Source organism: Nerophis ophidion, linkage group LG11 (genome assembly GCF_033978795.1).
Source record: "Nerophis ophidion isolate RoL-2023_Sa linkage group LG11, RoL_Noph_v1.0, whole genome shotgun sequence".
NCBI classification, from domain to species: domain Eukaryota; kingdom Metazoa; phylum Chordata; class Actinopteri; order Syngnathiformes; family Syngnathidae; genus Nerophis; species Nerophis ophidion.
In genome coordinates, this window is record NC_084621.1 from 5,914,452 (window position 1) to 5,986,540 (window position 72,089).

Here is a 72,089-nt window from a genome sequence, read left to right on the forward strand (position 1 = left end):
TCTCTATAAATATACTCAAGTAAAAGTAAAAGTATGTTGCATAAAAACTACTCGTAGAAGTACAATTTAACCCAAAAGTTACTCAAATAAATGTAACGGAGTAAATGTAGCGTTTCTTCTCTATAAATATACTCAAGTAAAAGTAAAAGTATGTTGCATAAAAACTACTCGTAGAAGTACAATTTAACCCAAGAGTTACTCAAGTAAATGTAACGGAGTAAATGTAGCGTTTCTTCTCTATAAATATACTCAAGTAAAAGTAAAAGTATGTTGCATAAAAACTACTCGTAGAAGTACAATTTAACCCAAAAGTTACTCAAATAAATGTAACGGAGTAAATGTAGCGTTTCTTCTCTATAAATATACTCAAGTAAAAGTAAAAGTATGTTGCATAAAAACTACTCGTAGAAGTACAATTTAACCCAAAAGTTACTCAAGTAAATGTAACGGAGTAAATGTAGCGTTTCTTCTCTATAAATATACTCAAGTAAAAGTAAAAGTATGTTGCATAAAAAGTACTCGTAGAAGTACAATTTAACCCAAAAGTTACTTAAGTAAATGTAACGGAGTAAATGTAGCGTTTCTTTTCTATAAATATACTCAAGTAAAAGTAAAAGTATGTTGCATAAAAACTACTCGTAGAAGTACAATTTAACCCAAAAGTTACTCAAATAAATGTAACGGAGTAAATGTAGCGTTTCTTCTCTATAAATATACTCAAGTAAAAGTAAAAGTATGTTGCATAAAAACTACTCGTAGAAGTACAATTTAACCCAAAAGTTACTCAAGTAGATGTAACGGAGTAAATGTAGCGCGTTACTACCCACCTCTGATAATAACAAAACGGCTAATATTTAAAAAATGGATAAATGTGGATAGTCCAACTCATACTGACTGGTATACACAAGCTATCGAGATGATATCAGTAAAAAAACTGCATTTATTTTAGATAATAATGAGTCGTATATTGGAATATGGGATCCATTATTGAAATTCGTTTTAAGTATTAAATGAACCAAAATATGACTTATTGTATCTTTGTGTGTATTGGACACTAGGGCTGTGAATTTTTGGGTGTCCCACTATTCGATTCAATATTGGTTCTTAGGGTCACGATTCGATAATTAATCGATTTTTTTCGATTCGATTCTCGATTCCAAAACGATATTTTTCCGATTCAAAAGGATTCTGTATTCATTCAATCCATAGGATTTCAGCAGGATCTACCCCAGTCTGCTGACATGCTAGCAGAGTAGTAGATTAAAAAAAAAAAAAGCTTTTATAAATGTAAAGAACAATGTTTTATCAACTGATTGCAATAATGTAAATTTGTTTTAACTATTAAACGAACCAAAAATATGACTTATTTTATCTTTGTGAAAACATTGGACACAGTGTGTTGTCAAGCTTATGAGATGCCATGCAAGTGTAAGCCACTGTGACACTATTGTTCTTTTTTATTATTTTTATAAATGTCTAATGATAATGTCAATGAGGGATTTTTAATCACCGCTATGCTGAAATTATAACTAATATTGATACTGTTGTTGATAATATTCATATTTGTTTCACTACTTTTAGTTTGTTCTGTGTGGTGTTTGTGTCTCCTCTCAATTGCTCTGTTTATTGCCGTTCTGAGTGTTGCTGGGTCAGGTTCGGTTTTGGAATTGGATTGCATTGTTATGGTGTTGCTGTGTAGTGGTTTGTTGGATTGATAATAAAAAAAATAAAAAAAATAACAATAAAATATGTGATTCGATTCGTATTGAATCGATTTTTTTCCCACACCCCTATTGGATACGGTGTGTTGTCAGGCTTATGAGATGCGATGCATTGTTCTTGTTATTTTTTTTTTGTATTAACGTTTTTAATGATGATATCTATGGGGGATTTTTGCTCACTGCTATTTTGAAATTGTTATTAATATTGATGATGTTCATTTCTGTTTCACTACTTTTGGAATGTACCGTGTCATGTTTGTGTGTCCTCAATTGCTCTGTTTATTGCTATTTTGAATGTTGCTGGGTCGGGTTTGGTTTTGGAATTGGATTGCATTGTTATGTATTGTTTTGTTGGATTGATTAATAAATTCATGTCAATTTTACGCCATTTTCTGCCAGAAGTGAGATTGTCACTGTATATATATATATATATATATATATATATATATATATATATATGTCTTAATTAGATTATCCAGAGAATAGTGCTCGATACCCTGGTAGAGCGAAATATATGTATGTGTGGGAAAAATCACAAGACTATTTCATCTCTACAGAACTGTTTCATGAGGGGTTCCTTCAATCATTAGATTTATATAAATGTATATATATATATATATATATATATATATATATATATATATATATATATACACATTTTTTTAATTGTCTGCAACAAGTTAAAAACCCTCTAAAAGTTTCTTGAAGACCTCTATAATGGTAAAACTACTTCGAATTACACGGTACCAGTGCCATTGTGCGGTCCTTATATATGTTCCATAATAATACAGGTATGTTTAATGCGGCGACAATCCGTCGAGCGACGTGGCTTCACAGCTTATCGAAGTCGTACTAAAAACATTTTGACGGATTTTTGAGCGCCGTGAGTAATGTTCTATATTTTCAATGGTACATTTAAAGTTTTGGTGTTGTTTACTGGCGTACCTCTTATGTGTGACTGCCATCTACCGGTCACACTTATCATTACACCATGTATCAAATATAGTAGCGTCGAGGTCGGTAAGCACAACCAGAATCATGCCGTACATAAGCGCACTGTACATTTTCGAGAAAATTAAAATATTTTAAGTGCGCCTTTTAATCCGAAAAATACGGTAGATCAAAGGTATCTAAGTCATTATGAGCAAAGATGTGCAAGTCCAAAACTATCTGCAAATAGACAGAGTATTTTTCCAAGCAAGAGTTTCATGGCTCGTAGTACACCAAGGTTATCGAGCGTCTAAATCCTCCTTCATTACCATTTCAATTAAATCTATAGCTGAGATGGTACAGGCTTAAAAGAATCTGTTTGCCGCAGTCAATGAATATTCTCGAGGCCTGATCAGCATCAAGAAAGAGGAAAAAAAAAAAAAGACAGCAATCCGACTTAAAAGCTGACTCAGAATAGCACAGCTGTAGTGGCGGAGCAGAAAGTGTTGTTTCCACACAGGTGGATGAGAACCCAAAATATCCACTGCATATGGAAGCATACAGTAATTGTCTACTCAGGACTAAATCATGCAAAATGCTACACATGATGTTATTCAAGGAAGTAACGTTGATATAATTGGTTTGAATATTTCTACATGCCATTAAATGTTCTCACACGTGCGCATCCAAACAGAGCGTATAAAGAACTGATGAACATAAAGTGCCGAATAACAAACCACTCCTCAGCTGTGAAGTAAATCATTGAATTACTGAATAATACTTATTTTGATTACCGTATTTTCCGGACCATAGGGTGCACTGTCAAAGAATGATCCACTTTTGATCGTTTTCATATGTAAGGCTACCGGAATATAAGGCGCATTAAAGTAGTCATATATATATTTTTTTTTTAAATGGAAAACACTTCCTTGTGGTCTACATAACATGTAATGGTAGTTCTTTGGTCAAAATGTTGCATGAATTATGTTTTACAGATCATCTGCAAGCCGCTTTCTGACAGTTGCTCCCGGATACGCTGTTTTACGGGCGGTCTTATTTACGTGGTTCACCTTCGACAGCGTCTACTCCCCTTCAACTTTGTTGTAGCGGTGTAGCATGCAAGGACGGAAGCATCTCCTTATCCGTGAACAACAACACCGTGTCAATGGGTCCCGTGAAAAAACATCTGACTGTAAATCTCTAATAACTAAAGTTCCTTGGGTGGATAATGTAAACTCACTACACCGGTATGTTTTAGGGTTTAAAGGGGAACATTATCACCAGACCTATGTAAGCATCAATATATACCTTGATGGTGCAGAAAAAAGAAAATTTTTAACCGATTTCCGAACTCTAAATGGGTGAATTTTGGCGAACTAAACGCCTTTCTGTTTATCGCTCTGGAGGTGATGACGTCAGAATGTGACATCACCGAGGTAATACAGCCGCCGTTTTAATTTTCAACACATTACAAACACCGGGTCTCAGCTCTGTTATTTTCTGTTTTGTCGAAAATTTTTTGGAACCTTGGAGACATCATGCCTCGTCGGTGTGTTGTCGGAGGGTGTAACAACACTAACAGGGAGGGATTCAAGTTGCACCACTGGCCCGAAGATGCGAAAGTGTCTGCCGCCAGACCCCCATTGAATGTGCCGGAGTGTCTGCACATTTTACCGGCCGTGCTAAAGCAGACATGGCACAGATGTAAAGATAACCTGCAGATGTATTTGCAACGATAAAGTCAACTAAATCACAAAGGTGAGTTTTGTTGGTGTTGACTTATGTGCTAATCAGACATATTTGGTCGCGGAGTGACTGCCAGCTAATCGATGCTAACATGCTACGCTAATCGATGCTAACATGCTATTTACCTGCGGTGCTAAAGCAGACATGGCACAGAGATGTATGGATAACCTGCAGATGCATTTGCAACTATATCACGTTTCCTTCCACCCACATTTAATGCGAAACAAACACTTACCAATCGAAGGATTTAAGTTGCTCCAGTGTCACAAGATGCCAAAGTCCTGATCGTTTGGTCCGCACATTTTACCGGCGATGCTAACGCAGCTATTCGGCCATGCTATGGCTATGAATAGCGTCAATAGCTATTCGCTCAATAGCTTCAGCTTCTTCTTCAATACTTTCATACTCCAACCATCCGTTTCAATACATGCGTAATCTGTTGAATCGCTTAAGCCGCTGAAATCCGAGTCTGAATCCGAGCTAATGTCGCTATATCTTGCTGTGGTATTCGCCATTGTTTGTTTGTATTGGCAGCACTGTATGACATCACAGAAAAATGAACCGTGTCTTCGCAGAGAGCAAAAAAAAAGGCACTTTATAGCTTTTTTTAGGGATATTCCAGGACCAGTAAAATTTTGGAAAAAACTTCAAAAAATACAACAAGCCACTGGGAACTGATTTTTATTGTTTTTAACCCTTTTGAGATTGTGATAATGTTCCCGTTTTATGGCGAGTTTACTGACAGATATAAGTAAGAACTTTACAGTACTTTATATTAGAAATGTCAACAGCGGAGAATAAATGTCCCATAACAAAAAGATAGAAAAAAAGAAGTTTATCGGCTACGGGGTCGCCACGGACTACAAAGGTGGAAGAGCGCAATTTTTCAGGATTCATGCAGATCCCAAATACAGATCAGTAGGTTCCAGAAGGTAAGACAAATTGCTTTTGCATAATATTGCAAAACCAAACGCCAGATAATATGTCTTACCTTATACACACACTATAATAATACTCCTATGTTGAAGCACATCAAGCGGTGCGGCTTCATGGCTTACCAAAGTCGTACTAAAAAATGTTGATAGATTTTTGAGCGCCGTGTGTAATGTTCTATATTTTTCTATGGAACATATAAAATGTTTGTGTTTTTTACTTGAGTCATATTGACATTATAGTGCAAACTACACTTATATCTTATGTTTGACTGCCATTTACTGATCACACTTATTATTGCACCGTGTACCAAATAAAACAGCATTGAGGTGGGTAAGCTCAACCAAACTTAATCTTTATATTAAGCGCGCCGCGTTAAAGGCGCAAAGTTCAGTTTCAAGACACACATTTTTTTAAAGTGCACTTAATAGTCAACTGATTCTGGTAGATATGCCATCCTGGTGCTTTTAGATCTGTCTGCTGCGTTCGACACCGTCAACCACGCCACCTTAATCACTCGTCTTGAGAACTGTGCGGGTATTAAGGGCGCCGCCCTCAACTGGTTCCGGTCGTACCTAGCCGTTAGGAGTTTTTGTGTAAAAATAGACAGTTTTATGTCTTCCACAGCTCCTCGACCACACGGAGTCCCCCAGGGCTCAATCCTTGCCCCAATCTTATTTGCGCTTTACCTTCTCCCCCTTGGTTCTATTTTTAGGAAGTATGGTATTGCATTTCATTTTTATGCCGATGATTGCCAGATCTATTTTCCCGAGGCACAAAATAACACAGTTCAACGTCTCATTGACTGCCTACACGACATCAAAGCCTGGCTTTCAGCTAACTTTTTGAGTCTAAATGAAGACAAAACAGAAGTTATGTTGTTCGGTCCAAGTCGCTCTCCCTCCCCCAACTATGACCTCGGCACTCTGACCCCGTATCTCAGCGACTGTGTCACAAACCTGGGGGTAAAGTTCGACTCAGATTTTAAATTCGAAAAACAAATCAGCAGCGTCGTTCAAAAAAGCTTTTATCACTTATGCCAAATAGCGAAAGTGAAACCGCTTCTGTCAGGACATGACCTTGAGAAATTAATTCACACCTTTATCTCGAGTCGTTTAGACTACTGCAAGGCCCTGTATGTCGGCATTAGCCAGGCCTCCCTCGCCCGCCTAAAGCTCGTGCAGAACTCTGTTGCTCGTCTGCTAACACGGACCCGCAGACGTGAGCACATCACCCCTATATTAGTGTCTCTTCACTGGCTCCCTGTGCGTAATCGAATCAATTTTAAACTCCTTCTATTTGCTTTTAAATGTCTTAACAACCTCGCTCCAACATATCTCTCCGACCTCCTTCAGCCGTACTGCCCCACTCGATCCCTAAGATCAGCCGATCAGCTGCTACTGACGGTCCCTGACACAAGGCTGAAGCTTAGAGGTGACAGAGCTTTTGCCGCTGCTGCTCCCAGGCTCTGGAAGGACCTACCTCTGAGTGTTAGACAAGCCTCCTCTCTTCCTGTTTTTAAATCTCTCTTAAAAACCAACTTTGGTTCCTTGGCTTTTAACACAAAGTGATATCCATCCTGCAATGGCGCCCCATTACACACCTGCTGTGAACCTGTTTTTATGTTTTATTTATTTATTTTTTATCATGTTCTGTTTGTGTTGTGTTGTTTGCTCGGTCTTCGTATTATCTTTTAACCTGCCCATTGTACAGCACGTTGGCTACCCCTGTGGTAAATTTTAAATGTGCTTTATAAATCAATCAATCAATGTTTACTTATATAGCCCTAAATCACTAGTGTCTCAAAGGGCTGCACAAACCACCACGACATCCTCGGTAGGCCCACATAAGGGCAAGGAAAACTCACACCCAGTGGGACATCGGTGACAATAATGACTATGAGAACCTTGGAGAGGAGGAAAGCAATGGATGTCGAGCGGGTCTAACATGATACTGTGAAAATTCAATCCATAATGGATCCAACACAGTCGCCAGAGTCCAGTCCAAAGCGGATCCAACACAGCAGCGAGAGTCCCGTTCACAGCGGAGCCAGCAGGAAACCATCCCAAGCGGAGGCGGATCAGCAGCGCAGAGATGTCCCCAGCCGATACACAGGCAAGCAGTACATGGCCACCAGATCGGACCGGACCCCCTCCACAAGGGAGAGTGGGACATAGAAGAAAAAGAAAAGAAACGGCAGATCAACTGGTCTAAAAAGGGAGTCTATTTAAAGGCTAGAGTCTACTAATGAGTTTTAAGGTGAGACTTAAATGCTTCTACTGAGGTGGCATCTCGAACTGTTACCGGGAGGGCATTCCAGAGTACTGGAGCCCGAACGGAAAACGCTCTATAGCCCGCAGACTTTTTTTGGGCTTTGGGAATCACTAATAAGCCGGAGTCCTTTGAACGCAGATTTCTTGCCGGGACATATGGTACAATACAATCGGCAAGATAGGATGGAGCTAGACCGTGTAGTATTTTATACGTAAGTAGTAAAACCTTAAAGTCACATCTTAAGTGCACAGGAAGCCAGTGCAGGTGAGCCAGTACAGGTGTAATGTGATCAAACTTTCTTGTTCTTGTCAAAAGTCTAGCAGCCGCATTTTGTACCAACTGTAATCTTTTAATGCTAGACATGGGGAGACCCGAAAATAATACGTTACAGCAGTCGAGGCGAGACGTAACAAACGCATGGATAATGATCTCAGCGTCTTTAGTGGACAGAATGGAGCGAATTTTAGCGATATTACGGAGATAAAAGAAGGCCGTTTTAGTAACGCTTTTAATGTGTGCCTCAAAGGAGAGAGTTGGGTCAAAGATAATACCCAGATTCTTTACCGTGTCGCCTTGTTTAATTGTTTGGTTGTCAAATGTTAGAGTTGTATTATTAAATAGAGTTCGGTGTCTAGCAGGACCGATAATCAGCATTTCCGTTTTTTGGGCGTTGAGTTGCAAAAAGTTAGCGGACATCCATTGTTTAATTTCATTAAGACACGCCTCCAGCTGACTACAATCCGGCGTGTTGGTCAGCTTTAGGGGCATGTAGAGTTGGGTGTCATCAGCATAACAGTGAAAGCTAATACAAATAAAGTTGATTTGATTTGATTTTGTTTTACATTAGAGTGTTAGGCCAACTCACTGGGGCGGTATAGCTCGGTTGGTAGAGTGGCCGTGCCAGCAACTTGAGGGTTGCAGGTTCGATTCCCGCTTCCGCCATCCTAGTCACTGCCGTTGTGTCCTTGGGCAAGACACTTTACCCACCTGCTCCCAGTGCCACCCACACTGGTTTAAATGTAACTTAGATATTGGGTTTCACTATGTAAAGCGCTTTGAGTCACTAGAGAAAAGCGCTATATAAATATAATTCAATTCAATTCACTCACTGAGCATTAAAAGTAAAATTGTTTCTGAATTAAACCTTAAAAGGGAACATCTTATGAATAACTGACTCTTTAATTGCTTCTATACATATATGTGGGTCTCTAGAATATTTGCCCAACCCAAAAAAAAACTAAAAATATTGACTTTCTGCAAGCTTTTTGGAGTTTTCAACGAGTTGTGCCTTAACAAACTGGCTAATTTACATAACAGCAGCCATAGTTATTTTCGGTACTTTCTGCCCAAATATCCGCCATTGACTCTTCACACTAAGAAACTACAATCATGGCCGAACCAAATACAAAGCATAGCTTGTTGGATGCCCAGATCGCTGCACTTTATTACATCACCTTCCAGCCACAGAGGACATCAGCACGAGGTGGATTAATTGTATTTATTATGGAAATGTCCCAGCTTCCATCAGCAAAAAATGTTGAGGTCAGTTACAACACCTTGGATGCAAGGAGACGGTTGGTTAAAAATAGATGGATACAAGCTGTAGTATTTTTCATATATTCTTTTATTAGGGGCGGGCCATAATAAACACATTTGGACGACCAAGACCAGATCTGAAACTACATGTTCACCCCCACTCATAAACACATCCTCTGCCAGAGCATAAGAAGACGGAGCACGAGAGTAGTCTTGAAGAGACGCCACAGGCATCCGAGACACAAATGGCTACTTGTGAGTATTCAATCCAAATAATATTCCAAACGTAATCATGCTGCATTTAAAGACCCACTTATGAACTTTCAGTTCTGGTTGGTTTCCCATGAGGACCAGCGCATAGCGTTGTAAATTGTCAGAAACTACTATAACGAACTGAAACGATAATGCCACAGTGATTCAGTAGGAACCTACATATTTTACTCGAACTTTATGTTTGTAGTTTACAATCATGGCATTGTTTTTTATTCATACTGTACTTTTGAGTTTGTTGTGTGGCTGGTCGTGTCAGCTTTCAAGCTGCCGGCTTAGTATTGCTACCACGCAAATTTCCGATAACTAACGACATTGGCAATGTCATTTTGATTTGGGCAGCACAGCTCGGTGCCAGCAACTTAAAGGGTTGCAGGTTCGATTCCCGCTTCCACCATCCTAGTCACTGCCGTTGTGTCCTTGGGCAAGACACCTTACCCACCTGCTCCCAGTGCCACCCACACTGGTTTAAATGTAACTTAGCTATTGGGTTTCACTATGTAAAAGCGCTTTGAGTCATTAGAGAAAAGCGCTATATCAATCAATCAATCAATGTTTACTTATATAGCCCTAAATCACTAGTGTCTCAAAGGGCTGCACAAACCACTACGACATCCTCGGTAGGCCCACATAAGGGCAAGGAAAACTCACACCCAGTGGGACGCCGGTGACAATGATGACTATGAGAACCTTGGAGAGGAGGAAAGCAATGGATGTCGAGCGGGTCTAACATAATACTGTGAAAGTTCAATCCATAATGGATCCAACACAGTCGCGAGAGTCCAGTCCAAAGCGGATCCAACACAGCAGCGAGAGACCCGTTCACAGCGGAGCCAGCAGGAAACCATCCCAAGCGGAGGCGGATCAGCAGCGCAGAGATGTCCCCAGCCGATACACAGGCAAGCAGTACATGGCCACCGGATCGGACCGGACCCCCTCCACAAGGGAGAGTGGGACATAGGAGAAAAAGAAAAGAAACGGCAGATCAACTGGTCTAAAAAGGGAGTCTATTTAAAGGCTAGAGTATACAAATGAGTTTTAAGGTGAGACTTAAATGCTTCTACTGAGGTGGCATCTCGAACTGTTACCGGGAGGGCATTCCAGAGTACTGGAGCCCGAAATGAAAACGCTCTATAGCCTGCAGATTTTTTTGGGCTTTGGGAATCACTAATAAGCCGGAGTCCTTTGAAGGCAGATTTCTTGCCGGGACATATGGTACAATACAATGGGCAAGATAGGATGGAGCTAGACCGTGTAGTATTTTATACGTAAGTAGTAAAACCTTAAAGTCACATCTTAAGTGCACAGGAAGCCAGTGCAGGTGAGCCAGTACAGGTGTAATGTGATCAAACTTTCTTGTTCTTGTCAAAAGTCTAGCAGCCGCATTTTGTACCAACTGTAATCTTTTAATGCTAGACATGGGGAGACCCGAAAATAATACGTTACAGTAATCGAGGCGAGACGTAACAAACGCATGGATAATGATCTCAGCGTCCATATAAATATAATTCACTTCACTTCACTTGATTTGAGCATCGAAAGGTAAGGTACTTACTAGTCCAGCAGGAACAGAGCCACGGCAGCATCTGTGAAAATCCCTCCTTGTCTTTGAGTTAACGACAGCGAGTGAAAACCGGGCCAATGTTGATCCCTGACTGTCCTTTAAAATCCGAGTAGCCTCCCTTTTTCTTTGTTCTGTCAGGCTGGCTCTTGACAGTTTGTTTGTGTTTTAGTTTTTTCGTCTGTGTGTGTAGTATTTCCTGTCAGCGCTGTTTGCCCTCAGCTGCGGCCAATTGGCACCTGGCCACACCTGGTGTCAATCAGCCCGAATTCTTATTTTTACCTGGCTTTGTCTTCCAGTCGGGGCTGGATTATTGTCGCTCCTGTCGTGTCGTGTCGATGTCAACACTACCTATCTTGTCGCTTGTAGCTTTGTCTACTTCTGTACACTTTGTTCATGCCGTAGTTCCGTCGTGTCACAGTAAGTGTTTTTGTTTTTAGCCAAGTTTGTTATCCGCCTTGTGCGAGCCTTTTATTTGTACCCTTTTTTTTCGGTTTGATTGATTGATTGATACTTTTATTAGTAGATTGCACAGTTCAGTACATATTCTGTACAATTGACCACTAAATGATAACACCCGAATAAGTTTTTCGACTTGTTTAAGTCGGGGTCCACGTTAATCAATTCATGGTACAAATATATACTATCAACATAATACAGTCATCACACAAGTTAATCATCATAGTATATACATTGAATTATTTACATTATTTACAATCCGGGGGGTGGGATGAGGAGCTGTATTGTAGCTGAGATAGGCGCCAGCGCCCCCCGCTACCCCAAAAGGGAATAAGCGGTAGGAAATGGATGGATGGATGGATGGGATGAGGAGCTTTGGTTGATATCAGTACTTCAGTCATCAACAATTGTATCAACAGAGAAATGTGGACATTGAAACAGTGTAGGTCTTATTTAGTAGGATATGTACAGCCAGCAGAGAACATAGTGAGTTCACATAGCATAAGAACAAGTATATACATTAGAAGTAAATTTGAGTTGTTTATAATCCGGGGAGATGGGATGTGAATGGAGGAGGGTATTAGTAAAGTATTGAAGTTGCCTGGAGGTGTTGTTTTAGAGCGGTTTTGAAGGAGGATAGAGATGCACTTACTTTTATACCTGTTGGGAGTGCATTCCACATTGATGTGGTATAGTAAGAGAGGTTTTGTCTTAGTGTGAAATTAAATCATGTTTTCTTACGAAATGACTGACGCCTTCTCTGCATCTTGGGGTTCATCACCAACAAACTCGGACATGTTCTGTCTCTTCAGACAAAACTTTTTGTTTCTTTGGTTGGTTTGCAGCTTCTGCTATGATAGCAGTAATTGCACGAAAGCAATCGCATCGACTTCCATTTTTGCAACGTCAAGCAGTCTGCACATTTCTATTTTTTTGTGTGGAAGGGTTTCTGCCACCCTCCTCAAAGTGCAGTGAAAGTTATATAAACCCTCCCCGGTCATGACAGAGGTGTCATTCAACGAGGTGTAAGTCGACGTATCCTCCCAGAAGGTATGACGTTTTTTTTTTTTTTATGGAGGTTGAAAAGTTACTCGATGCTGGTTTAAAGTGTAGTTCTCCAGAAGAGAAACTGTTGTGACATGTACAAGCTTTTAAGTGCAGGGTTCATACGGTCATGAACATACTGGAGAAGTCATTGAATTTTGGATTAACATTTTTAGGCCCTGGAAAAGTTATGGAAAAGTAGTATTGAAAATAGACCTTAAGTTTCATTAATCTGAACAAAATCGATGTGACATAAGGAAATTACTACGGACCATCATGATCTGTTGGCATGGGGTATGCAAGCACGTACCAACTGTATCAATCAATCAATCAATGTTTATTTATATAGCCCCAAATCACAAATGTCTCAAAGGACTGCACAAATCATTACGACTACAACATCCTCGGAAGAACCCACAAAAGGGCAAGGAAAACTCACACCCAGTGGGCAGGGAGAATTCACATCCAGTGGGACGCCAGTGACAATGCTGACTATGAGAAACCTTGGAGAGGACCTCAGATGTGGGCAACCCCCCCCCCCCTCTAGGGGACCGAAAGCAATGGATGTCGAGCGGGTCTAACATGATACTGTGAAAGTTCAATCCATAGTGGCTCCAACACAGCCGCGAGAGTTCAGTTCAAGCGGATCCAAGACAGCAGCGAGAGTCCCGTCCACAGGAAACCATCTCAAGCGGATCAGCAGCGTAGAGATGTCCCCAACCAATACAGGCGAGCGGTCCATCCTGGGTCCTGACGAGCGGTCCATCCTGGGTCTCGACTCTGGACAGCCAGTACTTCATCCATGGTCATCGGACCGGACCCCCTCCACAAGATCTTCTGCTAACGAAGTGACGGCGCTGTAAAAAAGCCAGTGAAGTCCAGCTTCGATAAGGAATGTTTTTTGTGGCTGGCCAAAGCCAGTGAACTAAGACGGCTGTAAAACACAATATGTAAGGCCGTGATGCATAACTGGTAGTAAGTTGGACCCGTTTCCAGTGAGGGTTGGACTCTTTGTCACCGATTCTGTTCATACATTTTATGGACAGAATTTCTAGGCGCAGTCAAGGCGTTGAAGGGATCCGGTTTGGTGGCCGCAGGATTAGGTCTCTGCTTTTTTGCGGATGATGTGGTCCTGATGGCTTCATCTGGCCGGGATCTTCAGCTCTCCCTGGATCCGTTTGCAGCCGAGTGTGAAACGACTGGGATGAGAATCAGCACCTCCAAGTCCGAGTCCATGGTCCTCGCCCAGGAAAGGGTGGAGTTCTATCTCCAAGTTGGGGAGGAGATTTTGCCCCATGTGGAGGAGTTCAAGTAACTCGGAGTCTTGTTCACGATTGAGGGAAGAGTGGATCGTGAGATCGACAGGCGGATCGGTGCGGCGTCTTCAGTAATGCGGACGTTGTATCGATCCGTTGTGGTGAAGAAGGAGCTGAGCCGGAAGGTGAAGCTCTTAATCTACCGGTCGATCTACGTTCCCATCCTTACCTATGGTCATGAGCTTTGGGTCATGACTGAAAGGATAAGATCACGGGTACAAGCGGCCGAAATGAGTTTCCTCCACCGGGTGGCGGGGCTCTCCTTTGGAAATAGGCTGAGAAGCTCTGCCATCCGGGGGGAACTCAAAGTAAAGTGGCTTCTCCTCCACATGGAGAGGAGCCAGATGAGGTGGTACAGGCATCTAGTCAGGATGCCACCCAAACGCCTCCCTGGGGAGGTGTTTAGGGCATGTCCGACCCGCAGGAGGCCACGGGGAAGACCCAGGACATGTTGGGAAGACTATGTCTCCCGGCTGGCCTGGGAACGCCTCGGGATCCCCCCGGGAGGAGCTGGACAAAGTGTCTGTGGAGAGGTAAGTCTGGGATTCTCTGCTTAGGCTGCCTCGGATAAGCGGAAGAAAATGGATGGATGGGACGTAATGCATAAAAAAAAACACAGATGCGGATGGAGGCGTGGTCTGCGCGCCTGCCGCGGAGCGGGGTGTGTAGATTGCCCAGCTGGGACTGGTTATCTAATCACCTGTCACCCTTATTAGTAGCAGCCGGGACAAGACACGTGGTTGGGATTTGGAGAGAGAGAAACACACGCACAGAGCCAGAGACGTGCCGGACTGAAAAGACCTCACAATATATACAAAGGAGACTTGTGCATGTCAATAAAAGACTGGCTCAAACCTGTACACGGGGCTCACGGAAAATCTATCGGACTCAGGAGAACTTTTACAGCAGAGAGACTTTCACAACAGAAATTTCAAATATGGGCGAGACAGCGTTCGTTAGCCACTTAAGGGGGAAAAAGCACAAAACTGTAGCCACAACACCCATAGGCGACTTTATGAGCGCGGATAAACTGTGAGGACAGACAACAACACTTCTACATTTTCCGCAGCAACACAACTGGATGGATGTGTCTGCAAAAAATGAAGTCCTCAAAGTTGAGATAGTCTGGGCACCATAATACTCGAATTCAAATCTGTCATTTGAAGTTATCGGAGAAGTGAACCAGATTGCAGCAAAATGTAACTGTGGTGAGAACAAGTTCACCCATATCTGTGCTTTTGGACTTGAGATGCCCATTGAAAGACTCTTACTGTCACTTGCGTCCCAACAAACACCAAAAATGACAAAAGTCTAAACCAGGGATTCCTAACGATTTGGACCTCGGGACCCAACTTTTCTACTACAGAGGGTTCCGGGCTCTACTAAATAATGAACACTGATTTAGTAAACTTACTGTTGATTTTAATTGAATTCAATAATTATGCCTACTTAATGTTTAACAGTAGAAACCTTTTCAAATGATATGAAAGCATGTGTTATTAAACACATTATCATCAGAGCTTAGGTCAGGCTGATTACAAAAATGAATCCTTTTAAATATACTGCAAAATAAGGGACTCATGAATGTGATAAAAGTACATTTACATACATTTTAACAGTACTACAATAAATAATAAATATCCATCCATTTTCTACCGCTTATTCCCTTTTTTGGGGTCGCGGGGGGCGCAGGCGCATATCTCAGCGACAATCGGGCGGAAGACAGCGTACACCCTGGACAAATCGCCACCTTATCGCAGGGCCAGCACAGATAGACAGAAAACATTCACACTCACATTCACACACTAGGGACCATTTAGATCAGTGGTTCTCAAATGGGGGTACACGTACCCCCAGGGGTACTTGAAGGTATGCCAAGGGGTACGTGAGATTTTTAAAAAAATATTCTAAAAATAGCAACAATTCAAAAATCCTTTATAAATATATCTATAGAATAATACTTCAACAAAATATGAATGTAAGTTCATAAACTGTGAAAAGAAATGCAACAATGCAATATTCAGTGTTGACAGCTAGATTTTTTGTGGACATGTTCCATAAATATTGTTTATGTTTAAAATATTCTTTTATTGTGAAGAAATTTTTAGAATGAAGTTCATGAATCCAGATGCAATCCCCAAAGAGGTCACTTTAAGTTGATGATTACTTCTATGTGTAGAAATATGTATTAATAATTGAATCACTTGTTTATTTTTCAGCAAGTTTTTAGTTATTTTTGTATCTTTTTTTTTCCAAATAGTTCAAGAAAGACCACTAAAAATTAGCAATATTTTGCAGTGTTATACAATTTAATAAATCAGAAACTGATGACATAGTGCTGTATTTTACTACTTTATCTCTTTACCGTGACTATACCGGGCGGTATAGCTCGGTTGGTAGAGCGGCCGTGTCAGCAACTTGAGGGTTGCAGGTTCGATTCCCGCTTCTGCCATCCTAGTCACTGCCGTTGTGTCCTTGGGCAAGACACTTTACCCACCTGCTCCCAGTGCCACCCACACTGGTTTAAAAATGTAACTTAGATATTGAGTTTCACTATGCAAAGCGCTTTGAGTCACTAGAGAAAAGCGCTATATAAATATAATTCACTTCACTTTATATTCAAAAAATAAAGAGGGGGTACATCACTGAAAAAAAAATATATTTAGATGAATATATGTTTCTTAATTAAACTATCAATAAGTTAAATTAAAATACAGGGTCACCACTTCTGACATATTTTTTGCGCTTAAGAATCTTCTCTAGGATTTCTTCTGTTTGTTTGAGATTGGCAATACTGCCACAAGTGGTGGAAACGTGTATTACAACCACAACTGAGGAAAAAAAAATATTTCGATGGCCCTCTAAGATCAAAAAACACTGGTCTAAAGCACCATTTGTCCATCAAATTGATTAATACAGGGAAGCTGTGGAATGGAGCAGAAGTAATGACTAAATATGTTGAATCTGAAATATGAGAACATGTATGCATGTTTTGGGTTGTGTTGTTTTGTTTGTCATTTTATTTAAAATTCAAGGAACTGTATTGTCATACCAGGTCACAAGAGACACACGGCATCCAATTTAGTTCCTAATAGAACAATAGAATGTACATAATGCCGTACTACTAGTGTTTCGATAATTAGTAAAATCATTTATTTTGGTCATAGAAAAGGTTTAGCGGAAGTCATGGATAATATTTGATGAAAAAGTGTACAAACCCTGAAGTGTGTTTGTAATATCAATTTTTAAACCCACACCAGGGCTTTGTTGCCAAATTCTAAAATAAGATAAAATATAATTAAAAACAACAACAAAGGATCAAACTCATGCTATTAAAAAACAAACAAATGGAATGTCGACGCGTATATGACAATGCATTGAGGACCAGATGTGTGGGACATGAAACAAGTCAACATCACGTCAAGTGGGGGACAAAAATAGAAAAGCATAAACAAAACCAATCAAATACAATCTGACTCATCACACTGCTTAAAGGCAGCAAAGGAACATGCCGGATTATTACCGCCTTAGAAAACACAGACACATTTGAAAATGATCCTTCATAATCTATAAACATGCCGGAATCCTTGTTTTCAAATGAGAAATCCACAAATCAGCTTAGTGCGTAACAACCCTTTTATTTTTTTTTTTAGAAAATCTGGGTCATTTTAGTTATTTTACCTTACGGTGCAATGTTTGTTCCTTTCATTCCATAAGAAGATGCTTAAACGGCGTTTCGAAAATAGATATAAAGAAATCCGAACAAGCGGCTTAAATGTACAGAAAAAATTAAAATAAAAAACGTGCACACACATCAGTAACAGCAAAAATGTAGAGTTTTTTTGTACAACAACCACATGGATATTAATAAAACCACTGATCTGAGGAAACGGCGTTTCGAAAATATATACAAAGAAATCTGTCAGGCTTGGACATGGATGGTGTGTGCTCCTTCCACGCAGCGGGATTACAGGACGAGCCAGGCAGGAATTCAGGTACATGATTTATTAAATAAACAAACAAACTACAAAAAGACAAACCAAGGACGCGCTCTGTGGCGGATAAAAATCTATACTATACTTAAAAACAAAACAGCACAATGGCATGACTATATACAAACAAAACAAAACTAGCACAATGGCATGAATACAAAAAAACTTACATGGCATGGAACTGTGGACGAGGACGTGAAGGTTTGAACAACATGGGTAGGGTGCGTGCGAGTGTGAAGATCCCAGAATGATGAACAGAAAAAGAGTGACTTAAGTAGCTGTGATGATTAGTGAAAACAGGTGAGGCTGAGAACAGGGACGTGACATGACAGGTGAAAAGTAATGAGTTGGCATGGAAACAAACAAAACAAGGAAGTGCAAAACGTGACTGAATGTCCAAAATCAAAACATAACATGACAAAACAAAACATGGCCCATAGGTGTGACAAAATCTGAACAAGCAGCTTAAATGTACAGAATGAAATAAAAAATACAAAACGTGCACACACGTCGGTAACAGCAAAAATGTAGAGATTTTTGTACGACAACCACATGGATATTAATAAAACCGCTGATCTGAGGAAACGGCGTTTCGAAAATAGATACAAAGAAATCTGTCAGGCTTGGACATGGATGGTGTGTGCTCCTTCCACGCAGCGGGATTACAGGACGAGCCAGGCGTGAAATCAGGTACATGATTTATTAAATAAACAAACAAACTACAAAAAGACAAACCAAGGACGCGCTCTGTGGCGGATAAAAATCTATACTATACTTAAAAACAAAACAGCACAATGGCATGACTATATACAAACAAAACAAAACTAGCACAATGGCATGAATACAAAAAAACGTACACGGCATGGAACCGTGGACGAGGACGTGAAGGTTTGAACAGCATGGGTAGGGTGTGTGCGAGTGTGAAGATCCCAGAATGATGAACAGAAAAAGAGTGACTTAAGTAGCTGTGATGATTAGTGAAAACAGGTGAGGCTGAGAACGGGGACGTGACATGACAGGTGATAAGGAAAGAGTTGGCATGGAAACAAACAAAACAAGGAAGTGTAAAACGTGACTGAATGTCCAAAATCAGAACATAACATGACAAAACAAAACATGGTCCATAGGTGTGACAAAATCTGAACAAGCAGCTTAAATGTACCGAATAAAATAAAAAATAAAAAACGTGCACACACATCGGTAACAGCAAAAATGTAGAGTTTTTTGTAAGACAACCACATGGATATTAATAAAACCGCTGATCTGAGGAAACGGCGTTTCGAAAATAGATACAAAGAAATATACAAAAAAAAAAAAAACTAGCACAATGGCATGAATACAAAAAAACATACACGGCATGGAACTGTGGACGAGGACGTGAAGGTTTGAACAGCATGGGTAGGGTGCGTGCGAGTGTGAAGATCCCAGAGTGATGAACAGAAAAAGAGTGACTTAAGTAGCTGGCATGGAAACAAACAAAACAAGGAAGTGCAAAACGTGACTGAATGTCCAAAATCAAAACATAACATGACAAAACAAAACGTGGTCCATAGGTGTGACAAAATCTGAACAAGCATCTTAAATGTACAGAATAAAATAAAAAATAAAAAATAAAAAACGTGCACACACATCGGTAACAGCAATAATGTAGAGTTTTTTGTACCATATACTAAAACCACTGATCTAAAGAAACTAAAGGAATAAATGCAATGAATAAACTACAGTAAGTATCTTAGATCATTGAGCATCTCGACTACCTATATCATAATCCAGCATAATTCCGCAGTATACCTTCACCGTGGGAGAAATGGGACTGCATAATGCCAATAAAGCATGCATATGTTGTGCTTATAAGCAGAAAAAAAACAACTGTTAAATGTTTAATTGAGAAAGCTTTTTTTTTTTTTTCTTTAAATAATGCAAGCGTAAACCCTCTGAAATATTTCCTCACAAAGGCAAACACCAGCAAAGTTTATTGAGAAGCAAAACTATTACTGCACTTCGTTTTGCTGACAAAGTCCCCTTGTAAATTTGCTTTAAAATTTAATTATTGTCTGGTAAATTATTAAGAGCGTTGACGCTTGGCTCAAACTCCTGAGGCTGCAAAGTAGCCACGCAACAGCAAGGCAACATTCTATTTAAGTGCATAATACTTATTACTGTCAATTTATGTTGCTTCAAAGCCCTAAAAGGCAGAACGGAAAAAAAAAAAATGTCTCAATAAATAGAAGGGACCTAGCATCTCATAAATGAAATCTACGAAATGATCATTTTGTGGTGGTTTTAGAGGGAGTTTTGTTATTGGTGGTTTAACAAAGTCAACACAATAGTTTAACTAGTTCCTTATTGTCTTTTACGACGTACAATTGTTTGATCTCTACTTGTATTTTCCGGGAAACTCCCGAAATTCTGTGCCTCTCCCGAAAACCTCCCGGGACCAATTTTCGCCCGAAATTCAGGCGGAGCTGGAGGCCACGCCCCCTCCAGCTCCATGCAGACCTGAGTGACGTGTCGACAGCCTGTTTTCACGTCCGCTTTCCCACAGCATGTCTGCCCAATGACGTTATGACTGTAGAATGATCGAGGGCGAGTTCTTGGTTTCTTACGTGGGTTTATTGTTAGGCAGTTTCATTAACGTCCGCCCAGTGTGGCAACAACACACAACAACAGCAGTCATGTTTTCGTCTACCGTAAAGCAGTTCGTCTGCCGTAAACAGCAATGTTGAGACACTCTTAAACAGGACAATACTGCCATCTATTGTACATGCATATGGTTGGAAAAACAAGGATGGACAATTCAACCCTTAACTCAACAATAAGTAGATGAGTGTAATGTGTGTGTAAATGTGTAAATAAATGAACACTGAAATTCAAGTATTTCTTATATATATATATATATATATATATATATATATATATATATATATATATATATATATATATATATATATATATATGAAATACTTGACCTGGGGAATCTAGCTGTCCCACGATTCGTTTCAATATAGATTCTTGGGGTCACGATTCGATTGATTTTTTCGATTCAACGTGGTTCTCGATTCAAAAACGATATTTTTCCGATTCAAAACGATTCTGTATTCATTCAATACATAGGATTTTAGCAGGATCTACCCCAGTCTGCTGACATGCTAGCAGAGTAGTAGATATTTTTTTAAAAGCTTTTAAAATTGTAAAGGACAAAGTTTTATCAACTGATTGCAATAATGTAAATTTGTTTTAACTATTAAAGGAACCAAAAATATTACTTATTTTCTCTTTGTGAAAATATTGGACACAGTGTGTTGTCAAGCTTATGAGATGCCATGCAAGTGTAAGCCACTGTGACACTATTGTTCTTTTTTAACATTTTTATAAATGTCTAATGATAATGTCAATGAGGGATTTTTAATCACTGCTATGCTGAAATTGTAACTAATATTGATACTGTTGTTAATCATTTTCATTTTTGTTTCACTACTTTTAGTCTGTTCTGTGTCGTGTTTGTGTCTCCTCTCAATTGCTCTGTTTATTGCAGTTCTGAGTGTTGCTGGGTCAGGTTCGGTTTTGGAATTGGATTGCATTGTTATGGTATTGCTGTGTATTGGTTTGTTGGATTGATAAAAAAAAATAAAAAAATAAAAATTACATGGATTCTGAATCGCACATTGTATTCGAATATATTTTCTTCCACGGGCAATAGTTTGGGAACCACTAGTTTACACTTTTACTGATTGTCACAGGGTGAGCTTGGCTTTGTTGGCATGACCCCAGGATGCAGAGACAAGCCATAGTGCAGATAAAAATCTAATTTTATTAGTTAAAAAATAAGGTGGCACCACCGTAGATGAAGCAGCAGTCCACGAGTGTGTCAAAAATCTCAACTAACAAAGCGCCAGGCACAGGCCAAAAACTTATAAGCATAGAGCAGACTGAGGAACAGCATGACTTGGAGCCGTGCTAAGCGCAGAGTACACAACACTATGCAGAGCCATAAGCCATGAACCAGCGACGTCTGTGAGGCGACTCTGACAAACAAAACCTCCCGATTAGACATCACTAGCAGGTGAGTCTCTAAATTCCCAACGTGGTGCAGGTTGGTTGATCAGCGCTCAAACGAGAGGTAAAGTGCTCAGCTCATTAATAAAGAGAGGGGTGACGTCCATTTTTAACTCGATCATGAACAAATATAATACAAAGTTTGTTGAAAAATAAAACATTTTTATTTGTAAGAATTTTTTGACGTACATACCCTCTTTCCATATGAGTTGGGAAATATAAACGGAATACAATGAGTTCCAAATCCTCTTCAACCCATATTCAATTGAATGCACTACAAACACAAGATATATTGATGTTCAAACTCATAAACTTTGTTTTTTTTTTGCAAATAATAATTAACTTTGAATTTCATGGCTGCAACATGTGCCAAAGTAGTTGGGAAAGGGCATGTTCACCACTGTGTTACATCACCTTGTCTTTTAACAACACTCAATAAACGTTTGGGAACTGAGGAAACTAAATGTTGAAGCTTTGAAAGTGGAATTCTCTCTCATTCTTGTTTTATGTAGAGCTTCAGTCCAGGGTCTTCGCTGTCGTATTTTACGCGTCATAATGCGCCGCACATTTTCGATGGGATACAGGTCTGGACAGGAAAGTACCCGCACTCTTTTTTTGCGAAGCCACGCTGTTGTAACACTCGTCTTGCTAAAATAAGCAGGGGCGTCCATGATAACGTTGCTTGGATGGCAACATATGTATGGACCATTCAGCTTTAATGGTTCCTTCACAGATGTGTAAGTTACCCATGCCTTGGCCACTAATACACCCCCATACCATCACAGATGCTGGTTTTTGAACTTTGCGCCTATAACAATCCGAATGGTTATTTTCCTCTTTGTTCCGGAGGACACCACGTCCACAGTTTCCAAATATAATTTGAAATGTGGACTCGTCAGACCACAGAACACCTTTCCACTTTGCATCAGTCCATCTTTCGGGCCCAGCCAAGCCGGCGGCGTTTCAGGATTTGTTGATAAATGGGTTTGGCTTTGCATAGTAGAGTTTTAGTAGATGTAGGAACCAACTGTAGTTACTAACAGTGGTTTTATGAAGTGTTCCTGAGCCCATGTGGTGATATCTTTTACACACTGATGTCGGTTTTTGATGCAGTACCGCCTGAGGGATTAAAAGTTCGTAATATCATTGCTTACGTGCAGTGATTTCTGCAGATTCTTTGAACTTTTTGATGATTTTATAGACCTTAGATGGTAAAATCCATAAATTTCTTGCAACAGCTTGTTGAGAAATGTTGTTCCAAAACTGTTCGACAATTTGCTTACAAATTGGTGACCTTTACCCCATCCTTGTTTGTGAATTACTTAACATTTCATGGAAGCTGCTTTTATACCCAATCATGGCACACACCTGTTCCCAATTAGCCTGCACACCTGTGGAATGTTCCATATAAGTGTTTGATGAGCATTCCACAACTTTATCAGTATTTATTGCCACCTTTCCCAACTTCTTTGTCACGTGTTGCTGGTTTTAATTTTTAAGGTCAATGATTATTTGCAAAAAATAATGTTTATCAGTTTGAACATCAAATATGTTGTCTTTGTAGCTTATTCAACTGAATATGGGTTGAAAATGATTTGCGGATCATTGTATTCTGTTTATATTTACATCTAACACAATTTCACAACTCATATGGAAACGGGGTTTGTATAAGTTTTACCTGAATTGTGATTTGAATACTACCAAAAAAATAAAATAAATTAAAAGCCACAATATATTGTTATATTTTATCACAGGAATACCAAAACCATTACAGCATATGTTCCAAAAACACACACCTTTGTAGGCTATTTTACCGGGACCCTGTCAAACCGGATTTAACATGCGGCCCTTTTATTGTGAAGGACTGAAATGGGCTTTACGTCTTTTGGACACTTGACGGCCGCTGTGTTTTGACAAGAGACGAGGCTGACTGTGTTCACATAAAACGTACCTGTCGAGTTCCTGTCTGCCTGCCTTCACATCGAGCCTGTTCAACTTCTCAGCGGTCATCTTACAAGACCCTCAGTCACACTTGTGTTGTACAGTTGGAATTCACAATTTTTGGAGGATTGTGAGTGCTACTCGCTCATAACCGTGATTGGTGTTTATGTAGCGATGTAGTATTCCTTTGGGTTGTATTTTCCCCCAAAGATGACACCCAGTCATTCTAACAACCATAGTTTATTCTGGTGAAAACAATCATTGTGAGTCTCCAATCAGCCTTCTATTTACATTTTTAAACCGTCACGTGGTAGACAGCAGACTGACTGCATGTTAACACACGATAATAAAAACACAATACCTGGTGAAAACAATCCTTGTGAGCATACTTGCCAACCTTGAGACCTCCTATTTCGGGAGGTGGAGGGAGGCGTGGTTGGGGGCGTGGTTCAGAGGGGAGGAGTATATTTACAGCTACAATTCACCAAGTCAAGTATTTCATATGTATATGTATATATATATATAAACCTTATATTGCTATATTTAGTCTATTTATACCTGCATTGTCCTTTCCATCCTTACACTTTCCATCATTGTAACTGAGCTACTGTGTTGAAAAATTTCCCTTGTGGATCATTAAAGTTTGTCTAATTTCAGCGTTCATTTATTTACACGTATACACACACATAACACTCGTCTACTCATTGTTGAGTTAAGGGTTGAATTGTCCATCCTTGTTCTATTCTCTGTCACTATTTTTCTAACCATATGCATATACAGTAGATGGCAGTATTGTCCTGTTTGAGAGTGTCACAACATTGCTGTTTTTCCGGTTCTCGCCCGGAAAAGGGTGGAGTGCCATCTCCGGGTTGGGGAGGAGACCCTGCCCCAAGTGGAGGAGTTCAAGTACCTAGGAGTCTTGTTCACGAGTGGGGGAAGAGTGGATCGTGAGATCGACAGGCGGATCGGTGCGGCGTCTTCAGTAATGCGGACGTTGTATCGATCCGTTGTGGTGAAGAAGGAGCTGAGCCGGAAGGCAAAGCTCTCAATTTACCGGTCGATCTAAGTTCCCATCCTCACCTATGGTCATGAGCTTTGGGTCATGACCGAAAGGATAAGATCACGGGTACAAGCGGCCGAAATGAGTTTCCTCCGCCGGGTGGCGGGTCTCTCCCTTAGAGATAGGGTGAGAAGCTCTGCCATCCGGGAGGAACTCAAAGTAGAGCCGCTGCTCCTCCACATCGAGAGGAGCCAGATGAAGTGGTTTGGGCATCTGGTCAGGATGCCACCCGAACGCCTCCCTAGGGATGTGTTTAGGGCACGTCCAGCTGGTAGGAGGCCACGGGGAAGACCCAGGACACGTTGGGAAGACTATGTCTCCCGGCTGGCCTGGGAACGCCTCGGGATCCCCCGGGAAGAGCTAGACGAAGTGGCTGGAGATAGGGAAGTCTGGGCTTCCCTGCTTAGGCTGCTGCCCCTTCGACCCGACCTCGGATAAGCGGAAGATGATGGATGGATGGATGGATGGACAACATTGCTGTTTACGGCAGACGAACCGCTTTACGTTAGACAAAAACGTGACTGCTGTTGTTGTGTGTTGTTGCCGCGCTGGGAGGACCTTAATGAAACTGCCTAACAATAAACCCACATAAGAAACCAAAAACTCGCCCTTGATAATTCTACAGTTATAACGTCATTGGGCAGGCACTCTGTTTATTTTGTGGGAAAGCGGATGTGAAAACAGGCTGTCGACACGTCACTCGGGTCCGCATACATTTCGGGAGATTTTAGGGAGAAAATTTGTCCCGAGAGGTTTTCGGGAGAGGCGCTGAATTTTGGGAGTCTCCCGTAAAATCCGGGAGAGTTGGCAAGTATGTATTTTTGTGTTGTGGGAATAATCACTGCAGCGAAAGGTCGCGAAATGTGTGTCATGGATCTGATGACCATTTGGTTGATACACCTTTAATGTATGATATTGATGCAGTTTTACGTTTCTTTTCGTTTCAAAAACCATACTTTTTAGGGGAATTGGGTCCCAGTTTTATTACTAACTACATTACTCCTTGAAATAGACAAACAGCTGCGATACATTTCCTTATTACTTGAAAAAAACAAAAAACTTTTTGTTTCATAAAATTATTCTCAAACATGTACATCAATAATATGATTTACCCAAGTGGCTGGACAGGACAAAGAAATATATATAAATTTTTTCAATCGATTAAAAATGGTAACAAATAAGAATCGTGATTAATTTGAAAATATGTATTTTTTGTCAACCCAAATACTTGAAAAAAAATGTGTGGAAGCCAGTGCTTTATTTATACCAGTGGTTTTTAACTTTTTGGCCCAACTTTTCCACTGCAAAGGGCCACTGAAATATTAAAATTTAATTAGTAATATTTTTCTTGATTTTAGTTGTATTTAATATTTATACATACCTTACTTACAATTAACAGCCTTGTCAATAATATTAGAGCATGTGTTAATCACAAATATTATTTATTTAACACAAACTTTACACTTTGATTAGACTGACTTGGAAAAATGTGTATTAACCAAATATACCTCATAAGAAGGGACTCATTGATTTAAATGCAGTTGTATTGTGCTAAAAAAAAATTAACAAAATTAACAATAAAGGGACAAGCGGTAGAAAAATGGATGGATGGATAGAATAATGTATATGTTTTTTTAAATAAATTGTCTTTAAAATCAAAGTGCAAATGAAAGTAAAGCTTTAGCACTTTAGTCATAATTTCTGCGCTTAAGAAATGTTTCTATAACTTTATCGACAGACTTCTTCTTTTTGAGATTGTCATTACTGCCACAAGTGGCAGAAAAGTTTATTACAACTGAGTACCCACGCGGCCCATTGATTGATTGATTGAAACTTTTATTAGTAGATTGCACAGTACAGTACTGTGGAGAGACGGAGCCGACGAGCTGACAGCAGGCTCGGACAAACGGTGGTCCTACCCAAGATGGCGGCCAGGAGGCGGAGCAAGCAGCAGGGCAGAGAGGCGGGGCACGCTTGGAGCGACACTGCAGCAATCAGAGTCAGGTGCGTGGTTCACACACCTGCTCGCAATCCCAACATATTCTTCTGTAGCTAAAAGGGGAGAAGGAGGAAAGATCGTGGCAGGAGTAGGAGAGGAACCACCCGAGAAGGAAGACCACGAACGCGACGAGACAGAACCAGAGCGAGATGAGCCGCGGACAACGCAGCCACCGAAAGGTGCGCCGCGACGAGCAGGAAGAAACGGCACGCTAGACATTGGCGCGACCGACTGGCAAGAAACTCTGTTTATTGAAACAATAAACCAGAGTCAAACCTGCTACGATGCGTCTTGTATCGATTGTCCCTGCAACCCACACGATGACGGCTGGAGGCCTGTCACAAGTACATATTCCGTAACACCCAAATAAGGTTTTTAAAATAGTTTAAGTCGGGTCCACTTTAATCAATTCATGGTAAAATTTCATGGGCAATCCTTCAAGCCATAAGGACCACGGCTCAATCAATCAATCAATGTTTATTTATATAGCCCCAAATCACAAATGTCTCAAAGGACTGCACAAATCATTACGACTACAACATCCTCGGAAGAACCCACAAAAGGGCAAGGAAAACTCACACCCAGTGGGCAGGGAGAATTCACATCCAGTGGGACGCCAGTGACAATGCTGACTATGAAAAACCTTGGAGAGGACCTCCGATGTGGGCAACCCCCCCCCCCCTCTAGGGGACCGAAAGCAATGGATGTCGAGCGGGTCTAACATGATACTGTGAAAGTTCAATCCATAGTGGCTCCAACACAGCCGCGAGAGTTCAGTTCAAGCGGATCCAAGACAAGAGCGAGAGTCTCGTCCACAGGAAACCATCTCAAGCGGAGGCGGATCAGCAGCGTAGAGATGTCCCCAACCGATACACAGGCGAGCGGTCCATCCTGGGTTCCGAAGAGCGGTCCATCCTGGGTCCCGACTCTGGACAGTCAGTACTTCATCCATGGTCATCGGACCGGACCCCCTCCACTAGGGAGGGGGGGACAAAGGAGAAAAAAGAAAAGAAGAGGCAGATCAACTGGTCTAAAAAGGAGGTCTATTTAAAGGCTAGAGTATACAGATGAGTTTTAAATGCTTCTACTGAGGTAGCATCTCGGACTGTCACCGGGAGGGCATTCCAGAGTACTGGAGCCCGAACGGAAAACGCTCTATAGCCCGCAGACTTTTTTTGGGCTCTAGGAATCACTAATAAGCCGGAGTCTTTCGAACGCAGATTTCTTACCGGGACATATGGTACAATACAATCGGCAAGATAGGATGGAGCTAGACCGTGTAGTATTTTATTTTTACGAGCTGAGAAACAGATCCTTTTTGGTGGCCATCTAGGGGGGAGCTCACTGCTCAACAATGGGCCCCGGCCCCAAGGTTAAGAAACGCCGCTTTATTCCATAGTGTTTTCCCGAGAAGACAATACTTTCTGACATTCCAAATTCCCTCAAGCTTCAACATCGCCTTGTTGTTCAACAATGTCACCACGACTCTTATGTGTAGGCCTGGTGGAAAAGTGCACTTAAACCGCCAGCTTGATATGTTAAACAAGTTCGTCTTGGCAGCAATGATTAAACCATGAGGAGAAATGATGTTATTTATGCCGACCGCGGTGTATTTTGTGTTTACACATCCATATTTTATTTATGTCCTCTTTATTTCAGCTGGGTGCAAGGGTGAGACTGATCACCCAGGCGACTTCACTTAATCATGACTTGAAAAGAAAGTACTTTAATTAGAGAAGCGCTCTGTCCTGCTTGTGACTATTGTGCATCCTTTGCTCCCACATGAAATATTTAGTTTACCGATGTTTCCCGGCATCAATCAAGTGAACTACATAGAGTACTATAATTACTGTCCAGCAGTCTGATATATTCAACCGCAACAACCTGTAAAGCTCCAGGCTGCGGGTCGGCCATTGACGTCGAACATGTTCATTGATCGCATTACGGTAGCCTGCTGGGTTTATAGTACATGAAGTGTCTTGGGCATGACGTCAAAATGCATCCGGCAGTGGAGGCTCCTCTATGGGGTCTTGGGGCACTCAGAGGTTTACCCCTTTCCTATTGTTACCCCAGGTGGCCCTTGGCAAAGGCCCAGTACCTGACTGCCCCCTAGCCAGAGATACGGTGAGGACCTCAACGGTGGAGCAGGCGGAAGATGGTAAATTTAAAGGGGAACATTATCACCAGACCTATGTAAGCGTCAATATATACCTTGATGGTGCAGAAAAAAGACCATCTATTTTTGTAACCGATTTCCGAACTCTAAATGGGTGAATTTTGGCGAATTAAACGCCTGATTGGTAACACTAAAATTGGCCCTAGTGTGTGAATGTGAGTGTGAATGTTGTCTGTCTATCTGTGTTGGCCCTGCGATGAGGTGGCGACTTGTCCAGGGTGTACCCCGCCTTCCGCCCGATTGTAGCTGAGATAGGCGCCAGCACCCCCCACAACCCCGAAAGGGAATAAGCGGTAGAAAAATGGATGGATGGATGTTTATCTCTCTGGAGGCAATGACGTCAGAATGTGACGTCGCCGAGGTAACACACCCACCATTTTCCTTTTCAACACATTACAAACACCGGGTCTCAGCCCTGTTATTTTCCGTTTTTTGGACTATTTTTTGGCGTGGACGGAGTTTTCCGCCATTGTATTTCTTGTAAAGTTTATAAAAACAAGTATGGAAGTTAAACAAATGAGATGCCAAAAAAACCAACCACTCTCATGTGGTATCGGACAGAAAGGAGCACTTTTTTTCTCATCCATTTGAAAATGTGGACGTTATCAGCACTACTGTCTGATTCCGATCAATGCAAGTCATGAGAATCAGGTAATACACCAACTTATATTCTTGTCTTCATGAAAGAAAGGAATCTATATGTGCTAAACATGCTTGTATTATTATTAAACACCTTTCCCTTGTTAACAAAAACGTCTATATAAGAATGAGGTAAATCCCCTCGACTTGGCCAAGTGAAAAGTAGCTCCCCTGCAGAAAAAGTTTGGGCACCCATGCAGTACATTGTATCAGACTGTATCGATCCATGGTGGTGAAGAAGGAGCTGAGCCAGAAGGCAAAGCTCTCAATTTACCGGTCGATCTACGTTCCCATCCTCACCTATGGTCATGAGCTTTGGGTTATGACGGAAAGGACAAAATCCCGAGTACAAGCGACCGAAATGAGTTTCCTCCGCCGTGTGGCGGGTTCTCCCTTAGAGATAGGGTGAGAAGCTCTGTCATCCGGGAGGAGCTCAAAGTAAGAGCCACATGAGGTGGTTCGGGCATCTGGTCAGGAAGCCACCCGAACGCCTCCCTAAGGAGGTGTTTCGGCAACGTCCGACCGGTAGGAGGCCATGGGGAAAACCCAGGACAAGTTGGGAAGACTATGTCTCCCGGCTGGCCTGGGAACGCCTCGGGATCCTTTGGGAAGACCTGGACGATTTCAAGACGTGGACTTTGGGGTTTGTTTTTCCGGAATGCAAAGGAAAGTTGGCTCGAGCAAGACGTGAATGTAAGTACATCCTTTATTTTTAGCACTATGACTAACAAAAGGCGGAGAAGAACAAACTTGACTACTGAAAACAAAAACTAGCACAAAGGCATGACAATGGACAAAAGACAAAACTCCATAACTGTGACATAAAAATTAAAAAAATACGTGGCATGGGCAGAAGGGAAACTATGGACAGTGTGGTTAACAGGCATGGCATGGCATGAAGGGAGTAGAGATAAGCTCGCCAGGCTGACTCCCAGGCAACTTTCGGTTTAAATAATACAGGTGATTGAACAGGTGCGTGACATGACAGGTGAAACTAATGAGTTGCTATGGTAACAAAACAAACCAGGCAGTGCAAAAAATATGACCAAAAGAAAACAAGATCCCACAGACGTGACAGACGAAGGGTTACTTGCATTATTATCCATCCATCCATCTATCCATTTTCTACCGCTTATTCTCTTGCAGGGTGGCGGGGGGCGCTGGCGCCTATCTCAGCTACAATCGGGCGGAAGGCGGTGTACACCCTGGACAAGTCGCCACCTCATCGCAGGGCCAACACAGATAGACAGACAACATTCACACTCACATTCACACACTAGGGCCAATTTTAGTGTTGCCAATCAACCTATCCCCAGGTGCATGTCTTTGGAAGTGGGAGGAAGCCGGAGTACCCGGAGGGAACCCACGCAGTCACGGGGAGAACATGCAAACTCCACACAGAAAGATCCCGAGCCTGGATTTGAACCCAGGACAGCAGGACCTTCGTATTGTGAGGCAGACGCACTAACCCCTCTCCCACCGTGAAGCCCCAGTTGTGAATTGTGAATTAAATTTATATAGCGCTTTTTCTCTAGTGACTCAAAGCGCTTTACATAGTGAAACCCAATATCTAAGTTACATTCAAACCAGTGTGGGTGGCACTGGGAGCAGGTGGGTGAAGTGTCTTGCCCAAGGACACAACGGCAGTGACTAGGATGGCGGAAGCGGGACTCGAACCTGCAACCCTCAAGTTGCTGGCACGGCCACTCTACCAACCGAGCTATGCCGCCCTGTTTAAATAATACAGGTGATTGAACAGGAGCGTGACATGACAGGTGAAACTAATGAGTTGCTATGGTAACAAAACAAACCAGGCACTGCAAAAAATAGGAACTGCTTGTCCAAAAAACTAAACCGAACATGACCAAAAGAAAACAAGATCCCATAGACGTGACAGACGAAGGGTTACTTGCATTATTATTATTATCAATATTAAATATGATACCATGCATGCCTAATTTGGTCTCAAAATAATGCTGACAATATTTGTGTTTATCTGAAATAATTTGTGGGACAAAATATCATCCAGCAAAATGTGTTGTCATCCCAGTCCTGGTAGAAACTGTGATCTGCTATCTGTACACATCAAGTATTGTCTGTTTCCAAAATTGGTGCATGCTGATAATTTTTTGATTTTTATTTTATATACAACATGCATGCCAACGTGAGGAATAATTACCACCCAGCTGCAAACAGCAAGCATTAAATACATTGTCATAAGAATGTTGTAGTTTGTTTTGTACAAGGAATATAACACCATGTACTCCACATCAGAACTAAACTGGTTTATTGTAATAGTCCCACATTTTTGTCTGTTTCACATTTTATGCAGCTCTTGTTTGAGCTTCCCGTTCAATCCCATCTCTTCTTCTCATTCCCCCCTCATTGACCACAAGGCTTCACTACCTTTGATTCACTCAGCTCAATCACTTCCACAGTGATAGCAATCATCGGGGAGCTACACTTGCTGCAAATGACTTTGGATAAGAAGCGGGTTTTATAGATACTGGCCCCGTCTTCGTGACAGTCACTGAGGGGAAAACTGCGCTTGTGCGGACATGAGAAGTAAAAAGCTCTTCCTGATACCCTCATTAATATGTAAATTGTAGAGCAGAAGTGTATCCTCACATCATTAAAGAGTCGCCAAACTCCTTTTTACTCATTTGGTTAATGGAGCATCAAAATGAAGAAAAAAAACACATTATTGTTAGAATATATAAATAAATAATGCACATTTTCTTTACTGTTTACATTCTGCAAGGCTCTAACTAACTAAAGCAGTCAGACCACACTCAATAGAGCGCACCTTGACCCATTTAAAAGAACCAGAAAGTAATATAATCCTAAAAAAGACCTAAATGGCAAATTTTGGGGGATATTTCAAATCACCTTTTCAGAATTAAAATTGGTGGATTGACTTTACTCACAAACATTATAGTTTATTATATATATATATATATATATATATATATATATATATATATATATATTAAGGGTGTGGGAAAAAAGCAATTCGAATATGAACCGAATCGTTTATGTTGTGTGATTCAGAATCGATCCTAATTTTTAAAAAATCGATTTTTTTTATTAAGAAAAAATATATATATTATTTTTATTTTTTATTTTTTTGATAAATCCAACAAACCACTACACAGCAATACCATAACAATGCAATCCAATTCCAAAACCAGACCTGACCCAGCAACACTCAGAACTGCAATAAACAACACAGAACAAACCAAAAGTATTGAAACAAAAATTAATATCATCAACAACAGTATCAATATTAGTTATAATTTCAGCGTAGTAGTGATTAAAAATCCCTCACTGACATTATCATTAGACATTTATAAAAATTATATAAAAAAGTGTCACAGTGGCTTACACTTCCATCACATCTCATAAGCTTGACAACACACTGTGTCCAATATTTTCACAAAGATAAAATAAGTCATATTTTTGGTTCGTTTAATAGTTAAAACAAATTTACATTATTGCAATCAGTTGATAAAACATTGTCCTTTATAATTATAAAAGCTTTTTACAAAAATCTACTACTCTGCTTGCATGTCAGCAGACTGGGGTAGATCCTGCTGAAATCTATGTATTGAATGAATACAGAATCGTTTTGAATCGGAAAAATATCTTTGTTGAATCGAGAATCGAATCGAATCGAACAAATCAATATATTATCGAATCATGACCCCAAGAATCGATATTGAATCGAATCGTGGGACACCCAAAGATTCACAGACTTAATATATATATATATATATATATATATATATATATATATATATATATATATATACATATATATACACATATTAGAGGTGTCCAATAATATCGGCCTCCCAATATTATTGACCGATAAATGCTTTAAAATGTAATATCGAAAATTATAAATATCGATTTCAAAAAGTAAAATTAGCTTTTTTTAAAACACCGCTGTACGAAGCGTTAAGTAAAGATTAGTTGCGTCCCCCTCTCAGCAACTCCTCCCCTCTCCCCTCTTCCACACACAACACAGGAGTTGACGACAGCAGCATGAGAGGTTTACTGGCGACGCTTGATGACCTCATCCAACTGCCACGAGCGGAGCATAACAATAACAAGAGTGTGTTGTTGCCGGTGCCGGAGTCGTGGCTAACAAGGTAGCGAGCTCGGAATTAACATATTATTTGCCTAATTTTGTTATGTTGTCCCACTCCATGCATTAAACAATGTAACATGGTTTTCCAAAATAAGAGAACAACTTCAACTCAAGCTATGGAAAAGAGTGCCAACATGACACTGCCATATTTTATTATTGAAGAGACAAAGTGAAGTGAAGTGAATTATATTTATATAGCGCTTTTCTCAAGTGACTCAAAGCGCTTTACATAGTGAAACCCAATATCTAAGTTACATTTAAACCAGTGTGGGTGGCACTGGGAGCAGGTGGGTAAAGTGTCTTGCCCAAGGACACAACGGCAGCAACTAGGCTGGCACAAGCGGGAATCGAACCTGCAACCCTCAAGTTGCTGACACGGCCACTCTACCAACCGAGCTAAAAACTAACAATAAACCGAGCTATACCGCCCCAAAGGGCATTATTTTTTTTTAACAAGCCTCAAAAAAGCAGTTTGGAATTTGGGACATGCTTCTCCCTGAAATAATCCTGATACCTACTACAACTATGGGAAATACTATACTTTGACTATCACAATATATATAAATAAATATATATATATATATATATACACTGCAATACATCAATGCTGGCAACATTAGAGACTTATTTTACATTTATCGTTTCATTAATTGACCAGTTTTCTATTGCATCGACAGCAATATAAATTGCAAATCTGCCCAAATCTGCATTTTTTATTTGATTGATATTAAATTTCACTGCATTGGAATCATTTCAAGTAATAAATAGCCAAGAGTGTTTCTCTCTTCCTCTTGACTTTGTCACTTCAGTTTTTTGAACCAGCCTCTGCATCTCACTTGGTGTCCTTTTAATGAGTATCAGAGATTAGATTATTTGTTGATTGCACGGTAATTACCTGTGGATTTGGAGATAAAGTGGACACCTTTTGATCGACGGACACTCAGGTAAAAAACATTTCCTAGAAGAAGTCATTGAAAATATTACTAAATAAAGACTAAATACAATTGAATAAAGTTGTGTATATTATCTTACATCTTGATTGTTGATTTGTAAGTTTTTAAAAAATATCAATCGTTCTTCCAAATATAACAAGTTTAGCTCAAGGAAATTCAGAAAAATGTTTTATCCTCTTTTATACGTCTCTATTAGGGTTGTACGGTATCCCGGTATTAGTATAGTACCTTGATACTAAACCGCCTCTGAAAAGTACCTGTCCACCATTCCTCCAAACCCCCGGCGTCGTCACATCATGAAATTGCTGGTTTACCAGCAGACGAGCATGTTCGGCAGCGCACAATCACGGATAACTTATAAACGGACAGTGTGTAGACGGAAAAGGGAGAACGGACGCATTTTGGCTGAAAAACTAACAATAAAGTTGAAGTTATAACACTGAAAAGCCTTCAGGAAAAGGTGCTTTAAGACATAGCTTGCTAGCTAGCGGCTAACGTCCATCCGCCATTGGCAGTGTTTAAGCTACTTCTAAATCATTAATCCTCGCCTCTGTGGCGACAAATAAAGTAAGTTTCTTACAAGTATCATCCCTGCAGGACGAGGAATAGCTAAACATGTCAGGACTGGTTGGCACAGCGCTGCCGGAAATGTCCCTTCGTGGATGCATTTGACTCGAACACAGCACGAGGTAAGATATAATGAATTTATTCTAAATCAGGGGTGACCACACTTTTTCTGCAGGCGAGCTACTTTTCAATTGACCAACTCGAGGGGATCTACCTCATTTATATATATCATTTATATTTATTTATTTATGAAAGAGACATTTTTGTAAACAAGTTAAATGTGTTTAATGATAATACAAGCATGTGTAACACATATAGATGTCTTTCTTTCACAAAGACAAGAACATAAGTTGGTGTATTACCTGATTCTGATGACTTGCATTGGTTGGAATCAGACAGTAATGATGATAACGCCCACATTTTCAAATGGAGGAGAAAAAAAGTTGTCCTTTCTGTACAATACCACATGAAAGTGGTTGGTTTTTGGCATCTAATTCATCCAGCTTCCATACACTTTACAAGAAAAACATTGGCGGCAAATTCCGTAGCTTGCTTGATTGACATTCACGGCACCCGAGGGTCTTGTGAGATGACGCTGGCTGCTGCCAGTTCATTATTATGAAAAAATGACAGAGAGGAAGGCGAGAAACACTTTTTATTTCAACAGACTTTCCCTTCCGTCAAAACTCTAAAGGCCGACTGCACATTTCCTATCTTCACAATAAAAGCCCTGCTTCATGCTGCCTGCGCTAACAAAATAAGAGTCTCGGAGAGCTGGCGTGCACAAGTGATGTGCACGCCAGCTTTCTGAGGGATCGCTTGTGCACGCCAGTTTTCCGAGACTCTGTATTTAGTTAGCGCAGGCAGCATGAAGCAGGGCTTTTATTGTGAAGATAGGAAATGTGCAGTCGGCCTTTAGAGTTTTGACGGGAGGTACGGCGCGAGAGTCTGTTGAAATAAAAAGTGTTTCTCGCCTTCCTCTCGGTCATATTTTCATAATAATGATCTTGCAGCAGCCAGCGTCATCTCACAAGACCCTCCGGTACCGTGAATGTCATTTAAGTGACGTCTTGGTGAAGATTGATGATCACTAATTTTTAGGTCTATTTTTTTTAAAAGCCTGGCTGGAGATCGACTGACACACCCCCCGCGGTCGACTGGTAGCTCGCGATCGACGTAATGGGCACCCCTGGTGTAAAACCTTCCGCCCGATTGTAGCTGAGATAGGCACCAGCGCCCCCCGCGACCCCAAATGGAATAAGCGGTAGAATATAGATGAATGGCTCCCCGTTCCTCACCGGATCCACTTTAAAATCCTCCTCCTCACCCACAAAGCCCTCCACAACCAGGCTCCCTTGCTACCTCACCAACCCGCTTCACCGCCATACCCCTTCACGTAGCCTCCGCTCCTCCGATGCCAACCTCCTCTTCCCACAACTCAGAACCAAGCTCCGGACCTTGGGTGATAGAGCCTTCTCCATCGCTCATCTCACCTTCTGGAACGCTTTTCCCAAATCCATCCGTGACTGCTCAGACTCTCCTAACTGCAAAGGCCTTCTCAAAACACACTGTGGAGAGACGGAGCCGACAGCAGGTTAGGACAAACAGTGGTCCTGCCATCAGAGTCAGGTGTGTGAACGACACACCTGCTCTCAATCCCTGCATCTTCTGCTGCAGCATAAAAGGGGAGAAGGAGGAGCAATCGTGGCAGAAGCAGGAGATGGAACACCCGACAACGAAGACGACGAGAGCGACCCGGAGAGAGATGAGCCCCCGCGGAAGACGCAGCCACCGGCCACCGAAAGGCGCGCCATGACGGCAGGAAGAGAGATCGCGCTAGAAATTGGCATGACCGACTGGCAAGAAAACTTGTTCATTTAAATAATAAACAAGAGTCAATCCTGTTACAATGGGTCTTGCATCGATGGTCACGGCAACCCACACCATGACGGCTGGAGACCTGTCGCACACACCTATTCAGATCTGTTTTAACCACTAATTAGTGTTCTGTGTCCTCTAATGTCCCGTCTTGCAAATGTTCTGTATTATTATGTATTTTACAATGTACTGCTTTTATATTTCCTGTATTTTGTATTATTACTTTGAGCTGTTTTATTATTATTATTTTTTTTTTTTATCCTGTAAAGCGTCTTTAAGTACTCTGAAAAGCGCTAAACCAAATAAAATGTATTATTATTATTATTATTAACTGTCAGATGCATATTAAACGACATAACGCAACATTGGAGCATATGATTCGACTAATGTGGAGGGAAATGATTGTCTCCATGGGCACAGCCGGTATAGTACATGCAAAAACCTCATGTTGCGCTTTTTGTTTGGATCTTTCTAGATCAGGTCCTTAGAGCAGACCTGGGCAAATTAAGGCCCGGGGGACTCATGCGGCCCGTTATGCTTTTCAATCTGGCCCACCGGACATTCCCAAATATTTTTTTTTAAAACTCTAAGATGGTGTCACGTGGGGGTCGCATTTTAATGCGGGATCGTTCCTCCAACGCAAACATAGACACTCCGGACAACAACTAAAAGGTAAGAATGATTTAATAACAAAACACTGGTACAAAAACAGACGAAAAGAAACGCGTGGCGAAAGCACAGGAGCTAATGCTAACACTAGCACAGGATCAGGTAACAAGAAATCTAGAATTACCAACGAAACAGTTGCATACCGCAAACAAGGGACCAAGACCGACTGACGGGACAAGGCAGGCTTAAATAAGGAAGTAATTAACAAAAACAGGTGTGCGTCTGGAACCCTCAGCAGGTGAAATTAATATGTTGCCATGGTGACCAAACTGACTCACAAAAAAGGTACACAAACAACAAAGGGAGTCCAAACTAACATAAAATAACTAAACTAAACATGATCCAGACTACGGATCATGACAGATGGAAAGTGTAGCTGCCATTATGATGTGCGGTGATGTTTTCGAATGACCGTAAGTCTTGAACTATACAAAATATTTAAATGGTTGGAATCTGCACTCTGCATGTTATACTAGTTACTATGGTTATCTCTCTGGCACTCATCGAGGGTGGACGCTCCCCTTTCCCCTCCCTCCCTTATCTCTCCTGCTTGCTCCTTTGTTTTGTCGTGTCTTAACTTTCTTGTTGCCTCTTTTTGCACTGCTCTCCAAATCTAAACATTGGAACTATTTCACTGGCCTCAACAAAATTGACGAGATCCCGGGTTTGAGGGAACCTGCTGTCGTGACGAAGCGGTTGTTGCTAGACACACGACTGACTTTTGGGAGAAGAATCGAATGCCGCGTGCCTGGCGACCGTTTTCTGTCGAGGACGTGAAGATATCCGCCTATTCGGAATTATGACACCAGGACATCTGCTGATTGGAGTAAGCGTTGCTCTGGTTTGTCGACAAATTGGAAGTTGTTGGCAGTCTTCAAAGTACCCCAAAGCTGCCACAAATGATTGGAGGATGCGGGAAGAACTGTGGACACTTGGATAACATCGGACTGTCTACCCCGCAGGTTTGAGGACCAGTCATAGACAATTTAGAGTGAAAAGCAACTTTTATTTTCACCCGCATACAAGACATTCTAACTTGGATTGTTTCCCTAGCTTCAAGACTCTCCCGAAGGACGGTGTGGGGAAGACACAACAAACTCCCTTCTTGTCTCTCATGGACACACACTTGTTGTTGTTGACTTTGGACTAGTGACTGCACAATACATCAAGGCTGCGGAACAGAGACACACTACGGGCTTACACACACACACACATCCTCAAAAATATACGCAACACATACACACCCTATCCCCCCACCCCAACGCCCTCGACGCAAATCCCATAGAGGTGATGAATGGATGGTCAGCGCCTGAGAGCTGCGGCCTACCAGAATTACCCCGAACTCCCTTCCCTCTGTTGCTAGATATCTCGAGATGTATGTTATAATATGTATATGTGTTTTGCTATGGAGGTTTTTTCCCACTCCAGACTGGGCCCCCTTAGGAGCCCAGTCTATATTGTATTTTTTTACTCATCCTTCCCCAGCGTTTACCTTTTTCCCATCTTCTACGGGGCGCCTTATGGCGACCCATCAGCGTTTTTGTTCTGTAACCCTTTACACAGTTTGTTTGTCTAATTTTGAACAGGTTTGTGCTGAAAACAAAGTTTTGTTGTACTTGTGCAATGACAATAAAGACCTATCCTATCCTAATTAGTTACTATGGTAATCTACGTCACAGCAGCTCAAACGAGGCACCAAGCAGTGTGGGCGGGAAGCGTTTCCACAGAGGCGGAAGGAGCTTTTCACAACAAAGTTCTAAAGCTTAGTGATAAATCAGATATATCAGATTGTAGGTGGATTTATTTTGTACCCTTCGTGTTCGTATTTCACTATTTGTTGCATTTTTGTTGCGTTATGTCGATCGAAAGGGGGTGTGCCATTCATATGTTGTCAATATTCAGTGTTTTATCGATCATAGAAAAAAAATTAGGTTTTTAAGGTGGTCTGACATAACGTTTTTAGCATTCAATAAGACATCATGGTGAAGTTTTGTATTAGTGTCCCTAAAAATAGATACATTTTCTTCTCTAAATGTGGCCCCGGAGTCAAAATAATTGCCCAGGCCTGCCTTAGAGCATGCAGCCATTGAATAGAATAGAAAGTAGAATGAATCATCAAATTCACCACGAAAATTATAGTGTAATAATTTCTTCTTCATTAAAAAAAAATGATGCGATCCACCATTTATGAAACACAAAATGATGTCCCTTTTGCTTCTTAAAATTTATATGCATAAGCTGCTCACCGTCTATCTGTCCCTTTTATAATTGGGTCAATAATCTTTTAAGAGGTAGTGCACACGTCACATTGTATGAAAGTGTGCTTGGAATGTTGTGTGGTTATGCGTAGTGTCTAATTGAGTGTGTGTATGTGTGAGAGTGTGAACTTTTTACATTAGTCTAATTGTAGCACATTTAGCTCCCAGAGATACCAAGACACAATCAAGTGCCTGTATCTCCTCAGCCAGTATTATGAAACGGGCACAGTCTCGCATATTATTTTGAAAATGAGGGATATCTCTCACTATTCCCCACTCTTCGGCGAGATCATTCTATGTATCTGCTGGCGTTTGGGTTTATTTGCCAGAGCTCACTATGTGCCGCCTTTTCGTTGTTATCCCAATCCTTCTTCAGCCTTCCATTATGAGAAGTATTGATTCCATTTAACATATCCTCCAGAAAACCGCCGTTCTCTGCAGAGGACAGTTTTTTTTTTGTTCCATTTCTTTTGTCAGAGTTACTATTGAAAGAATAAAAGCTGTTATGCAAATGTCCTCTTAAGAGAATGTTGGTTGTCGGGAGGAAATTGCATCGTCAAAGGTGCTTCTGCAGTAGACAGTTGGCAACCAGAAGAGGGCTTTGGTTCAAACAAGCTGCAATTATTACGATTGAAGGTGTCCTGATCTGTTGTTTGGATCAATATCCAATAGCAGCAAAAAAAAAAAAAAAGTATCAGATGGCATTGGCTTAGGTAGGTAGGTATTTATTGTCATTGCACAAGTACAACGAAACTTTGTTTTCAGCACAAACCCGTTCAAGATTAGACAAACAAACAGTGTACAGGGTTACAGAACAGGAACGCTGATGACTCGCCACGAGGCGCCTAGTAAAAATGGGAAAAAGGTAAAACACTGAGTAAAAAAATACAATCTAGACTGGGCTACTAAGGGGGCCTAGTCTGGAGTGGGAAAAAAAACCTCCATGCAATGCACACATAAAAACGTTACATTTAATCACGACAAACTCACAACAGAGGGGCGGGGAGTTGGGGCCCTGGAAGGTGACCGCTGCTTTGGAGCGCTGCCATCCGACCATCACCCCGAGGGGAAAAAGCGGTGGTGAAGGGGCGGGGTGGGGTTGGGGTGTGTGTGCGTGTATGCCCAATTGTCTAGGGTGTGATGATGTATTGTTTTTTAGACCTGGACCAATCTGCAAAAGTTCAACTCCAGGTGTCGTTGAGGAGGGAGGGAGGTCAGAAGCGTCCATCATTGAGGTGTCCTCGGGGGTGTTTTTCAGAACAGCCTGGTCCTGTTTCCACAGCATCGAGGCCATTCGAGGGAGTCAAATCGTAGATTAGGATGTTTGTTTTCCGCGAGCAGACAAAACAATGACTTGTCTGTTCTATTCATCCATGCAGCGTGCTCTCGAGTTCAATCCAAATTTCCTTGCATCTAAAATCCCCAAAATAAGCACTGCAACAGTTAACATCTAAATGTCCTCCAATAAGCACACAAGGTTGGTCTTTTCCCATATTTTAGCAAAGGCCTTTACATAGCTTACTAGGATATAGCAGCTACACAACAGTTAAGCACACAATAACACACAAGCAAGAAATTACAAATAGGTCTACTTAATTGAACAATATTTTACAGTATTCTAAAACACTTTTGTCAACATAAGTAAATATTTTTGGAGGGGGGCGTGGTCTGCGGGCCTGCCGCGGAGCTGGGTGTGGAAGGACTGGCCTTGGTTTCTTCTGTCTTGTGAATTGCATGTTGCATGTTTTACTTTGAAAAGTAACTCCCCTCATTCCAGATAACTTGCCCTTCCTTTTGTGTCATCAGTCTGACGTCATCCCTGACCCCCGATTGTTTCCACCTGTTTCCCATTACCCTCATGTGTCTTATAAGCCCACGCCTCCCCTTGTTCTGTGCCAGATTGCCTCGAGTATTCGTGCCTCTCGAGCATCCCGTCCATGCTTTGCCTAGTCTCACGTTTGTAAACCTTGATCTTGAATTCCTTCGTTGCTATTTTCAGTTTTCTTTTTCTCCTCCTCAGTAGAGTGATTTTGTGTTATTTAGTTTTACAGCTGAAGTGGTGAGTTATCTGTTTTTTCTTACGATTCCTTCTTTCCTCAAATTTTTGAGTGACATTTTTTGTTAACCTTTATTAGATTAGAGAAAGCCATTGTTTGTTCCTCCTGTTGGAAGGCTAGAAGGCCTTACTGACAACAAGTCGTGATCTGATTGGCTTTGGCAAATAATCTATCAACTGTATGTGCCCCTGGCAGATTTCGTACCCCATGGCAACATAAGCTAGCTGAATTGTGATTGGAAAAAAATTCTAACCTAAAAACAACAGCACTGGAAGGACATGAAGAGAATATGGATACTTTTAGATATTAAGGGAAAGTAAATAAAAAAAAGGGCTTTTATCTTTAATCATGATCATGATTTCTGGTTATGTTAGGCTAGCAGAGAAGGCCTCGCTGGCCCTGACGGCACACCACTGCATTTTTGGTTTAATTATTATTTTATATTTCATCTAATAATAGGCGACCTTGTTTTTGTGAAAGTTGTCACAGTTGATGAAAGAAGACAGCGTGAGGAAATGCCTGTAAGTGATACTTCTTTTACCATCCTGACACTGTAATCAAGTTCCTCCTTTCCTGATTCAATGTCACTTAAGCAAGGACTTCCCACTGGTTGCCGCTGAGGATCGATAAGCGTTAGCATCCCTATGAAAGGGCATGTGCTGCAACAACAACGCAGCCAGGCTAAACCGTTGCTCTAGAAAAGTCACCTTCATTTTCCCTCTGCGCTGGTGATGAACACGTTCGGTCAAAACCTGTTTTGTTTTTCCGGTGTGCCATCTCATTTTCAGAAGCTGAAAGTTGCTTGAACTATTTTTCAGTCAGAAGGGAAGAAACAGCACTCTTTTAAAAGAATGGCAGTAGCAGCAGGTATTAATGTCAGTTCCAATATACCATCGGCCAAATGCGTCTTAGATCACGTGATTTTGTACCTTTACACTCCTACAAAAACAATTAATACAGGTCATAAATTAGTTGGTAATATGCACACGTACACAATGGGAATAATGAATAACAAAGTGAAAAACTTGTCAACAAACGGTCTATTGTTTGTGTCAGGGGTATTTGTTGATCAACCCCAAGATCATGGCCGGCTCTACGCAGGGGCAAGAGGGGGCAGAGCCCCCTTAAATAAATGTTTTGCCCCCTCAAATCAAAATTTGAAAAAGCAAATTTGAATAAACTCACAAAATTACTACATTACAAGTTGACAAAATTATCTGCACTAGCGGAAAAATCCGCCGAAAAAGGGACACACACGATATAGTAGTGTCGGCTTCCCTCTCATTCCTCCCTCCGCTGTGCGTGTATTCACCATTCCACAGGCTGCGCAGCAGACACACACCCACACACACCCCTCAGCCCTCAGTAAACATCCAATCACTGTTGCAGTATGAAAGTAAAAGAAAAGGAAAAGTTGTCTACATTTATCATATACTTGTTAGGATGAGTGTATTTGTGTAGTCTTATCTGTCATGAACAGGTTTATCGTCGCGGACTTTCGGTGCTACGGACTTCCTTTTTTTTTTTTACAACTTGACGAGAGCAGTGACAGCGGAGGCTCTGAGCAGCAGTGGTTTGGAAGGCAGAGAGCCTCCACTGTCCCTGTAACAAGCTACAAGTCATTTATGATGCTGTTAATGACGGTAAAAATGAAACATAAGGTATATATCCTGCTTAGCAGTCCTCCTCTGCTGTCCTCTGTTCAGAGCGGAGTCCCTAGCAACGGCCCGTTTTACTTAGCAACGGTCTGGCAATCGACTGCTGGAATTCTTTTTCTGTAGTTTTTCTTGTAATTCTACATAGTCAACCTTTAATGTTTCAATCTACATTTTGTAATAAACAAATTATAAGTTTCATTTGATATGACCAAGACACCTAAAAACAAAAACACAGCCGTTTTCATCAATTTACAAGCAAGTGGGCAACACACATACATTGGAGTGAATGAATTTTGTGCCCAGATGAGTGCCCATGTTCTGTTTTATAGATTAGTTTGAGATTCTTTTTTATCATTATTCATCAGACTACCTTTCAGTTTTGTAAATATTGACTGTAGTGTGTGAAGTCCTACTTTAGGTAAAAATTTATTAGAGAGTTAGGCCATCCAGTTAGGATAAATGTTATGTTGTTGGTTGATAAAATCTGGATGAAGGATGTTTTATTTTTTTCATTTATTTTTATTTTTCAGTTTCCCCTCCTGAGGGATTGCCACCTTATTGTGGTCAGGGGGTTTGCGTGCCTCAGTGACCGTAAGAGCTATACCAGCAGGAGCTTAGTCTTCAGGTGGGACACCCAAGTTGGACAGGTCTGAAGGTAGAGGCCTGACAAAGTGCAATCCACTACTCCAGGTTGGGGTTGGACACATAGCTAAAGACCCATTTCAATGAAGAAAGCATCGTTACCATAAGCACAAAAAAAAAAGTGCTGGAGCATGATGCCCCCTTCACATTTCTGACTGCCCCCTCATATAAGCATGCCTAGAACCGCCCCTGCCCAAGATGCAGAGATGGAGGCAGGCATTGGATCTGAAGACATGATTTAATATAAATAATAGAACAAGAACAAACAAAAATAACGCACGTGGGCGGAATAACAAACTAAGGGAGCTAGCACTGAAAGCTAGAAAACAAAAAGGAACTTTAGCATGGAAGCTAGAGGATAACAAACATAAAAACTGGAAATAGCTACTGGCTAACAGAAACAGCTTACTGCTACGACGACCACGACAAAATGTCGCATGACAGGTAGTAGCTGTAACTAAACGACAGGTAGCACGACAAGAGTGATATGTGGAAACGACAATACAAGTCCGGATGACAATACAATACAATGATCCAGCACTGACTGGAGGAACCAAGCAGGTAAAATAGGAGCTGGCCGATTGACATCAGGTGTTACCAGATGCCAATCAGCCGCAGCTGAGTGGAAACAGGACACAGGGAAACAAACAGGAAGCTGAACCAAAATAAGAGCACTAGACAGGAACTAAGGACAAGAAATACTAAACACACAGGAGAAACTAAAACACAAACAAACTGACAGTTTGGATAGCAAGACGATGTGAAAGCCATCGAATGCACAGTCAATCCTTTCATTTACTAAGGCTAACACAATCCGGTGAAAAGCTAACAAACAAAGCACCACTAAAAGCCTCGATGATGTCATATGTCACTAAGCAACAGGCCCCGCCTTTTAAAAGCACACACACAAACACACAAACACTATGTTCTCAAATTAAACGTCTCCTAACTGCATAAGCCAGATACTAACATTATTATATACTGACTGTTAGTTGGTAATACTTACAGTCATACTATTGGCCTATAAAAACAAACTAGGCCACGTGTGTTATGTGCAAAATGATGCTTGGTGCTAACCTGCAGTGTAGCAATAAAATAAATTGTAATACCCACTTAGGGGGCTATTGTAAATAGGGAACTCAAACTTAAACACATACATGCTTACTGAGGCCGGGGGGTAGACCACCCCCGAACCTCGGAGTCAGTCAACAGGGATTATTCTGCCCCAAAACGTGACATAACTCTTTAACAACTCACTCCCCCACAGTTCAGAGATTAAGGCGGTCTGGAGTTCTGGTAACCCGGAGAGGATACCTCCGGCCTGGCGCTCCAACATCTGCTGTCCGTCTGGGTGACCCTTTTGGCTTGGTTGCAACTGTCCCGGTTCCCATAGCGTCCCCTCTTGCCGGAGAAGGAGGAGTAGCAAGCGGCTGGGCCCCAATTTTCAGTTCACTCAGCACAGCTGGTTGCTCTGGACCAGTGGGAACCAACAGCGGACGGTCACCGGCTCTCATCTGCTCCGTGTGACGTCTCCAGAACGCGCCTGCCCCCACATCCACAGAGTAGGATACTGGTCCCTCTTGTGATGCCACCAGTCCAGGCATCCACTTCTCCTCCCCCCGTCGATAATCACGCACCAGCACGGCCTCCCCCACCGCAAACCGTCTGTCCTTAGCCACCAGGGCTCTGCGTTGTCGTTGGCCCTCCTGCGCCAGCTCCGCCGTAGCCGACACGTTCGGCTTCACAAGGGCCAAGCGAGAGCGGAGCCGACGGCGCAGGAAGAGCATAGCCGGAGACTCACTCGTCGTCATGAGTAAAAATGCCTCCACTCGATGTTCCAGCGTAAATGTTCCCCTAGACGCTTTCAATGAACGCTTCAGCGTCCGCACAAAACGCTCTGCTTGACCGTTTGTGGCGGGGTGAAACGGCGCTGACCTTTTGTGCTTCACTCCGTTTGCCCGGAGAAATTCCCCGAACTCTGCCGCTGTGAACTGTGGCCCATTGTCACTAACCAGTGAGGCAGGCTTAAATAGTAGCCGGCTGATTGACAACAGGTGTGGCCTGGCTGCCAATCAGCCACAGGTGAAGGGAAACAGTAATCATGAATTGATTTACGTGGACCCCGACTAAACAAGTTGAAAAACGTATTCGGGTGTTACCATTTTGTTGTCAAATGTACGGAATGTGTACTGTACTAACCCCTCTGCCACCGTGAAGCCCCACGTCTGCCTCACAATACGAAGGTCCTGCAGTCCTGGGTTCAAATCCAGGCTCTGGATCTTTCTGTGTGGAGTTTGCATGTTCTCCCCGTGAATGCGTGGGTTCCCTCCGGGTACTCCGGCTTCCTCCCACTTCCAAAGACATGCACCTGGGGATAGGTTGATTGGCAACACTAATTTAACCCTAGTGTGTGAATGTGAGTGTGAATGTTGTCTGTCTATCTGTGTTGGCCCTGCGATGAAGTGGCGACTTGTCCAGGGTGTACCCCGCCTTCCGCCCGATTGTAGCTGAGATAGGCGCCAGCGCCCCCCGCGACCCCGAAAGGGAATAAGCGGTAGAAGATGGATGGGTGTACTGTACTGTGCAATCTACTAATAAAAGTCTCAATCAATCAATCAATCAATCACTCAGACAAAGATGTCCGAAGCGGTCACGAAAAAAAAGAGAGTCACCAAAATAAAAGCGTAGGACAGGAACTAACCCAAAACACTGCACAACACCGACTTGGCGTAAACAGCCGTGCAACTCAGATCCCACGTTAGGGCAAGAAAAAACTCAACCCCAACCAAAACATACGTTTTTAAGCATGACTCTGGCACATATGTGATTGGCAAAAATTATTTACCAATATCAACAATGAAGTTGGGCTGATTGGATAAAGTTGCAAAACATGTTCTGTGGTTTAATTCGCAGGAATTGGCAAGATTGCCAAATCCCAAGAGGGCTGTGTAATGTACACACCTAAATTAACATGGGCAGCAATTATAACTACTTTCTCAGGTCTACTCGGGAGAGTTTAAACACAATTATGTTTTGTTGCATTATGATGATGAAATGAAATAAAGTTGTGGAAAGGAACTCCCAGTAGAAGGAGCAGGCGATTCAGAATGAAGCCCTGGTTATTACACCACAAGACAAGTGAAGCATTAAATATGCATGTTGCCATTATCCTGTGATAGGTAGAGTGGAGAGTGGCACAGTGATACAGGTCAGTCAGTGGTGTGTCCCACCGGCTCTCCCCGTCAGACCTCATTTCCTGCTGGCAATAAGTACTCTGCTAACCGGGGAAATACCATAAATTATGAGTACTCATATGGACACATGTTGAGTAATGCTCTACATAGGATCTTACGCTTCGATTTTTTTTGTTAGCCTGAGAAATAGAGGAGTACAGGTTTAATGAGATCAAATCAGTGAAGACATTATTAGTATTTCTTTGAGGGAAAAAAGGGTTTTAAAATAAAAATGGTAGAACTTGTATAGCGCTTTTCTACCCCTTTTTAAGGAACCCAAAGCGCTTTGACAGCATTTCCACATTCACCCATTCACACACTGATGGCGGGAGTTGACATGCAAGGCGCTAACCAGGTCCCATCAGGAGCAAGGGTGAAGTGTCTTGCTCAAGGACACAACAGACGAGGATGGCAGAAGGTGGGGATTGAACCATGAACCTTCAGGTTGCTGGCACGGCCACTCTCCCAACTTCGCCAGGTTGTCCCCTACGGATTGTACGGATTATGTACTGTGCTGTGCAATCTACTAATAAAAGTTTCAATCATCCATCCAGCCATCCATTTCCTACCGCTTATTCCCTTTTGGGGTCGCGGGGGGTGCTGGCGCCTATCTCAGCTACAATCAGGCGGAAGGCGGGGTACACCCTGGACAAGTCGCCACCTCATCGCAGGGCCAACACAGATAGACAGACAACATTCACACTCACATTCACACACTAGGGCCAATTTAGTGTTGCCAATCAACCTATCCCCAGGTGCATGTCTTTGGAAGTGGGAGGAAGCCGGAGTACCCGGAGGGAACCCACGCATTCACGGGGAGGACATGCAAACTCCACACAGAAAGAAGTTTCAATCAATCAATAAAAAAAATTAGACCTGACCTGGTAAATGGAATAAATTATCATCAATAAAGGGGTCTACTATGGTTCTTATACGAGCGACCCAACATTTTCAAGCGATATCTTTGCCATATTTAATCAATATGCGTCCCACAGCCTTAAACGGATTAGATGAGTGATTCTCAAACTGTGGTAGGTATACCCCTAATGGTACGCTGGCTCCATCTAGTGGTTTGATTGATTGATTGATTGAAACTTTTATTAGTAGATTGCACAGTACAGTTCATATTCCATACAATTGACCACTAAATGGTAACCCCCTGTGGAGAGGCGGAGCCAAGGGCGGGATAGGACAAATCGTGGTCCTAACCAAGATGGCGGCCAGGAGGCGGAGCATGCAGGGGAACGGAGAGGCGGGGCACGCCTGGTGTGCCTGCAGCGATCAGAACCAGGTGCGTAATTCACACACCTGCTCTCAATCAGTGCATCTCCTGCTGTATAAAAGGGGAGGAGGAGCAATCGAGGCAGAAGACGTGGGAGAACCACCAGACGAACGAGAAGAGCAAGCCGAGACGAACGATGAGCCCCCGAGGAAGACGGAGTCACAGGCGACCGAAAGGCCAGCCGAGTCGAGCAGCAGAGGAGGAAGCGCTGGAAATCGGCGCGACCGACTGGGACACAAACTGGTTTATTGAAAGAATAAACGAGAGTCAAACCTGCTCCGCGATGTCTTTCATCAATGGTCCACGATGGCGACGAGAAGCCGTTCACACACCCAAATAAATGTTTTTGTTTGTTTAAGTCGGGGTCCACATTAATCAATTTGTGACACGCCAGAATTGGTTGATTGATTGATTGAGAAGTTTATTTACATCTTAAAGAATTGAATCCATGTATTGCTTTAAAGAGGCAAATTAGAAAAGCCAAAAGGCTTGTTTCCATTGCTTCCTTTAAATATTCATCACATTTGATACATTACTGTAACACGTCTCGTGCTCTGGGTTCTCAGTGTTCGGGAATAAGCAGTCGTTTTATCAGCATATACACTCTTTTATTTTGTATTTTACAGTCTCTCAGTCTTAAGGTTCTCCCTTCTCCATCTCCCCTGGCTCGTCTGTCCTCCCAGGCTCCTCGCGCTGCTTTAAAGGGGAACATTATCACCATTTCAGGAGGGTTAAAACCAATAAAAATCAGTTCCCAGTGGCTTATTTTTTATTTTTCGAAGTTTTTTTCAAAATTTTACCCATCATGGAATATCCCGAAAAAAGGCTTTAAAGTGCCTGATTTTCGCTATCTGTAAATCCACCGTCCATTTTCCTGTGACGTCACATAGTGACGCCAATACAAACAAACATGGCGGATAGCACAGCAAGATATAGCGACATTAGCTCGGTTTCAGAATTGGATTTCAGCGGTTTAAGCGATTCAGCAGATTACGCAAGTATTGAAACGGATAGTTGGAGTGTAGAGGCAGATAGCGAAAACGAAATTGAAGAAGAAACTGAAGCTATTGAGCGGATAGCTATTGAAGCTATTCGGCGATCGCCTTCCAACCAACGATTGCATCTTTTGACCACTGGAGCAACTTAAATCTGTCGATTGGTAAGTGTTTGTTTGGCATTAAATGTGGGTGGAGTGAAAGGCTGGATGCAAATATAGCTACAAATGTACATACAGCTAGCCTAAATAGCATGTTAGCATCGATTAGCTGGCAGTCATGCCGTGACCAAATATGTCTGATTAGCATATAAATCAATAACATTAACAAAACTCACCTTTGGGATTTCGTTGACTTTATCGTTGGAAATGCATCTGCTTTGAGTGTTGCAGGGTATCCACAGATTCTTGCCATTTCTGCCATATTAGCATCGATTAGCATGCCGTGCTAATCGATGCACACTCCACGTAAGACAACTTGAATCCGTCCCTGATCGTTTTGTTACACCCTCCGACAACACACGGACGAGGCATGACGTCTCCAAGGTACGGTAAACTGTCGAAAAAACGGAAAATAACAGAGCTGATTTGACTTGTGTGTGTAATGTGTTTGAGAAAATGGCGGATCGCTTCCCATTGTAACGTCACGGGTGAAAGGTCATCGCTCCGACAGCGAACAATTGAAAGGCGTTTAAATCGCCAAATTCACCCTTTTAGAGTTCGGAAATCGGTTAAAAAAAACATATGGTCTTTTTTCTGCAGCATCAAGGTATATATTGACGCTTACATAGGTCTGGTGATAATGTTCCCCTTTAAATACAAGAGACGGGTGTTCCAGCTAGGTTGTCCACTCACCTGCAGCTGCTTCGTAGCCGGCTTCAGCTCAAGCCCTGCTCACAGGGACGCGTGGACCACGGCCAACCCCACAGATACATAACCTGTAACATGTACATAAAAAATTACGTAAAAAAAATTGATAAATTATATGCATATATACACTATGCATGTCAACAATATATACAAAAATGGGTAGAGGAAATATACAAATAATCTTAGACACAGTGTTACTGTACAAACTGTGTGTAATGTTGAAATTGCTAAAAAATTAAATGTACTTGTTAACTCCTTTAACTTGTTTTTAATGAAAATGTAGGCCTACTACGCTACTTCATCCCAAGTGCAGGACTAATAGACCCAAAAACTCCTTTGTCCCACACGCCATTAGACTGTACAACTCCTCTCTGGGGCGGGGGGCGGGGGGTACTAGGATGACAGGGGATGCAAAACAATAACAGTCCAATACGTTTTCATAACATGGTCACTACTGCCTACTTTGTCTTGTTATATTCTTATTTTACTGTTATAATTTTTTTCCCATTGTTGCTTTTGATTTTTTATTCTTATTGTAATATTTCTCTATATTTTTTCCATTTAAACCCCCATTATTTACTTTTTACTTTTTTTTAACCCTTGTATTATGTTGGAAAAAATTACATTGATTATGTTGCGGGTCGTTTTGACCTGTACTGTGTAAATGCACTCAAAACAGTCAAGAAAACAGGTTAAACCAATAACAATTTTATTTTAGGTTATATAAACATTTAGAAAAGTGACATACAATACATTTTTTATTCCAATTGTATTATGTTAAGGGTCAATTTGACCCATTTCAGTGTTTGTGTTGATCAAAGTACTGGTTATCCTTTCTTTTCCTTGCTGAAATCTGGTGACTTTTCCTCAGCTAGGGTCATGAACTGGTGTGTAAATCTGGAAACTTTGTTGTGTAGTGGAATGTTTGTGCAGAGTTTGTATAAAAAGATGATGTTGCGAGTCATTTTGACCCAGGCGCTTTTAATGTGGGTAAATAGCTGTTCAGATCCAAAAATAAACATGTCTCCTTGATGTACTTTTTACTTTGATGTACAGTTGTTTGTATTTTGATTGTCTCTGAGACCCAGAGCCAGGTGTGTGAAGAGAGGGAACTTTTTCACACTTGTCCTTGTCTCCTCAGATGTCATCCTTCTGGAGCTCATTTTTGGTGAGTTTGTCAAAGAGATGACATGAGAACAGTGACAAGGACAAGTGTGAGAAAGTTCCCTCTCTTCACACACCTGGCTCTGGGTCTCAGAGGCAATCAAAATACAAACAATTGTACATCAAAGTAAAAAGTACATCAAAGAGACTTGTTTATTTTGGCTATTTACCCACATTAAAGCGTCTGGGTCAAAATGACCCGCAACATCATCTTTGTATACAAACTCTGCAAGTCATTCCACTACTCAACAAAGTGTCCAGATTTTACACACCAGTTCATGACCCTAGATGTGGAAAAGTCACCAAATTTCAGCAAGAAAAAGAAAGGATAACCAGTACTTTGATAAACGCAAAAACTGAAATGGGTCAAATTGACCCTCAACATAATAGAAGGGTTAAATTGATCTCAACTCTGTACACTGCTGCTGGAATTTTAATTTTCCTGAAGGAACTCTCCTGAAGGAATCAATAAAGTACTATCCATCTTTCTATCTACTGTATTTTAATCTTCATTATGGTGGTACTTGGTGAAAATAAAGTTGCAGAACCACTGGATTAGATCCTCATCAGCAGCATTCAGGACAGAACACGTAATCCATCTAACCATGTACTGTCGACGTTTGATCTTGGATAACCTTATGTTGGCAATATACAGTATGACTATTTGCTAAAGTGCCACTATTTTGAAAGAGTTGACCCCTCAAGCCATCCTTGTAGATGCCACGCCCCAAATGTAATCCCACAGATGTCAGACAATATAGGTCAGTAGTAGGACAAGACTAAACAAAACATTTTTAGGTATTAAAAAAAAAAGCTCTAGTGTCTGGTCACAAGCTCCAAGTAAAACATGTTATATGGATGATGCATACTTGTGTGTAGTCTGCTGCTTCTTTGCTGACTCTTAAAAGCCACAAAAAGAACACAGCCTGCAGCTCACCTCAACCAGTAGAGAATAATTGCCTTTCTGCAGATTCTGTTCCTTCCTGCAATATTTACAGCTATTCCCATAAAAAAAAAAAAAAAAAAGAGTTGAAGCTACATAATTTATGGTGAACAATAGCGCACCATAAAAGCCTTTTAATGTTAAAACAAAGGCAGCAGGAAGTGATTTTCTTTTAATTAGTACTAACCTAATGGACCAGTGAAACAGCAATTTGCTTTCTGTTCATTCGAATGGGGAATTGTGTGACGCCTTAGTCTCCTTTGCACCGCATTCAGTATGATTGCACCTGTATGTGCACAAAGTTTCCATTCGGAGTTTAGGTAATGGAAACGGTTGAATTGATTTGTATTTTATAACTGCACAGTGACAGCTGTTGAACAGCTGGGAAAATACAAAATACTTGCCAACCCTCCCGGATTTTCCAGGAGACTCCCGAAATTCAGCGCCTCTCCCGAAAACATATTTTGTCCCGAAAATCTCCCGAAATTCAGGCGGAGCTGGAGGCCACGCCCCCTCCAGCTCCATGCGGACTCGAGTGACGTGTCGACAGCCCGTTTTCACGTCCGCTTTCCCACAATTAAAACAAACTGCCCGCCCAATGACGTTATAACTGTAGAATGATCATGGATGAGTTCTTGATTTCTTATGTGGGTTTATTGTTAGGCAGTCTTATTAACGTCCTCCCAGCGCGGTAACAACACACAACAACAGCAGTCACGTTTTCGTCTACCGTAAAGGAGTTTGTCTGCCGTAAACAGCAATGTTGTGACACTCTTAAACAGGACAATACTCCAATCTACAGTGCATGCATATATGACAATAACATCGACGGCTTTTAGAGCAGAGGTTCTCAACCTTTTTTCAGTGATGTACTCCCTGTGAACATTTTTTTAAATTCAAGTACCCCCTAATCAGAGCAAAGCATTTTTGGTAGGAAAAAAAAAGATAAAGAAGTAAAATACAGCACTACGTCATCAGTTTCTGATTTACCAAATTGTATAACAGTGCAAAATATTGCTCATTTGTAGTGGTCTTTCTTGAACTAATCGGAAAAAAAGATATAAAAATAACTAAAAACTTGTTGAAAAATAAATAAGTGATTCAATTATAAATAAAGATTTCTACACACACTGCGATGGCGTGGGGACTTGTCCAGGGTGTACCCCGCCTTCCGCCCGATTGTAGCTGAGATAGGCACCAGCGCCCCCCGGGACCCCAAAGGGAATAAGCGGTAGTAAAATGGATGGATGGATAGCTGTAAATATACTCCTCCCCTCTTAACCACGCCCCCAACAACGCCCGCCCCCAACCATGCCACTCACCCAACCCCGGACCACGCCCCCCACCTCCCAAAATCGAAGGTCTCAAGGTTGGCAAGTATGAAATACAGTAGTTGTCTTTGGAACATAAATACCATCCTTACTGTGGATAAATGTAATGAAGGAGATATTTAAAGGGGAACTCCACATTTTTTGGATTGTTTTCCTATCATTCACATTATTTTGAAAGACAAGAACACAATGGGTTTTCTTTATTTTCATGACTATTACATTGTAGATTGTCACTGAAGGCATCAAAACTATGACACCTGTGAAGTGAAAACCCTTTCAGGTGACTACCTCTTGAAGCTCATTGAGAGAATGCCAAGAGTGTGCAAAACAGTATTCAGAGCAACGGGTGGCTATTTTGAAAAAACTAGATTATAAAACATGTTTTCAGTTACTTCACCTTTTTGTTCGGTACGTAAGTCCACCTGTGCTCATTCATAGTTTTGATGCATTTAGTGACAATCTACAATGTAAATAGTCATGAAAAACTATGAATAAACATGTAGAGTTATGTACCTAACAAAAAAAGGTGAATTAAGTGAAAAAAATGTTATATTCCGGTTTCTTCAAAATAGCCACCCTTTGCTCGGATTAATGTTTTGCACACTCTTGGGATTCTCTCGATGAGCTGAAAGGGTTTCACTTCACAGGTGTCATAGTTTTGATGCCTTCAGTGACAATCTAAAATGTAAATAGTAGTCACGCAAATAAAGAAAACACATTGAATAAGAAGGTGTGTCCAAACCTTTGGCTTGTATTGTACTGTATATACAGTAGATACAACTTTTGGTACTGTATATATATATATATATATATATATATATATATATATATATATATATATATATATATATATATATATATATATATATATATATATATATATATATATATATATATATATATATATATATATATATGTAGGTGTGGGAAAAATCACAAAACTACTTCATCTCTACAGAACTGTTTCATGAGGGATTCCCTCAATATATATGTATGTATATATATATATATATATATATATATATGTATATATATATATATATATATATATATATATATATGTATATATATATATATATGTAGATGTGGGAAAAATCACAAGACTACTTCATCGCTACAGAACTGTTTCATGAGGGATTCCCTCAATATTATATATATATATATACATATATATATGTATATAAATACAGTACAGGCCAAAAGTTTGGACACACCTTTTCATTCAATAGGTTTTCTTTATTTTCATGACTATTTCATTGTAGATTGTCACTGAATGCATCAAAACTATGAATGAACACATGGAGTTATGTACCTAACAGAAAATGGTGAAATAGCTGAAAAAATGTTTTATATTCCAGTTCCTTCAAAAGAGCCACCCTATGCTCTGATTACTGTTTTGCACACTCTTGGCATTCTCTCGATGAGCTGGAAGGGTTTCACTTCACAGGTGTCATAGTTTTGATGCCTTCAGTGACAATCTAAAATGTAAACAGTCATTGAAATAAAGAAAACACATTGAAATGAGAAGGTCAAAACTCTCCATTAACGTTTTATATAGACACTGCAAGTATGACGTAGTAACAGACACGTTCATAACAATAATATATACAATATTTACCATATTTTAGTCATGCATTGCCAAAACTTCTTTCCTCAGCGCATATATTTTTGTTTCCATAGCAGCAAAATTTCGAATTCTGGCAACAAATGTGTGTTCCTACTTCCGGAAACAAACGCGAGTGTGTTCTAAAAATGGCAGACTTGTTAACAGGTGACGATAATGACTATTTGTGGACATATTAGGATTTACAACCTTATCTTTTTGAAGCCTAATATACAGAGGATGAACAGCTGGTTATAGAAGCAAGCACAAACAGAGGTTGAAACAGACCAAAGCTGAGAGTGAGGTCAGCGTGACTTGGTGGTGTAAATGTGGAACTTGGAGACAAGCTATGCCAACATAAATGGGGTGCTTGCCCAAAGCCAACTTGAAAAAACTTCCTCGGCCAGTTGGACCAAACAGACAAATGTATATGTTTGTGATACATGCAGCACTTCATGCTTTTACAACTTCATACACAGTCGAGTTAGCTGTGTGCAAACAAAAAATGAAATATGGGCTAATACTTAACAAATACTGTAATGATTGTTCATGTTTTTCACTAAATACAGATTAGTGTCCGATCGCATTGTGTTGTGTATTACAAATTCATAAGCGATGTAGATGCTGACACAAACGTTAGCTTACCCTTTTCTCTTTCTAGCTAGTTTACAGCTAATGCCGTAGCATGCAAAACTTTGTGTTACTACGCTAGAAAAACAGTTCCTCAGTGTTCGCTCTTACAATAACAATGTCGCTGCAGCTTGGTTATTATTCAAGTTACGGAACGTAAATGAAGTGTTGTTGGTGGTTTGTGAAGGCATTTTTAAAGTGATTTTGTCATGATCTGTGGTCTGGATTATGTTTTTGTTATTTTTTGGGCTCTTTTAGTTCCTGTTTGCGCTCCCTTATTTGTTTACTGTGGCGACTTATTGGTTTCACCGGCCTCTGGTGTTTGGGACACGCACATGCTCTAATCAAGAAGACCATTATTTAAGCCTGTCTTTGCCAGTCAGTCGTCCTGGCGCCATTACTTAATTCATGCTGCTTGTTCCATATCTGATGCCATAGTTTGGTTAGTTGTTTCATGTCTATAGTTCAATGGCCTAAGTTTTTGCCTTAGCTTCCACGTGCGATAGGCACGCTTGCCTTCGGGTTGTTTTACCCTTTTGAGTTTTGGGAAATAAATATGTTCCTACCTTCACGCCTTGTCCGGAATAGTCCGATTGCTTACCGGGAGAACAAACCTCACAGTAAGCTGTGACCCCCCCGTCATGACACATTTGGATGTAGAATTGATTGCTCTCATTAGCTGCATTGCTAACCACCAAGAAAGTGCCCATTTTTACAAATTAGAATGGAGTGGTATGAAACGCATCTTTCTGTGGCAGCATCACGGAAAGTTGTACATGCAAACAAACTAGGGTGCGTTCAATTCCTTGAAAGCACCATGACGACTGACTGGCAAAGACAGGCTTAAATAAAGGTCTTCTTGATTAGAGCAGGTGTGTGTCCCGAACACCAGAGGCATGTGAAACCAATAAGTCGCCATGGTAACCAATCAAATAAGGGAGCGCAAACAGGAACTAAAAGAGTAGGACAAAATGATGCGCGCCAAATACTCTCATCAGTGAAGGATGTTTAATGTAAACAGTGGGATTTCTAACAATTAGGAAGGTTTGTGTCATGTTTTCCTCCTACAGAAACCATATTAAAACAAAACAAAAATTTTCCCCTCATCTTTTTCCATTTTCAGACATTTTAAAAAAATCTCCCAGGAGCCACTAGGGCGGCGCTAAAGAGCCGCTTGTGGCTGGAAAGCTGCGTGTTTCCAACCCCCCGAGTGTGACTATAAAAGTGCCAAATAGATAGCACCCATCAATTTTGTGTATTTTTGTCACGTTCTGTGTCACAGGTGTGTTGGTCGTGACCCCATGATGCAGAGATGGCAGGCGAAGTGCAGAGATAAACGTATTTACTGACATAACAACAATAGTGTAGCACGGAAGTGCACACGAAGCATAGAGAAAGCTTTGCAGCGCGGGGGAACAAAGCAAAAATTATCCAGCCGGGTATATGAAGCCGCTTTATTGGCAACCAGGGATAGGTTCAAATAAGGGACACGTGCTCAGACTAAAGTGGTGGCAAATGCGCTTGGAAGGAAGTAAAACAAAATACATGAAACTAATAACTGTCATGTGAGATCATGACATATTACAACGTTGTTTGAAACGTGAAACATCTTTTATTCAGCCGAGTGAAACAGTTTATTTTAATACTTCAGTCAAAACAACTCAAATGGCTGAGTAATGTAGGGCATGTAAAAAAGTAGCAAGAACCAAGACGGATCCACTCAAAGGTAAGTGCATGGATGACTGACATCGTAACTTTGATTAGATCTCATTACATAATTCATACAATGAGGTCCAGGTTACTAATTATGACTGAGAAAAAATGTGAACGGCAAGTATTAATGCAAATAGACAATTAAAATGCTGATTTTTGACACTTCTATTATGCTTCTCTTATTAAAGAGGAACATTATCACAATTTCAGAAGGGTTAAAACCAATAAAAATCAGTTCCCACTGGCTTATTTTATTTTTCAAAGTTTTTTTCAAAATTTTACCTATCGTGGAATATCCCGAAAAAAAAAGGCTTTAAAATGCACGATTTTCACTATCTTTAAATCCATCGTCCATTTTCCTGTGATGTCATTTAGTGATGCCGACATGGCGGACAGCACAGCAAGATATAGCGACATTAGCTCGGATTCAGATTCGGATTTCAGCGGCTTAAGCGATTCAACAGATTACGCATGTATTGAAACGGATGGTTGGAGTATGGAGGCAGATAGCAAAATCAAAATTGAAGAACAAACTGAAGCTATTGAGCGAATAGCTATTGAAGCTATTCGGCGATCGCCTTCTAACCAACCATTGAGTGTCGCATACGTATCCATGCATCTCTGTGCCATGTCTGTCGTAGCATCGCCGGTAAAATGTGCAGGAGCAACTTAAATCCGTCGATTGGTAAGTGTCTGTTTGGCATTAAATGTGGATGGAGTGAAAGGCTGGATGCAAATATAGCTACAAATGTACATACAGCTAGCCTAAATAGCATGTTAGCATCGATTAGCTGGCAGTCATGCCGCGACCAAATGTGTCTGATTAGCACATAAGTCAATAACATCAACAAAACTCACCTTTGTGATTTCGTTGACTTTATCGTTGGAAATGCATATGCTTTGAGCGTCGCAGGGTGTCCATACAGCTCTGTGCCATGTCTGTCGTAGTATCGCCGGTAAAATGTGCAGACGAGTAACTTTCGATCTTTTGACACTGGAGCAACTTAAATCCGTCGATTGGTAAGTGTTTGTTTAGCATTAGATGTGGGTGGAGGGAAAGGCCGGATGCATAATGGAGGCATAATGATGTAAATATGTATATACAGCTAGCTTAAATAGCATGTTAGCATCTATTAGCATGCCGTGCTATTCGATGCACACTCCACGTAAATTAACTTGAATCCGTCCCTGATCGTGTTGTTACACCCTCCGACAACACACCGACGAGGCATGATGTCTCCAAGGTACGGAAAACAGTCGAAAAAACGGAAAATAACAGAGCTGATTTGACTCGATGTTTGTAATGTGTTTGAGAAAATGGCGGATGGACTACCTAGGTGACGTCACGTTGTGACGTCATCGGCCCTGAGCGAATAATAGAAAGGCGTTTAATTCGCCAAAATTCACACATTTAGAGTTCGGAAATCGTTAAAAAAATATATGGTCCTTTTTCTGCAACATCAAGGTATATATTGACGCTTACATAGGTCTGGTGATAATGTTCCCCTTTAAACAGTTGATATGTTTGTTTAAACAATAATAAACTATTACAGGTGCATACAAATTAACATTATGTTTCGTCAAAGCATCTGTTGCTGGAAAATCTTGCAAAAATTGACCTGTGACACAGCGCCTCCTGCTGGATTCATAGCTGCAGCACCCTGCCCTTTTTTTTTTCCAACTTGCTTTTAAAGTTACCATTAAAATGTATGTTGCCCCGTATTTTTAGGACCATAGGGCGCACTGCTGATGAACAGGTCTATTCATGTCTATTTTCATACAAAAGGCACCCAAATTATAAGGTGCATTAAAAGGGTCTTTTTTTATTTTTTTTCTAAATGGAAAAAAAAAAAACTCCTTGTGGTCTACATCAGTGGTCCCCAACCACCGGGCCGTGGCCAGATTGGTACCGGGCCGCAGAAGAATTTTTTATTAATTTTTATTTAAAAAAAATAAATAAATAAAAATAAAAATAGATATATATGTTTTTTTTGTTAAATTAACAAAAAAAACACAATATACACTTACAATTAGTGCACCAACCACAAAAACCTCCCTTTTTCATGACAAAAACGTCCCTTTTTCATGCCAAATAATTTTTTTTTTTTTAAAAAGACCCCCCCCCCGGGACAAATTATTAAGCGTTGACAAAAAGGTTGGGGACCACTGGTCTACATAACATGTAATGGTGGTTCTTTGGTCAAAATGTTGCATGGATTACGTTTTACAGATCATCTTCATGCTGTTTTATGACGTTTTGTGGGCGGTCTTATTTACGTGGCTCACCTTCGACAGCCTCTTTTTTTCCCGACATCTTTGCGGTGTAGCGTGCAAGGACGGACGGGAGTGGAAGAAGTGTCAAAAGATGGAGCTAACTGTTTTAATGACATTCGGACTTTACTTCAATCAATAACGGGGCAGCATCTCCTCATCCGTGGCTCAATAATGCAACAGCAGTGCGGACATGTGTCCAGTTAAAAACCAACCGACCGGAACCCTCTGATAACTAAAGTTTCATGGGTGAATAATGTAAACCCAGTACAGTTTTTAGCGCTTTGATAGGTAGTCTACTGACAGATTTAAGGAAAAACTTTACACCACTTTATATTATAAATGGGAAATATGCCTGCCACATGAAAATATTTAAAAAAAGGAGAAGCTTATCGACTACAGCAGGGGTCGGGAACCTTTTTGGCTGAGGGAGCCATACGAGCCAAATATTTTAAAAAGTATTTCCGTGAGAGCCATATGCAATTTTTTTTAATACCGAATACAACTAAATGCATGCATTTCATTTAGAAAGACCAACATTTTTAGACTATAAAAAGTATCTTATTCTTTTTTAATAACACTGTTAATCTGAAGCTAACCAACAATAAATAAAATACTTTTTACCATTAATGCGACTTCTTGAACAGGTGCGGTAGAAACCGGATAGATGGATTAAAATGCATGGGCATGTTTAATATTTTGAACGTAATTTTTAACACTGTGATTACCAGCGAAAATATTCATTACTTACCGTGTTAAGCAATGTCAGCTAAGATTTATCTGAGAGCCAGATGCAGTCATCAAAAGACCCACATCTGGCTCTAGAGCCATAGGTTCCCTAACCCTGGACTACAGTGTTGCCACAGACTACAATGGCGGAAGCGCGCACATTTTCAGGATTCATGCAGATCCCAAATACACATCAGCAGGTACCAGAAGGTAAGAAAAATTGGTTTTGCATAATATTGCTCAATCAAAATGCCAGGTAATGTGTCTGCCAATAGGTTCCATTTTGCGGTCCTCATAAACAAACCATAATAATACTATGTTTAATGCGCCGACAATCCATCAAGTGGTGCGGCTTCATAGCTTACCGAAATCGGACTAAAAGCATGTTGACAGATTTTTGAGCGCCGTATGTAATGTTCTATATTCTCAATGGAACATTTAAAGTTTTGGCGTTGTTTACTGCCGTTGTGTTGCAGTCTACACGTATCTCTTATGGATGACTGTCATCTACTGGTCACACTTATCAGTACACCGTGTAACAAATAAAATTGCTTCGAGGTTGGTAAGCACCACCAGAATCATGCCGTACATTAGGCGCGCAGGGTTATAAGGCGCCTTGTAATTATTTAAGTGCACCTTATATAAAATACGGTATATTTACAATTTAAAGCAAAGAAAAAAAAATCCACGAATATAGATTTGCAAATGCCGAACCACAAATAGGATGGCATCTGGCAGACATTATTGTAACATTCACCAGTAGGATGTGTCTTTGTAAAGATGTGAGCTCACAAATCAAATCAAATCAACTTTATTCATAAAGCACTTAGGGTGCTGTACAATGGGCAGGTTAAAAGATAATACGAGAACCGAGCAATCAACACAACACAAACAGAACATGATAATGAATAAATAAATAAAACATAAAAACAGGTTAACAGCTGGTGTATAATGGGGCGCCATTGCAGGATGGATATCACTCAGTGTTAAAAGCCAAGGAATAAAAGCATATTTTTAAGAGAGATTTAAAAACAGGAAGAGAGGAGGCTTGTCTAACACTCAGAGGTAGGTCGTTCCAGAGCTTGCTGCACACACACACTATTATGCCAAAAGTATTCATCCGTCCATCAAAATGATGAGAATCAGGTGTCCTAATCATTTGGCCTGGTGTATAAAATCAAGCACTTAGACATGGAGACTGTTTCTACAAACATTTGTGAAAGAATGGGCCACTTTCAGTGATTTCCAGCGTGGAGCTGACCTGAAATTTCCTCGCTCCTAAATATTCAAAAATCAATTCTATTATAAGAAAGTTGAAGAGTTTGGGAACAACAGCAAGTCAGCTACCAAGTGGTAGGCCTCGTAAACTGACAGAGGGGTCAGCCCATAGTTCAAAGACTTTCTGCACAATGACAGAGCTCCAGACTTCATGTGACCGCCCAATTAGCCCACGTACAGTACGCAGAGAGCTTCATGGATTGGGTTTCCATGGCCAAGAAGCAGCATCTAAGCTATACATCACCAAGTCCAATGCAAAGTGTGAGATGTGTGGTGTAAGGCACGTTGCCACTGGACTCTCGAGCAGTGGAGACGCGTTCTTTGGAGTGATGAGTCCTGCTTTTCCATCTGGCAATCTCATGGACGAGTTGCCAGGAGAATGTTACATTTCGGACTGCATTCTGCCAACTTTGAAATTTGGTGGAGGAGGAATTATGGTGTTTTTTTTTTTTTTTTCAGTGAAAGGAACTTTGAATGGTCCAGGATACCAAAACATTTTGGACAATTCCCTGGGATGGAAGGCAGGTGGCCAAATACTTTTGGCAATAAAGTGTACCAGAGGTTTCATACATTTGTTCAATGTTTCATTTTACATGTTTCAGTAAAAATGTCATTAGCTAGGTGTTGTACTCTAACCTTTTAATTATTGCCTGCATTTTTGTCAATAAACTACATTAATTAATAAGTACAATTCCGTGAGAACATGTCTTCCAGTGACTGATTCATGATTGCTTGCTTTGTGGGTATAATCTGTACTGCCCTTTAACCTGCAGCAAGGCTGCTGCCAAACAAATGTGCAGCTGGCTCAAAAATGTATTTATCTACAATGTAACACAAACCTTAAGCTCTGATTTCACTGATCCGTGTTATTAGCTTCCATTTGTCCTGACAGGCTATTAATCTTGATTTTTTTTTTTTGTACCCCTTTTTTTCCTGCGTTGTTTTTCTTTGGCAAGCTAGTTAAACTCAGTCAAGACCGAAATGAATCCAGGACTGTGTCAACACTTACATATCCAATTGTGCGCCACCTGTGGAAATAAATATTTGAAGATATTTTGCGGACAAAAAGGGTCTCGGATGTGATAAAAAGCGAAGATGTGATGATGAGAATTGTACAATAATTATCATGAATGTTTGATAATTTTTCCCTCTGTACAAGCACTGATGTTAATGAAAATGATGATTTTTTTAAATTATTTTTTAAGTACCGTATTTTTCGGACTGAAAGGCGCACTTTAAATCCTTTTATGCCCCTCAAAACTCGACAGTGCGCCTAATGTACGGAATAATTCTGGTTGTGCTTACCGACCTCGAAGCAATTTTATTTGGTACATGGTGCAATGATAAGTGTGAGCAGTAGATGGCAGTCAAACTTAAGAGATGAGCGTAGACTGCACTATGATGGCAATATGACTCAAGTAAACAGCACCAACATGTTATATGTTCAATTGAAAATATTGAACATTACAATCCATAAAAATGTTTTAGTACGACTATGGTAAGCTATGAAGCCGCACCACTTGATGTGTATCAACATACAAGTATTATTATGGTGTGTGTATAAGTAAGACATATTGTCCGTTTCGCAATTTTATGCAAAAGCTACTTCGCATCTTCTCAATGACCTATGTAATTTTCATCATAGGTACACTTCAACTGTGAGAGACTGAATGTGAAAAATAATCCAGGAATTTACATTGTAGGAATTTTAAAGAATTTATATGTACATTATGGTGGAAAATAAGTATTTGGTCAAGCATTCAAGGCTCTCACTGATGGAAGGAGGTTTTGGCTCAAAATCTCACGATACATGGCCCCAATCATTCTTTCCTTAACACGGATCAATCGTCCTGTCCCCTTAGCAGAAAAACAGCCCCAAAGCATGATGTTTCCACACCCATGTTTCACAGTAGGTGTGGTGTTCTTGGGATGCAACTCAGTAATATTCTTCCTCCAAACACGACGAGTTGAGTTTATACCAACAAGTTCTGTTTTGGTTTCATCTGACCACATGACATTCTCCCAATCCTCTGCTGTATCATCCCTGTATCCATTTTGGTATAAACTCAACTAGTGGTGTTTGGAGGAAGAAGTATACTGAGTTGCATCCTAAGAACACCATACCTACTGTGAAGCATGGGGGTGGAAACATCATGCTTTGGGGCTGTTTTTCTGCTAAGGGGACAGGACGATTGATCCGTGTTAAGGAAAGAATGAATGGGGCCATGTATCGTGAGATTTTGAGCCAAAACCTCCTTCCATCAGTGAGAGCTTTGAATGGTTGACCAAATACTTATTTTCCACCATAATTTACAAATAAGTTATTTAAAATTCCTACAATGTGAATACCTGGATTTTTTTTTTCACATTCTGTCTCTCACAGTTGAAGTGGACCTATGATGAAAAGTACAGACCTCTGTCATCATTTTAAGTGGGAGAACTTGCACAATCGGTGGCTGACTAAATACTTTTTTTGCCCCACTGTATGTGGATGTCTTGCTCCTCAGTCACCGACATCACCACTCCTTTTCAGAGTTACAATGTTTATTTTAAAATAAACTTGCGTCAGGTTGTGCAAAGTCTTTTGTGCTTTTCAGCAATTGTCTTTTTCCTCGATCGAGCACATGAATGGTTTCTCTCTTCGTTCTTCACCAGCCACCATCAACAATTCCCCCTCTCCTTCCCGACCGCTGCTGTTAAAAGAGCGACAGGTGATTAGACAAACACTCCCAGCTGTGTCATCTACGCACCTGTCGCTGATATCGAAGCCGGTCATGACACACCCCGCTCCACTGCAAGTCCGCAGGCCACGCCCCCCCACAACTTATATGAAAAATAAAAGCTAATATATGAGATGTTTAATCACGTTTAGAAGCTACAGCATTACTCCGGGAAGTGGAAGCAAAAGTGTTTGTTTTTAAAAACATTGGCTGGGTACGGGGGTACTTGAAAAATTGAGTACCAGCATGGTCGCTGTGTACAAGAGGGCAATAAACAGACTGTATTTACTGAGGAGGAATGTGGTGAGTGTCAGTGTATGCAGTGAGATCACTGAGCAAACTGCTCTCCATCATAGACAATCCTTCGCATCCTTTCAATGACACTCTGCAGCATCACAGGGGCTCATTCGACTTTGTTGTCATAAACAAGATTTTCGATTTCATTCCATACTGATTTATAAAAACAATTCTCCTGAGTAGGTGTGAGGTAAACAGTACCTGAATATGCATCATACATAAATACATATATATATATATATATATATATATATATATATATATATATATACACACATATATATACAGTATATATATACACATATACAGACCCTGTTTCCATATGAGTTGGTAAATTGTGTTAGATGTAAATATAAACAGAATACAATGATTTGCAAATCCTTTTCAACCCATATTCAATTGAATGCACGACAAAGACAAGATATTTGATGTTCAAACTCAAACTTTATTTTATTTTTTTGCAAATAATAATTAACTTAGAATTTCATGGCTGCAACACGTGCCAAAGTAGTTGGGAAAGGGCATGTTCACCACTGTGTTACATCACCTTTTCTTTTAACAACACTCAATAAACGTTTGGGAACTGAGAAAACTAATTGTTGAAGCTTTGAAATTCTTGTTTTATGTAGAGCTTCAGTCGTTCAACAGTCCGGGGTCTCCGCTGTCGTATTTTACGCATCATAATGCGCCACACATTTTCGATGGGAGACAGGTCTGGACTGCAGGCAGGCCAGGAAAGTACCCACACTCTATTTTTACGAAGCCACGCTGTTGTAACACGTGTTGAATGTGGCTTGCCATTGTCTTGCTGAAATAAGCATGAAAAAGACGGCGCTTGAATGACAACATTTGTTGTTCCAAAACCTGTATGTACCTTTCAGCATTAATGGTGCCTTCACAGATGTGTAAGTTACCCATGCCTTGGGCACTAATACACCCCCATACCATCACAGATAGTGGCTTTTGAACTTTGCGTCGATAACAGTCTGGATGGTTCGCTTCCCCTTTGGTCCGGATGACACGATGTCAAATATTTCCCCAAAAAATTTGAAATGTGGACTCATAAGACCACAGAACACATTTCCACTTTGCATCAGTCTATCTTAGATGATATCGGGCCCAGACAAGCCGCCGGCGTTTCTGGATGTTGTTGATAAATGGCTTTCACTTTGCATTGTAGAGCTTTAACTTGCACTTACAGATGTGGCAAAGAACTGTATTTAGTGACAGTGGTTTTTTGAAGTGTTCCTGAGCCCATGTGGTGATATCCTTTAGAGACTGATGTCGGTTTTTGATACAGTGCCGTCTGAGATATCAAAGGTCACGGTCATTCAATGTTGGTTTCCGGCCATGCCGCTTATTACGTGGAGTGATTTCTCCAGATTGTCTGGACTTTTTGATGATACTGTGGACCGCAGATGTTGAAATCCCTCAATTTCTTGCAATTGCACCTTGAGAAACATTGTTCTTAAACTGTTTAACTATTTGCTCACGCAGTTGTGGACAAAGGGGTGTACCTCACCCCATGCTGAGCATTTCATGGAAGCTGCTTTTATACCCAATTACCCTGCACACCTGTAAGATGTTCCAATTAAGTGTTTGATGAGCATTCCTCAACTTTATCAGTATTTATTACCACCTTTCCCAACTTCTTGTTCACATGTTGCTGGCATCAAACTCTAAAGATAACGATTATTTGCAAAAAAAAAAAAAAAGTTTATTAGTTTGAACATCAAATATGTTGTCTTTGTAGCATATTCAACTGAATATGGGTTGAAAATGATTTGCAAATCATTGTATTCCGTTTTTATTTACATCTAATGCAATTTCCCAACTCATATGGAAACAGGGTTGTATATATATACATGTATATATATACATGTGTATATATATATATATATATATATATATATATATATATATATATATATATACAGTTAAAAGTTTACATACACTTGTAAAGAACATAATGTCATGGCTGTCTTGAGTTTCCAATAATTTCTACAGCTCTTATTTTTTTGTGATACAGTGATTGGAGCACATACTTATTTGTCACAGAACAACTTATTGCTGGGTATTGTGGCCAAACAGCTCAATTTTTGTTTCATATGACCACAGAACTTTCCTCCAGAAGATCTTATCTTTGTCCATGTGATGTCAGATGAAACAGAAATTGAACTGTTCGGCCACAATACCCAGCAAAGTGTTTGGAGGAGAAAAGGTGAGGCCTTTAATCCCAGGAACACCATCCCTAACGTAAAGCATGGCGGTGGTAGTATTATGCTCTGGGCCGTTTTTACAGAGAATAAATGAGACAAGGAAAAAGGATGATGACCTCCAAATTCTTCATGACAACCTACAATCTGCAGAAAATTAGGTCAGGCTAAATCAGGCTAGAATTAAGGTTTCAGAATGGCCTTCCCAAAGTCCTTTCTTAAACGCGTGGACAATGCTGAAGAAACAAGTCCATGTCAGAAAACCAACAAATTTAGCTTAACTGCACCAATTTCGTCAAGAGGAGTGGTCAAAAATTCAACTAGAAGCTTGTGGATTGCTACCAAAAGCGCCTTATTGCAGTGAAACTTGCCAAGGGACATGTAACCAAATATTAACAATGCTGTATGTATACTTTTGACCCCAGCATATTTGGTCACATTTTTAGTAGACCCATAAAAGAACCAAACTTATTTAATGTTTTTTGTGACCAACAAGTATATGCTTCAATCACTCTTATCACAAAAAAAATTGAGTTGTCGAAATTATCGGAAACTCAAGACAGCCATGACATTATGTTCTTTACAAGTGTATGTCAAATTTTGACCACGACTGTAAATAGACACACCAACTGTTCTCATTAGGGTCAGTTAGTCACAAACGGAAATAATTTGTCCTTTATTTTAATAGCACAGACATTCACAAACTGATGCCGATGGAGGATATGCATGGTAAAAAAAAAGCATAAATCGTCACGTTAAAGGCAACCAAACGCAAATAAAGGCAAAGCTGATGACAGATAAGGCCTCCCCAGACTATGACAGATTTGCTCCTTGAGAATCACCTATATAGTCACCTGAAATTCCATTTCATCTCCCTGATAAGAGACGAGTGATAGCAGATAACAATCTCTGTCAACACAAAGTAAATTAAAATTGTAGAGCCTTAAAAGCTGATCGTATCAGGAGGGGGAAAAAATCCAATTTATTTTGCCAACATGACATGCTGAACTCTTTTGGTGATGAATGTTGGAAACAGGAATATGTGGTTAACCTTTGTGTGGTGTTCGGGTCTGTGGGACCCGTTTTAATTCTCTTTTTTAAAGAAAAATTATACAATTAATTGATATTCCAAACTGAGACTCACAGACTTTGGCTCATTTTCTGTGAAGAACATATATCGGAATACATATTTAATGACCACACACCATACACCCCCCTACACGTTTCTATTACATATAAGATGTCCGGGTCCACTGGACCCAGAGCTAATAGAAGTGTGGAAATTGATGTTCTGTGTACCATACGCAACCACACACCCACTATGTACACTAAGTAACAGTTACCAGCCATGTAATGCACGCTCAACAAAACAGAAAGGGACAAGCGGTAGAAAATGGATGGCTGGAACACCATCCTCCACACGACACCTCCGTTCCGGACAGGCTAACCTCCTCGAACCTCCGAGGACAAAGCTACGAACAATGGGAGACCGGGCTTGCTGCTCCGCCGCTTCCAGTCTGTGGAACGCTCTCCCTGAGCACCTGTGGGCACCTCAGACTGTGGATGCTTTTAAAAAAGGCTTAAGAACCCTTCTTTTTTTTTAACTGACAAATACAAGTGTGAAAACACACACACACACACACAGCAGGCCTAGACAGGAGGAGGACAGAGTGTAGTTACACAGAACATCAGAGGGTCAAATGTGCGAGAAAATGAGAGCGGACAGTGTTGACAAACAATGTTGCAACCTTGTGTGGGAACCGCGGGCGCAGAAACACAAAAGAAGAATCCCTGTGGGATGCAGAAACCGGCAGAGAAATTTTCTGTGCAACGTTCATATTGTTGTTACTCAGCCAGCGTTTTTTGGGTCTTCACAATCAAACACTTTTATGTTAAAATACTGAACAGATGTTCAACTTATCCTAATAAACATCTGTTCAGTATTTTAACGTAAAAGTGTTTGATTGTGAGGCATTAAAAGCCACAAAATGCAACGGGTCCATCAGACCCACGAACGCTGGCTGAGTAACAACAATATGAAGATTACACAAGGGTTAAATAATATATTTACAATATGCACTCAGAAATATACATTTTGTTGGGCAATAAATCCTGATATTCAGTAAACATCATATCATTACATATTGTGCCACTAATTCTATCACTCACCAAAGGTTATGTACTACGCCATTTATGGTTTACAGTATTTTCTAGAAACTAACTTCATTTGTCAGCCGTAGAAAGAACCCCCCCCCAAGACAAAAAAAAGCAACACATCGTACTTAAATTTACCTGAGATGGACATTGTACAATTAAAGAGGTATACAGAAATAGATTGGTTCAACCTAATATTTGTTTGTGTCTTCTCATTATTGTAAGAAAACAAAAATCAATCAATGTTTACTTATATAGCCCTAAATCACAAGTGTCTCAAAGGGCTGCACAAACCACAATGACATTCTTGGCTCAGATCCCACATCAGGGCAAGAAAAAAACTCAACCCAATGGGATAACAATGAGAAACCTTGGAGGGGACCGCAGATGTGGGGACCTCTACCCCCACGGGCGACCGGTGCAATGGACGATTTGAGTAACTCGAAACTGGCAACCTTTATTAATAATGGTGGCCCTAAAAATTGCAATAAAACATTTTTTTAGAAAATGTCAAACTTTTCGAAAATAAACATTGTTCTCTAAAATGATCCAAAAATAATACACGACTACAGTGCAGTAGTTTTATCAATGTGACAGTGTGGGTAGGTGATAACAAAGTCCCACAGCAAGCACTCCTGTGAACGCATCATCTGAATTGTTCAATACAGTCATAACATTGTAAACATTTAGCTCTTCCAGCAAACTGAAAATAACTTCAAAATGCTTTTAAGTTTGCCCTGATTGGTGTCTTTCCGTTTCATGAGATCAAATAGGGATAACTCTACGGTGCTCTTGTGCCGCACTAAAAACGAAGAATTAGATTCGCCGGTCACAACATCGGGTACAACTGCACACATATATATATATATATGTATATATATATATATATGTATATATATATATTAGGGCTGGGCAACGATTAAACATTTTAATCGAAGTTAATCGCACTATTTCTCCGATTAATCGCGGTTAACTGCATTGTATACGCGAAGCCCAATAATGAATTCAAAAGTAGTGTGTAGTGCACCTTTATTGGAATATTCTCCCACATGAACAAAAGCGCCAAAACATTTGTTGTGCAAACACAATTTAAATCAGTCCTTGTTAAACAGTAGCAGTTAAATAGCATATTTTATGGAAATCAACTCAAAAAATGTAAATACAAACATTTAAGCTTATTGCCACTGCCAGGGTATTTAAGTTATCCTGTTTGTTATGGAAAATAAATATAATCTACATACAAATCTCTGAGCCACAATCATAACATCTGAACAGGCGATTTCTGAGGTAACAGCAGAAACATTTTTTTTATCAGGGATCTTATGTTTAAAAAACCTATATCATAGGTAGTGGGCTGTTTTAGGGAATTTTTGATCAAATTATCCGTAGTAGCAATATTAATAATGTTGTGTTTATTCTGCGTAGTGCACTTAAAATAATTATGACCATATCTAGGAATTGATATGATGGGAATTTTCCGATTGTTTGCTTGGTGCTTTGATAAACTGAACCACTGATATACATGGTACTATATTGTGATGTCATGAGCCAGGAAATAAAAGAACTACCCTACCCAGCATGCAACAGGAGTGACGAGCATGCGCGGTAGCCCGGTATAGGTTGTGTCGCCATGACGGCATCTTGTATGTTGTGATATGCACGCTCTGAAAGTAAACGTTAAGAACTCAGCCAACACTCCTGGTCTGCATTATTCATAAATAGACAGACAACACATATACTCCGCTGCTTCACAGGCCGCTGGATGTAGCCGGCAAAGTATTCCCATGCTAGCTAGCCGGTCTAGCAAGCACGCGTCATTCAGTCCAAAACGGCCCGATCTATCCACATCCAGAATTGTCTGGCGGTCGTAAGTGATCCCGGAGTGACCACGCTGTAAGCCAGCCATGACATTTGCAGAATTGTCCGGTATTTTTGCCAAATGTTCCATCTTTACCAACAGCCCCTCGACAACGAAGCCCATCCGGGCGCCGCCATCTTTTTAAGAAAAGGCGTTAACAAAATAAAAGCATGTAAACAACATACGCAAATGTGCGATAAAATAATTGTCGACGTTAATAGATTGATGAGTTAACGCGTAATTAACGCATTAATTTGCCCACCCCTAATATATACATATACATTTATACATATATATACATATATATATATATAT